Source organism: Bufo gargarizans, chromosome 1 (assembly GCF_014858855.1).
Source record: "Bufo gargarizans isolate SCDJY-AF-19 chromosome 1, ASM1485885v1, whole genome shotgun sequence".
NCBI lineage: Eukaryota > Metazoa > Chordata > Amphibia > Anura > Bufonidae > Bufo > Bufo gargarizans.
In genome coordinates, this window is record NC_058080.1 from 701,263,277 (window position 1) to 701,324,181 (window position 60,905).

At 46.0% G+C, this 60,905-nt stretch overlaps 2 protein-coding genes across 3 annotated transcripts; both read left to right on the forward strand.

Moving 5' to 3' along the window:
• The first annotated feature begins 8,529 nt into the window (after nt 1-8,529).
• Nucleotides 8,530-31,391, forward strand: LOC122936695 (dnaJ homolog subfamily B member 5-like). Of its 2 annotated transcripts, none has more exons than XM_044292607.1 (4): nt 8,530-8,585; nt 19,741-19,989; nt 23,462-24,054; nt 30,664-31,391. In XM_044292607.1, exons 2-4 carry the CDS (start codon nt 19,779-19,781, stop codon nt 30,895-30,897), a joined length of 1,038 nt encoding a protein of 345 aa, XP_044148542.1. In that variant the 5' UTR covers nt 8,530-8,585; nt 19,741-19,778; the 3' UTR covers nt 30,898-31,391. The 2 variants fall into 2 exon arrangements, with proteins under 2 accessions (XP_044148542.1, XP_044148541.1); XM_044292606.1 differs by lacking the exon at nt 8,530-8,585 and adding an exon at nt 15,927-16,080.
• Nucleotides 31,392-42,659: 11,268 nt separating this feature from the next.
• On the forward strand, nt 42,660-47,129 carry LOC122936721 (protein huluwa-like). Its single transcript, XM_044292608.1, has 3 exons — nt 42,660-43,026; nt 44,893-45,088; nt 45,297-47,129. The coding sequence occupies exons 1-3, from the start codon at nt 42,862-42,864 to the stop codon at nt 45,467-45,469; spliced, it is 534 nt and encodes a 177-aa protein (XP_044148543.1). The 5' UTR covers nt 42,660-42,861; the 3' UTR covers nt 45,470-47,129.
• The last annotated feature ends 13,776 nt before the right edge of the window (nt 47,130-60,905 follow it).

Consider the following 60,905-nt stretch of genomic DNA (forward strand, 5'->3'; position numbering starts at 1 on the left):
GGCTAACTGAAAAGCTGTTCCCGAGGCAGGCAGCCTCTGGGACCTGATGGCTCCTTATCCCAGTATAACCCAGGGGCCCCATGCATCTTCTAAGGGGAGCATTGTCACCTGAGCTGCTTTCTGACAATCAGAACAAGTTGTCTCTTCAGCGCTGAGAAGACCTGGAATAGCATCAGACAGAGGTTTGGAGAGGATGAGGACAGGGACAAATTAGGCAGGTTGAAATGAGGACAAAAGACTTATTAAATCCACCCACACAGTAACACAGGTATGCTCCAAAGAGGACAATATACCGTATATAGGGCAAGAATAGACTTTCAGATATGATGACATACCACTCAAACTTCAGCCCATGGTATATCATCTTCAAACATCACCATATAACCAGTATACCTCCATATGACAACATACTTCACCATATAACCACCAGTATACCTCCATATGACAACATACCTCACCATATAACCACCAGTATACCTCCCTATGACAACATACTTCACCATATAACCAGTATACCTCCATATGACAACATACTTCACCATATAACCACCAGTATACCTCCATATGACCACCACATAAGTAGTATATCCCCATATAACCACATTCATGACCAAATAACCAGTATACTGCCCTATAACGTCACACAATATAACCTGTATACTGCAATATAGCCTCAAATATCACCATATAAACCGGAATACTGCCATATTCACAAATTATCACAAAACCAGTATACACCATACATCCTCACACGTCACCATTTAACCATTATACCGCCATATAGCCTCACATATCACCAGATAACCAGTATACTGTCATATAACTTACACACCACCAAATAACCAGTATACTGCCAAATAACCTCAAACATCACCATATTACCAGTATACTGCCGTATAACCTCACATATCACCAGATAACCAGTATACCACCGTATAACCTCACACATCACCACATTACCAGTATACTACCCTATAACCTCACATATCACCAGATAACCAGTATACAGCCGTATAACCTCACACATCACCAGATTACCAGTATACTGCCGTATAACCTCACATATCACCAGATAACCAGTATACCGCTGTATAACCTCACACATCACCATATTACCAGTATACTGCCGTATAACCTCACACATCACGAGATACCCAGTATACCGCCATATAACCTCACACATCACCATATCCTCAGTATAATATCAGGACCCCATGGCACTGACCCTATTACCCATCATCTGTACTTTCTTTGCTAGCAGTAGTTACACAGTGATCAGTAAGATGATACCGCCCCCCACCCCTCCGCACACTGCGCTCTATTCATCGCCCTAGGAGTTCAGCCTTGTCCCACTCTCCACACTCATTGTCACTTAACGAGATCATGTCGTTAACAATCGCTGTTAATCCCACGTGTGACATCCCACTATTGTGGGGGAAACGTCACCAAGCCTGACATCAGCGAATTACACAATTCTCCTGTCTACTGTCTCCAGCAGATACAGAAGTGACGCCCCCTACTCTTCAGCTCTAGTGCTGGGGCTGACGGCACAGATACAGCACCCAGCGAGGAGCAAAGTACACATACCATTCAATGTACTGACCAGCAGACACCGAATGTACCACTGACCACCAGACACCGAATGTACCACTGACCAGCAGACACCGAATGTACCACTGACCAGCAGACACCGAATGTACCACTGACCAGCAGACACCGAATGTACCACTGACCAGCAGACACCGAATGTACCACTGACCAGCAGACACCGAATGTACCACTGACCACCGAATGTACCACTGACCACCAGACACCGAATGAGCCACTGACCAGCAGACACCGAATGTACCACTGACCCCCACACACCGAATGTACCACTGACCAGCAGACACCGAATGTACCACTGACCAGCAGACACCGAATGTACCACTGACCACCGAATGTACCACTGACCACCAGACACCGAATGAGCCACTGACCAGCAGACACCGAATGTACCACTGACCCCCACACACCGAATGTACCACTGACCAGCAGACACCGAATGTACCACTGACCAGCAGACACCGAATGTACCACTGACCACCGAATGTACCACTGACCACCAGACACCGAATGAGCCACTGACCAGCAGACACCGAATGTACCACCAACCGCGACACCAAATGTACTACTGACCATCAGACACCGAATGTACCGCCGACCCCCACACACCAAATGCTACACTGACCACCAGACACCGAATGTACCACCGACCACCAAACACCAAATGTACCACTGACCCCCAGACACCAAATGTACTCCTGACCACCAGACACTGAATGCTCCACTGACCACCGGACACCAAATCTACCACTGACCACCGAACACCAAATGTACCACTGACCCCCAGACACCAAATGTACTATTGACCAGCAGAGACCGATTATACTACTGACCACCGGACACCAAATGTACGACGGACCACCAGACACCGAATGTACCACCGACCACCTGACATAGGATGTACCACCGACCACTAGATACTGAATGTACCACCGACCCCCAGACACTGGATGTACCACTGACCACCAGATACACAATGTACTACTGTTGGTCAGTGGTTTATAAGAAACTACTACCATTTTTTTAAATTCAAGGTGAGAAGCGGATTCACTGGACACCAGGTATAAAACATTAAACCCCCTTCACTACTCTAGACCACCAAGGATATTACTAGTATTAACCCTTTCACCAGCTTACCCCACCAGAAAAAATGTATTACAGGGAACACAATACTGTCGTAAAACAGACATGTCAGAAGAGGTGACAGCTCCTCTAAAGGGTTAGCGGACAGCTACTGACAGCAGCTCTTGCAGACGGCCATTCATCTGTGCGGTGCGGTCGCCGTGTATTAGTTCTATAGCCTGCTGAATTTTATTTCACAGCAAAACCAGGGGGTCTTTGTGGGCTCTTATATTATACGGACTGTCTGTCATGAGACCACCCTCTATAACTAGCCAAAATATGCTGGGACCAACAACAGCTGCCACACTTTGACATCAAGAAGTAGCATAGGGTTGCCAATCGGCCGTTATCTCACCAGCAAGGCTGGTATTTTAGTGACCCCAATTAAAAAAATTAGGGTAATTAAAAAAAAACCCACTCACCTCCTCCATTTGCTTGCACTGCTGACAGGAAGCTCAGGACAAGACCTGCAAGAGGGCACAGGTGGGCGGCATTATTCTTACTGGGGGCACAAATGGGGGCATTATTCTTACTGGGGGGGCACTAATGGGGCCATTACTCTTACTGGGGGCACAAATGGGGGCATTATTCTTACTGGGGGGGGCACTAATGGGGCCATTACTCTAACTGGGGGCACTAATGGGGGCATTATTCGTACTGGGGGCACTAATGGGGCCATTATTCTTACAGGGAGCACTAATGGGGCCATTATTGTTACTGTGGGGCAATAAATGGGGCCATTACCCTTACTGGGGGGCATTAACTCTGGGGTGCACTAATGGGGGCATTACTATTACTGGGGGCTCTACTGGGGGCATTATTAATTTTGGGCGGCACTAATGGGGGCATTAATAATATTGGGAGCCACAGTATGATAGCGACTTAAAAGGAGTCTTTCACCTAAAATCCCCATCATAGAACACTAACATCAGGATCTTCATTACATTCCCCATATTAGAATGCTACCTTCCATGTTGCTGTCCATCGCCGATTTTCTCAGAAAAACATTTTTATTCAATATGTTAATTCGCTTTTGAAGGTGCCCAGGGGCGGCGTTCATGCGGCCGGTGCCCAGGCCCCTCGGTGCTTTTCATACGAAACCCCTCCCCTTTCCCCCCTCCAGCCCGCCATAGGTTTTTCTGATTACGTCCCCCTCTTAGTGAGAAATGCAACGCCAGCGCCGTTTAACAGATTTGCCGCGCCTGCGCACTTTATTCCCCATTATGGGCAGAGTATTTAATGTATTTCGCCATAGCAATCTGCACCTGTATACAGGGTTGTGCGGGCTAAACCCCCCATATTTTTTTCTTTGTAGTATATATCGGAGGCGTGGCGATCTCCATGCAGCCGTGCACACCTGACCAGTTAGTATGCCCTGGAGGCTGGTTTTAAAGTCAGTATAATACTGAGTCTGCTTATATAGCACCTACCAGTAGCCATTTGGCTCCAGGAGAAGTATATAGTGGGCTCAGCATGCATGTTGGTACTTGCATCCCTGGATCCGATGAAAGCTGTAATGGCACCGGACGGGGTTAAAAGCAGAGTGTGTTTGGCGTGCATGCTGTACCTGCGCTCCCTGGACTTTATGTGGCTGTCATGGCCCATAATAGGTAGGAACTAGTGTTAGGGACCACTCATGAAGGCGACCTTGACGTGGTGAGTGGCTTATTACGCTTTGGCCAAAATGTACACCAATGCCTCATTCAACATCCAGCATAGAGGCAGGGCAGAGTGCTGGTTGCATTTGTGTTTTTGCGTTTGTATCTGTATTTCACCATAGCAATCTGCACCTGCATAGGGTTGTGCGGGCTGAACCCCCCACATTTTTTTCTTTATAGTATCTGTAATGTAAGTGATCAGAACTGATCACAGTCAGATCTATAATAGTATTAGTGTCACCTTAGCTCGCCCTCCACCCAAAATGCAGTGTTTGCCTGATCAGGCCTGATCGGTCGCCCACACGTGCGTTCACCCACGCCCGCCCCACCGCAGTGACAACATTTTATTTTTATTTTTTATCACTGCACAATCACTACACAAGCGCTGCGGTGACCCAAAAAATCAGTTTTGATATTTTGGATGTTGCGCGGAGCTCCTATGTCCTGGCAGACGCCTTTCCCCTCTTTTTTTTTTTTTTTGCACATTTTTTTGAAATCGTATTTTAGTGATCTGGATAAGTTAAAACTTAGCTTTTATTATAGCTCCTATAAGATAAATGAGATTTTGTTCCTCAGGATGAGAATAAAGGGGTAGGTAATCGTAGATTACTCGCAGTATCCCACGATGACGGGATTTGTACTGAGAGCAATACTAAGATGTCCACAGGGACAGAAAATGTGAAATGACTGATGTATTCCACACGTGATATTGAGATCTAAACAATTAGGGTGGTACACATCAGTATTCAAGCCACAAGTTGTCAGATTTGGTACACACAGGCACCAATATCTGATACATCAGGGTGGACATATAACAAAGGTTAAACAAAAAAGGACTATATGCCCAACGACAAACACAACAAAAATAATGACATGGATGTGTGTATATATCGGTGTTGTATTTTACACACTCATACATCCACAGCATATAGGTGCACGGCGGCACCGCTTGAATAGAAGAAGACACACCACCAGGTGTCCTACCGTACAGGTGAAATGTACTCCAGGCATCTGGGTTCTTTATGGTCTTAATCAGGCAGGGTGGTCCTTCTCGGCAGTTGGAGGGTATGTAGAGGGAATAAAAACGATGATTTTCCTTTTTCTTTTTCCTTTCCCTAATTGGCCCTCACAGCCCTACAATAAACCTCCAAAGCTAACCACGGGGTGTCCCACTAATTGGGCCCCCGTCTGGAACCTAGCCCTGGAATTGTGGTCCCTAAAAAGGCCCTACAGGGATCCCTACATGCACGTTTCTGGGGTAGGGGGCTAAACCCCTCCCCTCATCAGGGGATATAATTTCTACGGGCCGGAAAATAGAAAAAGAGGGTCACCAGGGATGGTGGCTCTCCTATAGAATAAGGCGCACAGATGGGTGCACATTTTTTTGGCAGAGATTTTTTCATCCACATTGATCAATGCGAATGAAGAAATCTGTGCCGTTCATTTTTTCTTTCAGCCCAGAGGCTGAACGGAAAAAAAAAATCTCATTACCCGTATGCTCAATATAAGGAGAATAGCAGAAACTCCTAATGCTGGCCATACATGTAATGATTGCAGAGACCCTCAAATGCCAGGGGGGTACAAACACCCCACAATGACCCCATTTTGGAAAGAAGACACCTCAAGGTATTTGCTGAGGGGCATATTGAGTCCATGAAAGATTGAACTTTTTGTCACAAGTTAGCGGAAAGGGAGACTTTGTGAAAAAAAAAAAAAAAACAATTTCTGCTAACTTGTGCCAAAAAAAAAAACTTCTATGAACTCACCATGCCCCTCACGGAATACCTTGGGGTGTCTTCTTTCCAAAATGGGGTCACATGTGGGGTATTTATACTGCCCTGGCATTTTAGGGGCCCTAAAGTGTGAGAAGAAGTCTGGAAGCCGAATGTCTAAAAATACCCTCCTAAAGGGTACTCATTGGAATTTGGGCCCCTTTGCGCACCTGGGCTGCAAAAAAGTGTCACACATGTGGTATCGCCGTACTCAGGAGAAGTAGGGCAATGTGTTTTGGGGTGTATTTTTACATATACCCATGCTGGGTGAGAGAAATATCTCTGTAAATTGACAACTTTGTATAAAAAAAATTAAAAAAGTTGTCATTTACAGAGATATTTCTCTCACCCAGCATGGGTATATGTAAAAATACACCCCAAAACACATTGCCCTACTTCTTCTGAGTACGGCGATACCACATGTGTGACACTTTTTTGCAGCCTAGGTGGGCAAAGGGGCGCAAAGGAGCCCAAATTCAAATAAGCACCTTTAGGATTTCACAAGGCATTTTTACGCATTTTGATTCCAAACTACTTCTCACACTTTAGGGCCCCTAAAATGCCAGGGCAGTATAAATACCCCACAAGTGATGCCATTTTAGAAAGAAGACACCCCAAGGTATTCCGTGAGGGGTATGGTGAGTTCATGTAAAATTTTATTTTTTGTCACAAGTTAGTGGAATATGAGACTTTGTAAGAAAAAAAAATGGGGTAATTTGTGGGGTGTTTCTACTGTCTGGGCATTGTAGAACCTCAGGAAACATGACAGGTGCTCAGAAAGTCAAAGTGCGTAAATTAATTTGTTTGCACCATAGTTTGTAAACGCTATAACTTTTACCCAAAGCAATAAATATACACTTATTGCATTTTTTTTTTTTTTTTATCAAAGACATGTAGAACAATACATTTTGAGAAAAAATTATGTAGAAATGTAGTTTTATTTGAAAAATTTTACAACAGAAAGTGAAAAATGACATTTTTTTGCAAAAATTTCGATTAATAACAAAAAAAAGTAAAAATGTCAGCAGCAGTGAAATACCACCAAATGAAAGCTCTATTAGTGAGAAGAAAAGGAGGTAAAATTCATTTGGGTGGTAAGTTGCATGACCGAGCGATAAACGGTGAAAGTAGTGTAGTGCAGAAGTGTAAAAAGTGGTCTGGTCATTAAAGGGTTTCTACCACCAGATTTGGCCCTATTTAGCTGACTGACACTAGCGATGTGCTGGTGTCAGCAGTCTATAACAGTGTTCTTACTTATCATCTGTCTGCTGCCGTTCACCTTAACGTCCTTTTATAGATATGCTAATGAGCCTCTAGGTGCTATGTGGGCGTCATTAGCACCTACAGGGCTCCGTCCACTAACCGTCCATTTCAGCCGCCATCGCGTCCCTCCAGCCCGCCCCGCTCCTGTTGATTGACGTGAAACTTCTCAGTATCTCGTACCAATTCCCGTGCCTGCGCCGTGCGCTTCTGTATTCTCCCGGCGCCGTCTTCCTCACTGCGCCTGCGCCAACTACGTTACAGTAAGGAAGCCGGCACCAGGAGCGCGGCATTCACTCACTGCGCCTGCGCCGAATACAGAGGCGCACGGCGCAGGCACGGGAATTGGTACGAGATACTGAGAAGTTTCACGTCAATCAACAGGAGCGGGGCGGGCTGGAGGGACGCGATTGGCGGCCGAAATGGTTAGTTAACGGAGCTCTCTAGGTGCTAATGACGCCCACATAGCACCTAGGGGCTCATTAGCATATCTATAAAAGTACGTTTTTAAGGTGAACGGCAGCAGACAGATGATAAGTAAGAACACTGGTATGGACTGCTGCCACTAGCGCATCGATAGTGTCAGTCAGCTAAATAGGACCAAATCTGGTACCAGACCACTTTTTACACTTCTGCACTACACTACTTTCACCGTTTATTGCTCGGTCACTTTATTGCTATAATCCTGGGACCTGTACTTCCACAGCAAGAAAGCCTTAGTTTCTCTAGCTATATGTGTCATTCGACGTCACCCATCAGCTATAGCTCGCCTGCCTTACCCCATGACATCACGTTCCACGATGACGTCACCAAAATACCTTCAAGTCCACGTGTAAACGACCTCAAAACCCAGCCAATCAGAAACACGAGCTCCCGACTGAAACGCCAGCAAATCACGGCTCAGAATTCGTGTAGCCAATCAGCAGCGCCTGTGTAACGGTTTCTGAATAAAAACTGACGTGACCACGCCCCCCAGCAGGAGAAAGTGGCTACGATGCGGCTGAGCTGTGATTGGCTTTCTGTGACCGCCTGCAGCCAATGGGAAGCGGCCTATGCATTCGAGTGCGGGGGCGGGTTTCCCGTGACGTCACGGCGGCTGCTAGTTGCCGACTGTACCTTGACTCTGGGATTCAGTTGGGCGATAGGAAAGCAGCCGGGCGGCAGACGGGTAAGAGAGCGCTGTACTGCGCATGCTTATGACTGTCTGTGCTGTCTAATTTAACCATTCGTCCCCCGCATGTTAATGACTATGGTTCCCTGCGGTGTGTCAGGCCACCTGGGGGGGGGGTTGTCACCCGCTGCTTGTGGACATTGGCAGGACTTTATGACCTCTGTAGGACACCATATGCTGGAAGAGCTGGAACCTGTCACCGTCTAGGTCTCAGGTCCTCATAGCTGGGGTCAGTCTACAGGAGAGGAGATCTTACAAGCCCCTCTCATGTCACTACAATTGTGTGACCGACTCTCATCCCTGTGTCCCCCTACTATCACCCCCATTATCTGCACCATCACCCCTGTCGCTGTCATTTCCATGCTGTTCAATGTGATCTTCTTCAGCCTGGAGGTCAGTGTGGCTGTCACTATGTAGATGGGAATGATTGGGTCACTAACATTAAATATTTTACCCCTCGAACTGTCCGAAAGTGGTGTCATGTGACCCAGCACCCTTTGATGTGTATGGAGGGATGACCACCATCATCCATTATCTCCAATGTCACCTACAGGATTGCTCAGGCGGTTGTGTTGGGATCCTTCCCACGACCCCCCCTTTTAGGACAGGCGCCTTCTATAGGTAGCTGCCCGTATCTGCTTCCCTGGGGAGTCGGGACCATCTCCACAGTCAGGTTCCTCCAGTCACTGCAAAAGTCATCACCCCCTCCCATTCTGTCCCGGTTCCGCTGCCACCGGCTCCCTGGTAGCCTCATTTTCCGCCATGTCCTCACCAAGGAGTTCATGCCTGGTAACGTGACTGCTCGAGAGGCTTCATTGATAGAGAGGGCGGCGGGTGGCGCTGCCATGGTGCTGCCAGTCCATTCATGGACCACAGGACGAATGGCATTTGTGCTTTGCCCGGAGAGCTGGGGGAAAATCCTAACCTCCGCCCCCCTGACCTCATCCCTATAATTACAGAATAGGGTGGGGGTCATCGATGGGTGGTGAGCGATGATGTCATGTTTTATTCTGAGTGGGGGGAGGCAGAATTAACCCTCTACGTGCTGACACACACTTGAAGAGGGAGCTATGAAATGCATATATAGCAGAGCCGAGTCTGTACACTGTGATGGACCGTGACCTAGTGCACGTTTTTTGTGTGGCACGCGGCACGATTTTGTTGCACGGGTGTAGAAAGCACGCTCCTCCGGCTTTAAAAAAAAAAAAAAAAAAAAAAAAAAGAGCTGAGTCCGTGCACTGAAGTTGAGCTCTGCTACATCAGTCGCTATGGATCTTGCCGTCTTCTTCTGTTCTCCCGCTCGGTAACCATGGCATTAAAGGTTCCTCTTAGTTGTCTCCGCTGGTGCCATCCAGATTGTCGGTGCCATGTGGAACGGGCGAGGATCCAGTGTAGTCTGGCACAAATTGTAGGTCGGATGAATCACCCGGTGCGGAGCGTCTGCAGAGCTTTCCGTGTCCGTCTGTGACATGCAGAGCGGCTGTGCCTCCATTCTGTGCGTCTTCCCATCCCCCACCCGTTCCCAGCTGTGGAGTCTTAAGCCGGATGTTTTCTGTACAGAATTGACACTAATCGACCCTCCTGCATGAAAACGTCCTAATTCCGCCATTCGTTCAGTCCTTGGCTATGCTCAGGTGGAGCGGTTTTTAAGCGTTTTCTCTATAGGGAAAAACAAAAAAAAGGCTGATAAACCGCAAGTAAAATGTGTGACGAATAAAAAAAAAAAAGTCTAAACCGCTTTAAACATGACGTTTAAAGCCATACAGAATTATAAAAACATGGCCGCCTTCTCTTAGAAACAGCGCCACACTTGTCTGTGGGTTGTGTCTGGTATTGCAGCTCAGCGCCATTGAAGGGAATAGCACTGCAATACCACACACAACCTGTGGAAAGAGGTGGCGCTGTTTCTTGAAGAAAGTAGCTCTGTTTTTGTAATGCTGGACAAACCCTTTAAATCCAGTTCTGGGAAAGCTGGATACCTAAGGATATGTGATCAGTATTACAGATCCCAGCCGGCCAGCCTCATGATGATGACGTATTAAAGGGGTTGTCCAGGTTCAGAGCTGAACCCAGACATATTCATACTGTCACCCAGGCAGCCCTCTGATGTTAGCATTGAAGCATTTCATGCTCCGATGCGCTCACTTGCCCTGCGCCATCCAGCTCTTTTATTTACAATAAGACACTGCCGGGCGGAGGCTTCCGCCCAGCAATGTGTTCTGTGACGTCACCGTCTCTGATGGGCAGGCTTTAGCGCTGCCCTAGCTGTTTTACCCCATGGAGAGCCCCGGTACGTCACCGGATCTCCAAAAAATGCCTTTGCGATTTAGCGCAGGGCAAAAGAGAGCATCGGACCATGAACTGCTCCGATGCTCATGTCGGGGGGGGGGGGGGGGGGGGGGCTGCCTGGGTGAAAATGAAATGGAGGTATGTCCGGGTACTTGTCCCTACAGTTCTGTGTATGGGGGATACAGGACAGGGGGGTCCGACTACAGATTTGACATTTAGGGTTGTAGGAAAGCTGGGTGAGCAGCACTACTGCTGCCGTTGATTGTACAGTCCTAACTCTTGACACTATCTGGCGGCGCCAGATCTATCTATTATCTGTGATGAATCAGCCCTCGCTGCGTCTGTATTCACACTGCCGTGCTCGGTGGCAGACGAGCGCCTGTCGCTATGACTCACACGCCATCCACTGCTGCACAGAGCAGGAATCTCGTTCTTCCGTTTTTTCCTTTTTAGGGCCACGCTCCCAGCTGGCAGTCAGCTGCTGATATCGGGGGCGGAACGGAAACCGCTAATTGTCTGTAAACTGCTGGCTGGTTTAAAATGCTGAAATCCCAACCACAGTGTCATGGAGAAATCTGCAGATATGGAGGGGATCTGGTGGAGGCTAAAGGGTGGTCTCCGGATTATAGACTGCTCTGCCTGCCCTATAAACACTGATGGGGGAGGGTGGGGGTCCATGCAGTGCTCCCGTCAGGCTTATGATAGAGGTTGCTCTATGGCAGGGGTCAGCAAACTTAGTCACTCCAGCTGTTGTAAAACTACAACTCCCAGCATGTGCATACTTCCTCTACTCTTCTATGAGCTCTCATAGAAATGAATGGAGCATGCTGGGAATTTCACAACAGCTGGTGTGCTGAAGGTTGCTGACCCCTTCTCTATGGACTGGATACATACAGCATCTTCTCGCAGGTTTTGGTTGAAATGAAGCTCTCTTTTTTTCTTATTGTAAACTACAACAGGGATAGCGTAGTGCAGTCAAACATCTTACCGGCTGCTTTATTGTAGCATCATGTGACCCGGAGCCTGACTTCCCGAGTCATGTCATTTCGGGATTAGAAAACATGGCTGCCATCTTCCAAAAACAGCGCCCCATCTGTCCACAGGTCGTGTGTGGTATTGCAGCCGGGTTCCATTCACTACAATGAAGCTGAGCTGCAGCAGACAAAATCCAGCGTAAAGCCAACAGTTTTATGGACAGGCATCCTGACCCAAACTCTCAGCATCGTAGGTCCTTCTGATGCTGTGAGTTCAGTTCAGTAGACCCATGGTCAGGTTGGGACACTTCGATAAAACCAGCCAGAGGCACAAAAGCCATCCTGACGTAGTCCTGCTCACATCTAAAGGGTTTGCTGAAGTAGTCCCCTCTCTAGGTAGGAGGTCCTATGTGTCTAATGTCCGGAGAGGTTTCCATTATGTAGGTGTACAGACTCTTCACAGGGGATTGCTTAGATTTAGATATAATTATGGCAAACCCTTAGTTGTGAGAAGAATCCGGTCTGTATGGCGTTTCATTCACAGACAGCAAGCACAGAGCTTGCTTTTATGAAGGTATCTAAAGGGAAAGTATGTTAGGAAGTTAAGTTTTCGAGGCTTTAATCTTGAACTCGGAGTGGCTCCTCCAACCCTACCAAGATCAGTCTTACATGGGGCGAACCAGAAGATGGCAAATGTCAAAGGCAAGGGGCTTTGTCCTAGTCTCCCTGCGGCTGAAGTCACGTTTCTAGCAGCACAGCAGATTCACAACGCTAATAATACCAGTCCTCGGAGAGAAGAGTGCTGGTTGTCATCACTGAAAACACAGGGGAGCCCCTCCTGTAGATGGCGACCTGGAGATATGTTCTCGGGAATGTTATTAATAGTCTCCATCCAGAAGAATCCTTAGGATCCGCTCAGTGCTGAAGTCATTCCTTCCAGCTGGGTGACACATGGCAGAGAAATTCCTGGAATTGCCCAAGATGTTGAGCTGGGTTTGTCGAGGAGGTGGATGTTTCACTTGAGAGACTTTCTTGCCAAAAATAACTGCCTAGACGGTGAATGGAGGAGGCACCCAGCTTGGGAATGAATGGATTCGGGCACGGAGGTGATTAATGGTAAGAGGTTATCTGCTGCTAATGGCTCAGAGCTGGAGACACGTGACCGGGCAGCTTTATCTCGGCGAAAATCGTGGCTTTTTACCATTATGCATACCTTTAGTGCTGTCCTATAGTGCCTACAGTTATTCTGTACCCTCAGAGACTGGCACCAAATGATTACAGAGTGATCTCTAAGTGGGCAACTTCTCTAGTCATACTCCAATAGATATCATCCAGAGAAGTGGTGTTATTGCACAACCACCCTGGTTCCCATTCATTTCCAGTTGGAGTTCAGCTCTGAGGGCCAGGCAAGACAATAAATGGAGCTACATATCCCTACTCATGGAAGGCCACTTGACTGTGCAACTATTGGGCAATACAAGACAACTTCTCAAGTCGCATTTCAGTAGAAGTGATTGGTATTTCTGTAATGGTCACACGACTACCTCGGTTCCTGACCAGTCATCACTTCTGCGTTAATATTACCCTCGGCCGCTTTGGGATGACGCCATTGACTTTGTTTCTCTGTTACACATGGAGGCTACCATACGTTTGTAATGTATTTCGGGACACTGGTATTTTTTATTCCCTTGAGGTGCTTAGCGTATTTTGCCGAAATCTGGTTGTACACAGCCTGGTGTGGTCCAGCCTGACGAAGCATACTTCCATGGTGTCCATAGGCCCCCGTGGATCCAGCATATACCAAACAAGCGTCTTTCATTTCAGACATATGCCGGGCAAGTATGCATTAAAGACACCACGTGGATGGCCATGTTCCACCAACATCACTGAGGCATGTGATGTTTTGTACCTCACATCTACCTTGTCTGCTTCTGCTGTGTGTGGGCGACACATGTTCTGAGTAATGTTCTTAGAAGTAGGTTAGGGCACCCGATGTTCCTTAGGATCTATAGATACAGCAAGCAGGTAATCACAGAACTTCCAGCACGATATCAGGCGACGTTCCTCCCCCAAGAGCATTTACACAATACAGTTCAACCACCCACACACACTCATCAGAGCACACTGTGTTTCCAGCGCATAGACGTGAACTATAGAGGAGATTTTATCCTTCAACATCCTCCTCGAAACACTGTCAGATTACAATTCTGGCCTTCTATCTCCACTGTGATGGGAAACCCAAGGTTGTGCTGTGAAGGCCTCGGTTGGCTCAGCTTTTACATGGTCCAAGAAGAATAAATGCCCATCAGCTCTCCATAATGCAGGCAGGCAGAACTAATTAATACAATTTAGAAGGTAAATTAAATTCTTCCAGCAGATGTAGCAGCTATTAAACTCTGCGTTATAACCACATCATTAAAGCTTACCGAGCATGGACAAGCCCCAAGTGATCCATCCTCTGTTAATTGCTTATTATTGTGGCCGGAACATTCTCCTAAATCCTACAGAAACTTGCTAAGAAACCGAGCCAAGTCCATGAGATAATAGCTTCTTTATACTGATTTTGCAGCCAACATGAAGACCACCAACAGACTCATAATACGAAGGCGATATGACCTTCTGCATGGACTTGATGTTCCACCTAGCTGACCCTACTGACATGTCTAGTCGGCCCCCTTATCTATCACATTAAATTACGTTTGACTTTAAATGAAAGTATACCAGTTCATACCCTTAGGCTGGACCAAGAAAAGAGGACTTGAGCCACACACTGGACCAGAAGCCATTGCCCAATGTAAACTGTGCAACTACATTTGTCTAAAACATTTCAAGGTTTACCATACATCATACAACACTTCCTCTGCCCTCCATATGAAGAAAGTCACACAGGGTATGTTCATACATGTCAGATTTAATCCGACATGCACTAGAGGATCCACCAGCAGGATTCTGAGGATATCGCTCCAATTTCTGCCGTGGATCCGCACGGGAATTAGCCTCACTGTTTTTCAAGCTTTAGTGGAATACAGTCAATACAGTCAGCTGTTTATTCCTACAGTGCATCCAAAAATCTAAATGGAGGCTTTTCATAGCATGTGGTGGGATGGGAAAACCCCACTACATGAATGGGGTCAGTGTCCAATCTGACCCTAGTGAATTAACCCTAACAGTTTAGTGTAGAGAAGGTTGTGGTCTTAGAGCACAATGCATTGGTTTTTCCTTAACGTGCAATGTCCTGTCCCTGCTGAGCCTGTGATTTCCATTGACGAAGCCAAGGGGGTCATGACTACCTCAGCATAAAGAACATTCCTCCCTGTTCATCCCCTTGTATAAATCAGCTTGTTCTCCAAGAGTTCATTGGCAGTAGGGAAATGGGCTACATCAGACATTGTAAGTTGTCATTGATGTATGTGTAACAATGATTTATCTCCTCAACTGCATCTTTTCAACCCCTCTGAGATGTTTCATGCTGGAGCCAACATCTTTTCTGCTCGTTTGCCAGTTTGTCCGTGATCTTTTGTCTTATCATTTGTACGACTTCCTGATTCCTCTCATTTTCAAGACCTTTTGGGACAAAATTTATATTGTTTGTATTCATTTGGTTGACCTCATGTGTCTTCTCATCAAGTTATTACCATCACACAGGTCAGATTTTTTTCTTGTCATTTTCATTCAAGTTTATCCAGTTGAACACGAAATATTAGTTCACGATGATCTCAGAGATGAAAAGTCAGGGTGTAGTATAATATCTCTTGAAAATATCCTGGTCATCAACTATTAAGACTTGATGTTGTAGTCCATGTCACTTAAGCGCCCTCAATCTCGTGAAGCATAGCTATAAGAAGACTATCATCTCCATTCATCACGTATTCCTATCTTGCCCATTGATTACTCTTGTCCTTTCTTTTCAATATATATATTTTTTCCTTTCATTTCACACTGAACCTTTTTGGGTTCTTCCTACCTCCAAACCTTTTTTTTTTTTCCTTCTACTAGATGTCTGCCTAAACACCTAGAAGGAAGCCTGCACTTTTGCCGCATCTGTGGGACTGCCTAGCCCACAACACTGCAAGTCCGCAGGCCACAAATCATGTTTAAGTGCGAACCCAGGCAAAAAGTCGGAAACGATTTTTTTATCAAGTCTATTAGCGACGGCGCTCAGGAGAAGCGCAGAACCACGTTTTTTAAAGTGGGGATAACATTGGGAATTCTATCTGCTCATTTCGGGGGTAGGTATTTCTTTAAGGTTCTGTGACTTCTGCATGCTTCAGTGTTTGTAGACGTCGGTGTGCATCTCAATGACTGGTGACTGGAGCAAAAATGGTCCATAACGAGTAAGGTCTCAGAAAGAACACCCCTTGGATGTCCGACTTCTCACAGCTCACACATAGCTGATTTTTCCCAGAGAAGTTTCCATTGCATGTTCATTAAGTAGCAGCATTACATGATGGCCAAAAAGTGATTAGCTGGAGTCCATTAGAACCAGCTGTCTGCTCTAGATCATGGAGGGGGTTCTTAGCACTCATGAAGGTTGTTTTAGGATTACTATGGCGATTCTTGTTCGATTACAAATTGTCCACTCCTTTATTATTGATGGACTATACTCAAGATAGGCCATCAATATCTGATTGGTGGGGTCTAACACCCGACTTACCTGCTTGTCAGGCTTCTTTCACACTAGCGCTTTTCGCGGATCCGTCATGGATCTGCAAAAAACACTTCCGTTACAATAATACAACCGCATGCATCCGTCGTGACGGATACAGTTGTATTATGTCCTCTATAGCCAAGACGGATCCGTCATGAACACCATTGAAAGTCAATGGGGGAAGGATCAGTTTTACATTTGTCAGAGAAAACGGATTCGTCCTGACACACAATGTAAGTTAATGGGGACGAATCAGTTTTCTCGCTCCGCAGCCCAGGACGGACAGAAAAACGCTGCAGGCAGTGTTTTGGTGTCCGCCTCCAGAGCGGAATGGTGACTGATCGGAAACAAACTGATGCATTCTGAGCGGATCCTTTTCCTTTCAGAATGCATTAGGGCAAAACTGATCCGTTTTTGGACCGCTTGTAAGAGCCCTGAACGGATCTCACAAACGGAAAACCAAAACGCTAGTGTGAAAGTAGCCTCAGCTGTTTCAGAGTAGCTATGGCACCGCTCCGTCCATTGTGCAGTGGACAGAGCATGTATCTACAGTGCTGCTCCCAGTTACTTTATTGGTAACCAGCTCCGGAGCTAGCTGTCCCCTGTCAATCAGTTATTGATGGCCTACCCAGACTATAGTCCATCAATAGGAGTGGACTGCCTCTTTAAAGGGGTTTTGCCAAGACTTTAATACTGATGACCTATCCTCTGGATAGGTCATCAGTATCTGGTCGGTCGGGGTCCGACACTTCCACCGATCGTCTGTTTGAGAAGGCACTGGAGATCACAGTAGCGCCTTGGCCTGTACACAGTGCTGTACACTGTATAGAAGCTCAACCCCACCAACTTCATTGGGGCTGAACTGCGCCCAGGCCTTGTGACCGATGACCATGACTGATGATGACACATGGCCTAGGTCAGTGATGGCGGACTGTTTAGAGACAGAGTGCCCAAACTGCAACCCAAACCCACTTATTTATCGAAAAGTGCCAACACGGCAGGTTAAACCTGAATACAACAGTCCAGTATAGTATATCGTCTGTGTAATTTATCATTTAGCTATAATAGCCTGCCTACATTTAGTGCGCTGCCTGTGCTGTTCATAGTGCGCCCTGAGCTGATGAATGGCAGTAAAAGTCTAAGGCATATTGCTAGACCATAGACTTTTTCCAGGGCGTGGGTGCCCACAAAGAGGGCTCCGAGTGCCCGCTCTGGCACCCGTGCCATAGGTTTGCCGCCACTGGCCTAGGCTAAGCTGCAAGAAGACTGTAACGGGGGTTCCTGGGATACTGATGACCTATCCAGAAGTTAGGTCATCAGTAGAAAAGTCTCGGAAAACCCCTGTAAGCCAACTGTGTCTTATATTTACTAACCTATTAATCTCTGTTCTGCATCTCCACCAAAAAACTATCACTTGCTTAGTGATAGAGTAGACCCTTTTGCTTAGACTAATTATAAGGCGACACTAGATGTTGGCTGACAGCATTTCCTTCCGACAGCACCCCCCACCATTTACATGCACTGGGGTTGGATGAATGTGCAAGCGTTGTCATTGGGGATAATGGAACAAAGGATGTTGCAATCCAGCTTGCCTGATCCTTCATTCCTCGACAGTTGCCATCAGGAGAAGGTTAGGACACCCTCATACAGATTAGATGGTTGACCAGTCCCACCAAAACTGGCTGGTTCATGAGACATTTGCCTAATATGTATGGCCACCTTGAGATAAGAGTTCTAAATCTGTATTGCCCTCAGTGTTAAAGAGATTACCAATAGTCCTTCTATGTTGTCTTGGTCATAAACCCATTTATATAACTGATCTAACGAAAGCCTTTAGGACTAACTATCTTACTATTTGCGGCAGCTTCTTGTATGGTTGTCCGCATTGACATGACTAGATTTTATACTTGTCTTATTACTAAGGGTGGCCATGTCACCAGCAATTGGTGAGACATCATCTTCAGGTATATATTGGGTCCATGCCTTCCCTGGTCTATGAAAAAAGAAGGATGACCTCTCCAAAAAAAAGATTCTCCAGTAAATAGAAGATGTCTTACAATATTGAAGTCATTGGATTGTTTGAAGCATTCTTATATGTCTTGTTCCAGCCAGGCTGAAAAATCAGGCATTATTGTAAGGCAAATCAAATTCAGAATGCAGCACTTTGCCCGTATACCTCCTATGTATATGCCCACTGACCCATATACTGACACCAGTGTTCCCTCTAAGCTGCGTGGACACCCAGATTCTATAGTTTCCCCGCAGGGCCATTGTAAGCCCACTTACCTCCGCAGGTCCAGCCTTGGACTTCCATGTTGCCCACAGTGCTCATAATGTCCTGACACTAGCCTAGCATCAGGACTGTCTGTGCGGGACTCAAGGCTGGCGCCAACTCCTCCCCAATACTGCGCTGCTGCTGTGTCCTCATCCAGGTGGCAGCAGCGCGGCAAGAAGGAGGAGGAGGCGGCGACACCAGCCTTGAGCCCTGCACAAAATGACGACCCGACATCTACTACATTATCTGCGCTGGGAGAGTTATCACTGTGTTATATGTGGTGTTAAATAAGAATGTAGGTGACATCTACTACATTATCTGTACTTGGTTATCTCTTATTTGTGGTGTTACATAGGACTGCAGGTAACATCTATTAAATTTTCTGTATTCACAGTTATTACTGTTATCTGGGGTGTTACATAGGACTGCAGATAACATCTACTACATTATTTGTACTCTGTTATCACTGTGTTACCTGCAGTCCTATGTAACACCGCAGAGAACCTCTGAAGCTGTTCTCCAGACAGTGGCTGCATCTATCAGATTTTATGGCGTATCCGCAAAAAAATCTGAGATGGAAATACCACTTTAAATGATGGCCACACGGTATTGCAGGTTTATCCAGTGGCTGCTACATGGGAATGTTACCCCTATTAACAGATTGCCGCTCAGCAACTGCATAGACTTAGAGGGAACATTGACTGACACTTCCGAAAAATATCACGCTATCAATGTCTAAATGAACTTTAGCCACCCTTGTGGATAGGTCTTACATGGTACAGTGCCGCGCACATGCCAGTTTCAGTCCCCAGATATTATTCTAATCTACAACTCAGGTACTCTCTTCTAGGAATAATACTAGAGGACCTGTCTTTGATACTGTGAGACAGTCACCAGTCTGAGCTAAAATGTGGTATACGAGATATCTGCACCTAAACTCCTATAACAGTGTCATGTTCCTTCTAGGGGCGAGGATTCTTGACCAGAAGCCTCAAACGGTGGACATGGGAAAAGACTACTACAAGATCTTGGGCATCCCTTCAGGGGCTAACGAGGATGAGATCAAGAAAGCTTATCGCAAAATGGCCCTCAAGTACCACCCAGACAAGAACAAGGATGCCAACGCCGAGGACAAGTTCAAGGAAATTGCAGAGGCTTATGACGTTCTGAGTGACCCTAAAAAGAGGGCAGTGTACGACCAGTACGGAGAGGAAGGTGAGGCCCTAAAACCTGGGTTGGTTGGTCAATGGCATCATGACCCTTTAGAGGTCAATGGCATTACCTGGGGTGTAGCTGAGCCTTTGTCAGCCTCGTACATTGTGAGATTTGAGGTATGCTTCTGGAAGGTGGCCATTATACAACTTGATTGGCCATGTTTAATGTCTATTCTCATATTTACGTAGAAGTTATATGATGCTGTACATTCAGCGTGTCATATCTGCCGTGGTAATTAAAACAGATGAGTCGTGTGCCATTCAGTATTGAAAATACCATCTGTCCATCCACTGATCATGATCACATTCTTAAAGGCGTATTCAAGGAACAACAGGTTATGCCCTGTATTGGTGAGGGTCTGTCTGCTGGGACCCTCACCAATCATCAAAAGGGGGGTCCTCCCTTATGGAATGTCAGTTGAGGGAGCATGCTCACTTCTCCTTTATTGAAGATATCCAAGCGCTATGCTCGGCTTTCTCAGATAGTCCCTTAGGGTTTGAGTGGAGCAGTAACGCAGATGCCCAACCACCACTTCATTCAAATAGAGGACATCGGACTCCCGTCCAGTGGATAGGTAATTGTTGTCACACAAATACCCCTTTAAATGCTTCAGTGAGAAGTTTGAGACAATCCTCACATAACTACATCAGTCCTTGTGCTGATCTCTTATAAGATTCAACCATAACTCTTCCCACCTTGGCCGCATCCATCCATGTAATGAATGTGGAGCCTCAAATAATGTAGGGATTGAAGTTTGTATTAGAAGGAGTAGCCCCCCTCCCCAGGATAACCCCTGTCCATATACCCTGTTAGATCACATGGATGTCAGGGAGGGGTTGAGGCTCGGGACCCCCTTCTATTGACTAGAGTGGACCGATACGCTGTGGATTTGCCAATGCAAATTTGTGCGAAGTGTTTTACAGTACCGGCAGTGTGGATGAGATCTTAAAGAAAACCTGTCACCATGATTTTAAACTATTATCTGCAGTATTACATGAGTAGTACTACAGACAAGGCTACTTTCACACTTTCAGGGATCAGCAAAAAACGCTTCCGTTATTAATAATACAACCATCTGCATCAGTTATGAACGGATCCGTCATGAACTCCATTCAAAGTCAATGGAGGACGGATCCGTTTTCAAATGTGTCAGAGTTAAACGGATCCGTCCCCATTGACTTGCATTGTGGGTCATGACGGATCAGTTTTGCTCTGCATCCCGTGACTGAAAGAAAACTGCAGCATGCTGCGGTTTGCTCTCCGGTATGGGAACGCAACCAAACGGAATGGAATGCATTTTGGAGCACTCCGTTCTGTTTTGTCCCCATTGACAATGAACGGGGGTCAAAACAGAAGCGTTTTTCTCTGGTATTGAGATCATATGACTGATCTCAATACCGGAAAACGCTAGTGTGAAAGAAGCCTTTGGAGAGTCCAGATCGCTTTCTGTCCAGCACTGTTAATGTTCAAAGCCGCTCTGAAATACATTGTGGGTAGGGATGAGCGAACCCGAACATTACATGGGCAGAGGAGAAAGCCAGTTATGGAACGGAATTCGTAGACGGAATTCAAAATGGAAACCTTTTAAGAGGCATTTCGTTTTGCATTCCGTCATAACATAAGTCTATGGGCAGCATAATGTATCTGTCCTCGTTTCCGTTATGCAGGACCTGAAAAGTCCCACATAACGTAAACTGAACGGATCTGTTATGCTGCCCATAGACTTCTATTATGACGGATCAAAACGGAGTGCCTCTTAAAAGGTTTCCATTTTGAATTCAGTCTACGAATTCTGTTATATTCCGTTACAACCATAATGGAATTCCTACACCACCTGGACACAGAACTTGTAAAGCTTAGGTTCGCTCATCCTCAATTGTAGGGACTGCTCTGCATGCGGCACATGAGTCCCCTCCATTCTGTGTGCATGCACGGCAGTCCCAACTATGTATTTCAGCGCAGCCGAGTGTTAACAGCGCTGGAACTGGGGGCAGTAGGAAAGTAAAACATGAGTCATCTGGACTCCTTATCCGCCCTAAATCATGGTGACAGATTCCCTATGAAGGGGTCATCCCATGACTAATGTAAGACAAAGCTAGAACCAGCCCTGTACCTCACATGGATCCAGAGATCTCCACATTCATTGCTCTGCTGGATTTATATTAAGCTGGAAGCTCAAGGGGAGTGTCCTTTCTGCTGCACCTCTCTCCCTATCACAGCACAGGAGGCAGTTGAAGAGTGAAACTGAGCATGTGCGGCCATCTCAGTGAGCAGGTCAAAGAAATAAGAAAAAAACTGAATGCAGGTGGCGCTGTACAGATACATTTTATTGAATAACTCAGTGGCTATGCTAAATGTTTAATTACATGCAATTACAAAAGTATTCAGATCCAGGTGCTGGTTTGAAAACTGTAGAATATTTTTCATGGGACAACCCCTTTAAAGTTGTGTAAATCAATGAAAGGCGTAGGGTGAAATCTGCATGTGGCTGCACCCTAACAGAAGAACCCTTCAGTTTCAGTAACTATGTAGACGTCTCCAGTGGGAGGCAGATGCAGAGATTGCTCATCTACTCTTATTAATAACCAGGACCTGTCAGGACTTATTTGTGCAGAGCGGCCGCGGTGTTTATACTTGAAAATAATCCGGGCCAGGTTTCTGTCTGATCACGTGTCCGGTGCACACAAGGAGGTTTTTGTGGTTCTTGGTGTTGTGATATGAAGTAATTAACAGTCACAGTGCCCAGAGCCATCACTGAGCCTAGGTGTTACATTCAAGACAAGAGGACTCCAGGGCTAAGACATCTAGTGTAACCCTACAAGGAGATGCACAACTTTGTATTAACCAGTATGAAGCCACATGTTAAAGGGAACCCGTCATCAACTTTATGCTGACCTCATTGAGGATAGCATAAAGTAGTGACAGAAATACAGAAATGCTGATGTCAGCGGTGTGTCCCTCATGAGCTAAAAGTAAGTGGTTGCTGAGAAACAGAATGATAATCATTGCAGCTCAGGCCTTGAAAAGAGTCAAATCTACCCGAGAAGAGTCATGATTATTCTTAATCTCCTGTCTCCCGTCCATCTGCTGATGATTGGCAGCTCTCTCCTAGAGAGAAAGGGAGAAAACTAGGTAGAAGACTGAGTCATCAGCAGGTGGGCAGGAGAGCAGGAATTCATGAATAACCAGGACTCTTCTCAGGTGGCCGTGACTCTTTTCCAGACACAGTCTGCAATGATTGAGATGTTGGTTCTCGGCAACCACTTACTTTTAACTTTTAAATGACAGACCTCTGAAATCAACTCACCTGTCTCCACTTTATGCTGCCGTTAGTAAAGGTGATAACAGGTTCCCTTTAACATTACAGAACATCAGGGCATATACATTTCCAAGAGGATAGGATCATTTATGGTACTCCATTCACATCCAGAGCGTACATTTTCCTAAACGATATGCTTTCTCCTTCATGTAGGTCTCAAGACAGGAGGTGGATCATCAGGTAACACTGGAAACTCGTTCCACTACACCTTCCACGGGGACCCTCATGCCACCTTTGCTTCTTTCTTTGGAGGCTCAAACCCCTTTGACATCTTCTTTGGCTCAGGCCGCACCCGTATGGCCAATGGCTTTGACCATGAAGACATGGACATCGAAGAGGATGACGACTATCCTTTTAGTGGCTTTGGGTTCAATGGCGTGAACGGATTCCACCGGCGGCACGCAGATCAGCTGCACAACCGACGGAAAGTGCAGGACCCCCCGGTCATTCATGAGCTCAAGGTGTCACTAGAGGAAATCTATCATGGCTGTACCAAGCGTATGAAGATCACAAGGAGAAGGTTAAATCCAGACGGCCGGACAGTAAGAACCGAGGACAAGATCCTAAACGTGGTGATCAAGAAAGGTTGGAAGGAGGGGACAAAGATCACCTTCCCGAAAGAGGGGGATGCCACGTCAGAGAACATCCCTGCAGACATTGTGTTCCTACTGAAAGACAGACCTCATGCACATTTCAAGAGAGATGGGTCCAACATAGTCTATACTGCCAAGATCACCCTGAAAGAGGTGGGTGCACTTTAAGGGCATTTTTCACCACATACAAATCAATATGTCTGATTGGTTGGGGTATGTAATAAGGAGATCTGAGCCCCCTTTGGCTTTTCTCTAATTGCCAGGAGTGATGCTGTATAAGGAAAATTCTACAGGACCACTGCAATTGATCTAGTTTGTGGCCCCCTCTTTTTAGACATCAGTGGTGGTGGGGGAGTCCTACCTGTCAGTAGTTAATGGCACATATCTGACGATTGCACATTAGTATACTACATCATATTATGGCAGTGGCACACCATGTTGCTAACCTAGCTGACCAGATGGTAGTAGCCTCTTGTGCAGCAGATAGACCTTCCTGCGACCACTTCATGTACTCAAAAAGGTGGTCATAGAGTCAGGAGACTGCTACCCAATCTAACACTCCCTGAACAATTCTCTAAGGGGTGAGCAACAAGAAGAGACCTATACAATATAAAAGGGGTTTTCCCACAATGAACATTTATCACCTATCCCATCCCGACCCAACCCTCCCTCTGCTCACCTTCCTGCCGACACTGCCACGCCCTTTTCTGGTTACTTGGCTGCAGCAGTGATGTGGTTGTATGCCCATGTGACCACTGCAGTCTCACACCAGTGGGGTAATTGATGCTTTTATTATCATTTTATCACCTCTACCTCCTTCCCCTCCCTTTCAGCAGGGCAGAGGACTCTGTACACATGATACACAGGACATGCGTGTTAGGCCTCTTGCACACGACTGTATGTATTTTGCGGTCCGCAAAAAACATCCGCAAAAAAATACAAATGACATATGCGTGCATTCCGTATTTTGCGGAATGGAACAGCCGGCCCCTAATAGAACAGTACTATCCTTGTCCGTAATGCGGACAAGAATAGGATATGTTCTATTTTTTTGCGGAATGGAAATACAGAAACGGAATGCACACGGAGTACCTTCCGCAAAAAAACCTGAACGGACACGGAAAGAAAATACGTTTGTGTGCAAGAGGCCTTACAGGTTTATCTGTAGATGCTGTGAGCTCAGCGCCGCTGTCATCGGGTGTGCAGCGGGAGGAGATGCATGAGATTTCATGATCACCATTAGGTCATTATTTAATCATCCAGCGTTGAATAATCTCTGCTGGAGGAGGATTTAATGTTTCAGGATTTGCCTCTTAAAGGGGAAATCTACACCATTCCCGTATTGCGGACCCGCAATACACTGGCACCGTTCCGTGGTAATTCCGCATCGCGGATGCAGACCCATTCATTTCAATGGGTCCACAAATCCGGAAATGCGGAATGGTGCAGAAACGGAACACTACGAAGTGCTTTCTGGGGGTTCCGTTCCGTGCTTCCGCACCGCAAAAAGGTAGAGCAAGTTCTATCTTTTTGCGGAACGGAAGGATCGCGGACCCATTCAGGTGAATGGGTCTGCGATCCCCATGGTCCTGCCCCACGGACAGAGCCCCTGCATTGCGAACCGCAATTTGACCACAGCACGTGTGAACGAGCCCTTAAAGGGATATGAGTGGTGGGAACAGACCACCTCTCAGACCAGTACTGCCATTTTTTTTGTGGCCAAGGAGATTTATCAAACCCGCTGCCAGAGAACAATGGAGCAGCTGTCCATATCAAGATTCCAGCTCTGAGGCCCCTTAAGTGCCCTTTACACGGGCCGAAAATCCACTCGTTAGCGATTATCGGGCGGTATAAAAGTACTGGCAATTACCCGATAATCAAGCGAAATGCACTGACTCCACTTTTCCCTTGCACTGGCTCGCTTACATCCCCCCCCAGTGTAGTTGTCCCTGCTGGTTTCTTGCCAGCAGTTGTAATGGGGACCATTTTTTGTATTCAGGGTGGATTTAGTAACCCCCTGCCTGGTCTGTGCCCCTCATGTATAGGCCCATGCCTGCTGCCACCCATATCGCCTTACTGACTTATTTTGTTGCTTCCACCTGGTCACTGCAGAGTTTCCAGTCCAGCTATTTAAAGCACCATGTATTAATACCCAGTGTTTGCAGGGCACCACGTGCGTGCGGTGCAGGGGGAAGGTTTTCTAGTTGCTCAATCCTGTCCTTGTCATGGAAAAAAGATTTTGGAATGAGAAGAGAAGTTGGAAATCATCAGATATATTGGGGATTAGCACTGACGTCAGACCCTGGACCATGACATGATGGCAGCCTGACCACATAATGAGACTGGGGTAGCGGTGGTCTTCATGTCCAGTGTCGGTCTTCTAAGGCTCCATTCACACGTCCATGGTGTGTTGCGGATCCGCAACACACCCGGCCGGCACCCCTATAGAAATGCCTATTCTTGTCCACAGCTGCGGACAAGAATAGGACATGTTCTACCTTTTGCGGACCTGAAGATTGGGGCCGCGCTCCGCAAATGCGGATGCGGACAGCACACTGTGTGCTGTCCGCATCCATTCCGTCCCCATAGAGAATGAATGGGTCCACACCCGTTCCGCAAAATTGCGAAATGGATGCGGACCCATTTGCGGACGTGTGAATGGAGCCTAAGAGTCCTCTTGCTGTTCCACGATGTGAAAAAGCAAGGGTGTAAAATCAATATATGTGTACTCTCCGTGGTCCTTGATTCACTGACTTGTGAATGAGATCTCATTGTCCATTGGAGCAGTATTATAGTAGTTATATTCTTGTACAGAAGTGCAGTATTATAGTAGTTATATTCTTGTACATAGGAGGCAGTATTATAGTAGTTATATTCTTGTACATAGGAGGCAGTATTATAGTAGTTATATTCTTGTACATAGGAGGCAGTATTATAGTAGTTATATTCTTGTACATAGGAGGCAGTATTATACTAGTTATATTCTTGTACATAGGAGGCACTATTATAGTAGTTATATTCTTGTACATAGGAGGCACTATTATAGTAGTTATATTCTTGTACATAGGAGCAGTATTATAGTAGATATATTCTTGTACATAGGAGGCACTATTATAGTAGTTATATTCTTGTACATAGGAGCAGTATTATAGTAGATATATTCTTGTACATAGGAGGCAGTATTATAGCAGTTATATTCTCGTACATAGGAGCAGTATTATAGTAGTTATATTCTTGTACATAGGAGGCAGTATTATAGCAGTTATATTCTTGTACATAGGAGCAGTATTATAGTAGTTATATTCTTGTACATAGGAGCAGTATTATAGTAGTTATAAACTATGTTACTATATTCTTGCACATAGTATTAAAATTGGTTTAACTCCTGCTTTTCCATGTACAGTATATACAGTTGCAATAAAAAGTATGTGAACCCTTTGGAATTATATGGATTTCTGCACAAATTGGTCATAAAATGTGATCTGATCTTCATCTAAGTTTCAACAATAGACAATCACAGTCTGCTTAAACTAATAACACAAAAAAAATTAAATGTTACCATGTTTTTATTGAACACACCATGTGAACATTCACAGTGCAGGTGGAAAAAGTATGTGAACCCCCTAGACTAATGACATCTCCAAGAGCTAATCGGAGTGAGGTGTCAGCCAACTGGAGTCCAATCAATGAGATGAGATTGGAGGTGTTGGTTACAGCTGCCCTGCCCTATAAAAAACACACACCAGTTCTGGGTTTGCTTTTCACAAGAAGCATTGCCTGATGTGACTGATGCCTCGCACAAAAGAGCTCTCAGAAGACCTACGATTAAGAATTGTTGACTTGCATAAAGCTGGAAAGGGTTATAAAAGTATCTCCAAAAGCCATGCTGTTCATCAGTCCACGGTAAGACAAATTGTCTATAAATGGAGAACGTACAGCACTGCTGCTACTCTCCCTAGGAGTGGCCGTCCTGTAAAGAAGACTGCAAGAGCACAGCGCAGACTGCTCAATGAGGTGAAGAAGAATCCTAGAGTGTCAGCTATAGACTTACACAAGTCTCTGGCATATGCTAACATCCCTGTTAGCGAATCTACAATACGTAAAACACTAAACAAGAATGGATTTCATGGGAGGATACCACAGAGGAAGCCACTGCTGTCCGAAAAAAACATTGCTGCGCGTTTACAGTTTGCACAAGAGCACCTGGATGTTCCACAGCAGTACTGGCAAAATATTCTGTGGACAGATGAAACCAAAGTTGAGTTGTTTGGAAGAAACACACAACACTATGTGTGGAGAAAAAGAGGCACAGCACACCAACATCAAAACCTCATCCTAACTGTGAAGTATGGTGGTGGGGGCATCATGGTTTGGGGCTGCTTTGCTGCGTCAGGGCCTGGACAGATTGCTATCATTGAAGGAAAAATAAATTCCCAAGTTTATCAAGACATTTTGCAGGAGAACTTAAGGCCATCTGTCCACCAGCTGAGGCTCAACAGAAGATGGGTGTTGCAACAGGACAACGACCCAAAGAATGGAAGTAAATCAACAACAGAATGGCTTAAACAGAAGAAAATACGCCTTCTGGAGTGGCCCAGTCAGAGTCCTGACCTCAACCTGATTGAGATGCTGTGGCATGACCTCAAGAAAGCGATTCACACCAGACATCCCAAGAATATTGCTGAACTGAAACTGTTCTGTAAAGAGGAATGGTCAAGAATTACTCCTGACCGTTGTGCACGTCTGATCTACAACTACAAGAAACGTTTTGTTGAAGTTATTGCTGCCAAAGGAGGTTCAACCAGTTATTAAATCCAAGGGTTCACATACTTTTTCCACCTGCACTGTGAATGTTTACATGGTGTGTTCAATAAAAACATGGTAACATTTAATTCTTTGTGTGTTATTAGGTTAAGCAGACTGTGATTGTCTATTGTTGTGACTTAGATGAAGATCAGATCACATTTTATGACCAATTTGTGCAGAAATCCGTATGATTCCAAAGGGTTCACATACTTTTTCTTGCAACTGTAGATATATACACAGTGTAGCCCAGTGCTAGAATAACTGGAGTTCCTCTTTTTGTCACTATATCGGAATCTGACTATTCAGTCATCTGACTCATGCACACGGCCGTCGTTTTGGCGGCTCAGATGCGGACCCATTCACTTCAATGGGGCCGCAAAAGATGCGGACATCAAAACACACCGGTTGTGTGCATGAGGCCTTCCTCTGTATTTCGGTGTTCCAGAGCCGGAGGGTTTAGCCAGCAATCTAAGGGTCTGCATGTAGCTGTAATAAGCCATGTCCTGTAAACGTGCCAAGGTGAATAGCTGTGCTCCATTAAAGGTGTGAACCTCACAGCACCGCTCGCTATGTTCCCAGGGGATTGTGATGTGGACATTGTCACTGCTTCTTCCATATTTAGCACCTCTCCACGTCCAAGAATAGTCGGGGTCAGGCTTTGCTCCAGGCACATGAAGCTCTAACGAGGGCACAGCTTTTTCTCCTAGCCATCTAGGTGCAGTCTCCTATGGGTGCAATTATACTTGGTCTACTCTGCTGAACTCCCCTATCCACCTAAAATAGAATGCCAGAATCAGTGAAGACTGACACTTCCACAGAATAATGCAGGTTTACATGCTATTCTAGGTTTATGGAAAGTGGCAAGCCCAATGGACACTGTGGTCCCACCGATACGGAGAGTGAGGGGGCCGCAGTGCTACAGCTTTCACCGCCGGGCACTGCTGTGCATGGGAACAGCTACACAGCTATTCAAGTGAATGGGGGCCAGCTGGTTGGAATGGCCTGATGTGGCCCCCTTTGTTCTCAGGACCAGCAAAGGTGCCAGAGGATCCCCCATCCCCGATCATAACGTGATGACATACCCTAGCTAGATACCATCACTTTATGAGCTGACGCACCATGTAAAGTCCAGTTTAGTGTGTAATATACCATTGTCATGAAATCCTGTTGCAACCTATAAAACAGCCAACAAGGTGTCATTGACAGATCTCATTCTTCCAATTAGTACTTTGAGTACCCAGGGGTGTAATATTGTGAATGACCTCCTTGGTGCCCATGTAGCTTAGTTCGTTAACACAGTGGTGCCCAATATATGTTAGGATGTATTCTCAGTGTATTCTAATGATAAACGTTAATAAGATCTGGTGACAGCTTCCACGTAGTACGGCAATTCTGGATTGGTAATCAACTGAAAAAAATTAAATCTAGGGTATATTACAAAGATGCTAGACGTTAGTCACTGACTACATAGTCAATGCTAAGGGTGGAGCATCGTTAAGGGTTTGCAGAGCTGAGATCATACGTGACTGTGTTGTAATTAGAAAAAATTATATGTAATGATGCATTTGTTTTATGATCTCGCTCCATATTAATAAAACCTACAGGTCACGAGGAAAGGTTGTGTCGCCATCCTCACGGCATAGAGGTAAACCACATGACGCACAGCCGCACGTTCCTAAAAAAAGGCCAGTTTGAAACTGTGTAAAATTCCTGGGATTGAGTTCTCATCTCATTCCTCTGTGCTGCTGTGGGGACCATGCAATAGCTTAGGCCTCTTTTTTTCTCTCACGTTTATTGCTGTTATCACATGCTGACACTATCTGCTCACTACTCTCCTGAAATACTCTGTGCTGCTGAGACTCCTCAGTCAGTGACGAGATCAGCACGTTGGTATATGAGTTTGTTCTCCGGCTGTACCCACCAATTGACCCCCCCACGTTGTATGTCTTTCCTCAGGCTCTGTGTGGCTGCACAGTCAACATTCCCACCATCGATGGACGAGTCATCCCGCTACCCTGCAGCGACATCATCAAGCCAGGAACCGTCAAACGGCTACGAGGTGAAGGCTTGCCGTTGCCCAAAGTCCCCACTCAGCGCGGCGACCTCATAGTAGAGTTTCAAGTACGATTTCCAGACAGAATACCCCAACCAACCCGAGAACTCCTCAAACAGCACCTTCCATGTTCCTAGTACTACACCTGCACAGGGGCCCGGGGCACCATGCAATACATTACAGAATCGCGCCAAGAGTTTTGCAGTGGACACTTGCAGTGTCTGAATCCTGAGATAAAGGTCTACAACCCACGTGCTATGCAGAAAACTACTTTCTAGGGCTCAAAATAAAACAAAATATAGACTTTTTTTCAAAATTAGATTTTTTTTTTTTTTTTTAATGCCTGCCATCTCCGTGTGAGGGCACAGCGGGCAGGCCCTGGTAACCATATTTACTGTTAGAGGGGGCACTTCAGTAGTTATTTGTATGGGATGTTGGACTTCCAGCTGTAACTTGACTACCTTTACAATCAGTATTTTTTAGCGTCCGCTTCACACAATGAACTACAGGACTTTTAGAGTAAAAAGGTTTTATAAATGTAAAAAGATAAAAGATTTGTAAATATAATTTAAAGTGACTTTGCCCTTTCTACACACTGGGCAGAAATAAAAGTATGAGATTGGGAATTTTACACGTACTGATTCATGTGTCATATGTACAGGTGATCTGCGATTATTGCATCAGTTCACCCCATGGCTGATTTATACCGTCCACTGTACGAACCTTGGGGCAGATTTATCAAAATTTTCTAAAAACAGCCTTACTGCCACCAGGAACCAATCGGAGCTCTGCTTTCATTTTTTTAAATTGTTCTGTATAAATAAAAGCTGCATCCTTAGGCTACATCCACACGACTGGTGTGTGTTTTGCGGTCCGCAAATTGCGGATCGTCAAAACACGGATGGTGTCCGTGTGCGTTCCGCCGTTACGCAAACGGCGTGGACAGCCATTAATATAACTGCCTATTTTTGTCCGCAAAACGGACAAGAATAGGACAGGTTATATTTTTTGGGCGGACCATGGAATGGAGCAACGGAGTGCTGTCTGTATCTTTTGCGGACCCATTAAAGTGAATGGGTCCGCATCCAAGCCGCCAATACTGCGGCTCGGATGTGGACCAAAACAACGGTTGTGTGCATGAGGCCTAAGTGTGTTATATCTGTAAAGAATAATTCAAGGCAACTGGACGTACTGTAGATTTCTTGAAAACGTTTCACTCGTTCTTCCAACGAGCTTTCTCAATTCTGAGTGACTGTACAAAAATTCTGGGAATAAATATGTAACTGAATCCACATCTGGTAATTATACCCAGCATTGGGTCAAAGGTGTTGATCCCATTATCCTAATTGGAGTCAGTAGGTGATAAAGACTTCCCAGAAAAAGGTGTCAAGACAGCATTGTATGTGGCAGACAATAGATGTCTAACCCCCCACCTCTATTCAAGCTTGGCTTCTCCATTTTTACGTAGATGGCCTCTTTCACGCCTCGTTTGTACCAATCGGCCTCCTTATCCAAAACACGTACTTGACTGTCTTCAAAGGTGTGACCTGTTCCTTTTAGATGTAAGTACACGGCTGAATCTTGAAGTTTTGGCTCTTCTATGCTGAGCCATATGCTAATGTAGTTGTTGTTTTGTTTCGCCGATATACAGTTCTGAGCATTCCTCATTGCACTGGACTGCGTACACAATGTTGTCCATCTTGTGTTTAGGCGTTTGGGGTGAACCAGTTGTTGCCTCAGTGTGTTGCTGGGTTTAAAGCAAACAGGAATGTGATGTTTATTAAAAGTCCTTTTGAGTTTCTCAGACACCCCAGCTACATATGGGATAACCATATTCTTGCGTCTGTCATGCTTCTCGCCCTCACTGGTAGTCTTGGTGGTCTTTCTTCTCCTTCCTTCTGTTTTGACAAAGGCCCAAACTGGATACCCACAAGTTTTAAGTGCCCCTCTGAGGTGTTTGAGTTCCTTCGCCTTGGCCTCTGTGCTGGTGGGGATTTTCTCTGCCCGGTGGTGTAGAGTCTGGATGACTCCCAGTTTGTGGTCTAGAGGAAGGTGGGAATCAAATAGCAAAAACCTCTGGTCAAGATTCAGCCATGTACTTACATCTAAAAGGAACAGGTCACACCTTTGAAGACAGTCAAGTACGTGTTTTGGATAAGGAGGCCGATTGGTACAAACGAGGCGTGAAAGAGGCCATCTACGTAAAAATGGAGAAGCCAAGCTTGAATAGAGGTGGGGGGTTAGACATCTATTGTCTGCCACATACAATGCTGTCTTGACACCTTTTTCTGGGAAGTCTTTATCACCTACTGACTCCAATTAGGATAATGGGATCAACACCTTTGACCCAATGCTGGGTATAATTACCAGATGTGGATTCAGTTACATATTTATTCCCAGAATTTTTGTACAGTCACTCAGAATTGAGAAAGCTCGTTGGAAGAACGAGTGAAACGTTTTCAAGAAATCTACAGTACGTCCAGTTGCCTTGAATTATTCTTTACAGATATACCATGACCTGGATAAATGAGAACCTTCACAGACCTAAGTGTGTTGTTTCTCCAGAGGGAGATAAGGCGACCTCAGGCATCCCTGATGCCCCTTCTCTCTAAGGGAGTAATGGACAATGAACAATTCAACCTGTCAGGCTGTGTCAACAGACATGAGATTACCAGTCTTCTGTAATGAATCTTGGGGGGGGGAGGGGGGTGTTGTGAATTTTACTGGTGTAGGCTATACATGAGAATATAAGTAGTATAATACTGCCCCTATGTACAGGAATATAACCACTATAATACTGCCTCCTATATACAAGAATATAATTACTGTAATACTGCTCCTATGTACAAGAATATAACTACTATAAGGGCTTTTTTACACAAGCGGAGGCCGTGCTCGTAATCCGCTGCGTGAAAGAGTGCCAAGCCGCGCTCTGGACAGCAGAGACACGGAGCATTAACATAATTGATAATGCTCTTTGCCTCTCTGTGACCTTTTTACTACAAAATCACAGTGAGATAAAGTTGTCACCGTGATTTTGTAGTAAAAAGGTCACAGAGAGGCAAAGAGCATTATCAATTATGTTAATGCTCCGTGTCTCTGCTGTCCAGAGCGCGGTTTGGCACTCTTTCACGCAGCGGATTACCCGCACGGCCTCCGCTTGTGTGAAAGAGCCCTAATACTGCTCCTATGTACAAGAATATAACTACTATAATACTGCCTCCTATGTACAAGAATATAACTACTATAATACTGCCTCCTATGTACAAGAATATAACTACTATAATACTACCTCTGATATACAAGAATATAACTACTATAATAGTGCCTCCTATGTACAAGAATACACTAACTACTATAATACTGTCCCTATGTAAAAGAATATAACTACTATGATACTGCCTCCTATGTACAAGAATATAACTACTATAATACTGCTCCTATGTACAAGAATATAACTACTATAATACTGCCTCCTATGTACAAGAATATAACTACTATAATACTGCCTCCTAGGTACAAGAATATAACTACTATAATACTGCCCCAATGTACAAGAATATAACTACTATAATACTGCCCCAATGTACAAGAATATAACTACTATAATACTGCCTCCTATGTACAAGAATATAACTACTATAATACTGTCCCTATGTACAAGAATATAACTACTATAATACTGCCTCCTATGTACAAGAATATAACTACTATAATACTGTCCCTATGTAAAAGAATATAACTACTATGATACTGCCTCCTATGTACAAGAATATAACTACTATAATACTGCCCCAATGTACAAGAATATAACTACTATAATACTGCCCCAATGTACAAGAATATAACTACTATAATACTGCTCCTATGTACAAGAATATAACTACTATAATACTGCCTCCTATGTACAAGAATATAACTACTATGATACTGCCTCCTATGTACAAGAATATAACTACTATAATACTGCCTCCTAGGTACAAGAATATAACTACTATAATACTGCCCCAATGTACAAGAATATAACTACTATAATACTGCTCCTATGTACAAGAATATAACTACTATAATACTGCCTCCTATGTACAAGAATATAACTACTATAATACTGTCCCTATGTAAAAGAATATAACTACTATGATACTGCCTCCTATGTACAAGAATATAACTACTATAATACTGCCCCCTATGTACAAGAATATAACTACTATAATACTATTCCTATGTACAAGAATATAATTACTATAATACTGCTCCTATGTACAAGAATATAATTACTATAATACTGCTCATATGTACAAGAATATGAATCTGAACAGGGAGAATTCTTGTGTGACTGGCATTGCTTTTTAAGCAGTCCTGGGTATGGGGCACCTATCATGGTCCTGAATCCTGCGGAAGAGCCAGTTTCTTTATCGTAGCTGACCCATCCATAGATAGTGAGGTATGAGTCACACGCAATGAATAGCACCAACTGTTTGTACTGACTTTTTCCATTTTGCACTTGAGAACATGACAGCTCCTCATTTAAAATGATATAAAGCAGAGAGGCCTCTGCCAGCACAGCCCAGCATGACCCTCAGTGCCAGCGAAGGAGAGAGTCCACCGTGCAGCCAGGACAGACACCATTAAAGGAGCAGCTCTGTATAATACCAGGATGTGTGCCCACCTCACACCAGAGCTCTGGCCTCTTATTAGAACGGTCGTCGTTAGAGGTCGCGGTTGTACGTGGTCCAAACGATTTTGCAATTTATCAATTAACACTCAATTCGAAATGTAGGTATGGCTGTCCCAAGGTTAAGTTTGACACCGGGAACCCTCCCCGATCAGCTGTTTGAGAAGGCAGAAGCGCTCACAGCACTGCAGCCTTCTTGCCATTTCCCGCAGGCCGATGACATCAGAACTACTATCACTGCTCTGGGGGCGTCTCAGCCCTGTTCACTTGAATGGGGCTGAGCCAGTGATAATAGTCGTGACGTCGTTGGGTCTGCGGGAAACAGCGAGAAGGCTGCTGCCTTCTTAAACAGCTGATTGGTAGGGGTCCCGGGTGTCAGACGGATAGATCATCAGTAAGAAAAATGTGTAGAACCCCTTTAAGGGTCCATTCACACGTCCGTGAATGTGTCCGCACCCTTTCCGCAATTTTGCGGAACGGGTGCGGACCTATTCATTCTCTATGGGGCAGGAATGGATGCGGACAGCACACTGCTGTCCGAATCTGCATTTCCGGAGCGCAGCCCCGATCTTCTGGTCCGCGGCTCTGGGAAAAAATAGAACATGTCCTATTCTTGTCCGCAATTGTGGATAAGAATAAGCAGTTCTATGGGGGTGCCGGCCGGATGTATTGCGGATCCGTAATACACTACGGACGTGTGAATGGACCATAAAGGGAAAATGCCCCCAATGTCTGATAGGTGCAGGCCTGCAAAGTGCCGGAGGGCGCACTGTGCATGCGGGGCAACAATCTGTTCCTATAGGAGTGCCGCAAATAGAGTGCTGGCTGGGCTATTTCTATAAGCCCAGTGGAAGTGAATGGAGCGGAAGCTGCGCTTACGCAGTGTGCCCTCTGGCACTATGCAGGCTCTGTTCTAAGTATATGTGCGAGTCCCAGAGGTGGGACCTGCACCTATCAGACATTGGGGGCACATACTAGTGATATGCCTCCAATGTCCAAGATAGGAATAACCCTTTAAAGATACGTCATAAACATCTGATCACATTTATCGGTCACATGGCCTTTGTGCAGCTCAGTCCCATTGATGTGAATGGCATTGTGCTGCAGTACCAAGCACAGCCACTATGCAATGTACGGTGCTCTGCTTGCTATACCACGAAGAGACCGCCTAAGTTAGGCCTCTTTCACACGCGCATGACGGATTGGCTCCGGATGCATTCAGTGAAACTCGCACCATTTTGCAAGCAAGTTCTGTCAGTTTTGTCTGTGATTGCGTTCAGTTTTTTCCTGCGCGGGTGCAAAGCGGTTTGATGTGTTTTTCACGCGCTTGATAAAAAAACTGAAGGTTTATAAACAACATCTCCTAGCAACCATCAGTGAAACACGCTTCGTATCCGCACTTACTTCCGGATGCAATGTGTTTTTCACTGAAGCCCCATTCACTTCTATGGGGCCAGGGCTGCGTGAAAAACGCAGAATATAGAACATGCTGCGTTTTTCATGCAACACAGAACTGATGCGTGAAAAAAACCGCTCATGTACACAGACCCATTGAAATGAATGGGTCAGGATTCAGTGCGGGTGCAATGCGTTCACCTCACTCATTCCACCCACACTCGTGTGAAAGGGGCCTAAGGCTCGGTTCACATGACGTCTTTCCCATCTGTTTAACGTATACATTAAACAGATGCCTCTGACTGATACCATACAGTACTTTTTTTACCGTAGTCTGCAGGATACAAGAACGTGGTGCGCTGCATTTTTGTATCTTTTTTTTTCTTCTAACGTATATGTCAAACTGAGGCATAAAATGTGATGTGAACCCAGCCTAACTCATCCTAGCGCTGCAGCCTCTTCAAAACGGTATAGTGCAACGTTCAACAAAGATGGCGTGTGTAAACTCAGCAGCTTCTGTTACGTTATGTGTTGTCTGGTGGGTACATCTTTTTTTGAGGAGGGGGGATGGTAAGCAAAAAAAAATAAAAGCCTTATGCACCTCACCGATTCCCTGCCACATACCAGGTCTGCACGGGTCTCTGCTTCCTGGACAAACAGGAAATGTGTTTGAGGCGGGTGACTACTGCAGCCAGTGACTGGCTGAGCGGGCATTTCCTGTATATCAAGGTGGTACCAGGAAATGGGACCCGTCACCTGGTAGATGTAAGAACAGCAGGGACGGGGGATTGATGAGGTGACTACCGCGTCTTACATTATTAACACATTTTTACCCTTTTTTAACAAGTTTTATTCTGGCAGACAATCCCTTCATTTACAGTTGTCTTCTAGAAAAGCTGGTCAGTATTGAACATGGCCTCTCCTGTAATGGCTGTCACCCAGCTTTCCAAGAATACTGAACTGCAAATCTGTCTAATGTCTAATGAAAAAGTCTCCGGTAGCCGTGATCCCGCACACCACTGCAGCCGTTCACTGGCCTCAGCAGTGACGTGTCTCCATGCGGCCTGTGACTGCTGAGTCTCTGTGGTGTGCCTCATCCAGACCAACCAATCACAGCACAGCTTTCATTTGTCCAGGGCAGAATGAGAAATGAGAGCTGAGCTCTGATTGGTTGCTAGAGACAACAAGGCCTTGTCAGTTTCATAAATGAGACCCAATGGAGGATATTTAACAAAACTGCTGCAAAGGAAAATTAGGTCAGTTGCCCATAGCAACCAAGCTCTAAAAAAATGAAAGGAGAAGTCTGATTTGTTTCTATGGGCAACTATGCCAGTTTTCTTTTGCACCACTTTGAATAAATCTCCCCCAGTGAGTACAAATCATTCAGTGACCTCAGAGGGGGATTAATTGGCCGCCCGAGTGAGGTGGAGGTCAAAGACCTTATATAGCCTGCCACTCAAAAGTAATGGATGAACAGCATTCCTTAGGCCCCTTTCACACGGGGCGAGAATTTTGCGCGGGTGCAATGTGCGAGGTGAACGCATTGCACCCGCACTGAATCCTGACCCATTCATTTCAATGGGGCTGCGCACATGAGGGTTGTTTGTCGCAGCATGCTTTATATTCCACATTTTTCACGCAACACAGGCCCCATAGAAATGAATAGGGCTGCGTGAAAATTGCGTTGCATCCGCAAGCAAGTGCGGATGCGGTGCGATTTTTATGCATGGTTGCTAAGGAGACTAGGGATGTATGACCCGGGACCCCATTTACTTTATTATTTTCCATTATAACATGGTTATAATGGAATATAATAGCATTCTTTAATACAAAATGCTAAGTAAAATGTCCATTGAGGGTTAAAAAATTATAAAAACATAACTCACCTCATACTCTTGATCGCGCAGCCGGGATCCTCTTCTTTGTTCTTCTTGAAGGACCTGCAAAAGGACCTTCGCTGACGTCATCGCGCTCACCACATGGTGAGCGTAGTGACGTCAGCGCAGGTCCTGCTGAACGAAGATAAAAGGACCTTCTATCTTCATTGAGCAGGACCTGCACTGACGTCACCGTCGTGGCGAGCGCGATGACATCAGCGAAGGTCCTTTTGTAGGTCCTTCAAGAAGAACAAAGAAGAGGATCCCGGTTGCACGATCAAGTGAGTTATACAATATCATATGAGTGCAGGACAATAGTCCGGCGGGCGGCCCGATGCGCACAGCATCATAGTAACCTATGACGCTGTGTACTCCTGTGTGCACGATGTATGCCGCTCACGGACCGCATGTCTTGGAGGGCATACGGTCGTGTGCATGAGCCCTAGCTTTCATGAACTGAGGCCTAGGTAGCGAGTCAATCATCCTCCTCGGATGGAAACTTTTAAATTGTAAGAGGTTATTCCTATCCGTCGATTTAGTGAATAAATCTGTGGTCAAAGTATTCTCCTCAGTTCTGCGCACAAGGACATCCTGGCACGGACATAATGTGGGAAAGTCATCAGTGATGTTATAACTCATGTAGGGGGGAGAAAAGGGTTAAACACACCTGCTGACGTCTCCGGGTAAATCATCCTCCGAGGTGTCAAGGACGGCAGTTATAACTGGGACACCGCTCCCTGCACACATTTAACTCTGCTATTTCAGGAGCAACTTCCAGGAAAGAACCAAACGAGCAACACAAACGTCACACAACGTAACTCCAACCCATGTCCCGGACCCCCAGGTGTATGACGCCCTCGACCCCTCGATATCCTGACCTGCCAGCCACACAACTAATAAAAATGACCCCCCCACCCTCTTGACATCGTTTTTTTTTTTTTAAGGGGTTTTCTGTGAATTTCTGTAACTTGTTGTATCTCTCCTCCAGCACAACATGACCCAGCTTTAGGGAGCACGCCTTATTAATCATACTTGCCAATTTTTTGGGCACGGGGTGTGCAGTGTCAATTTTGCGTGTGTTCTGCATTTTGCGCAACTGAAAGTCTGGCCCTCAATAGACCAGTCCTATCCTTGTCCGTGATGGAGTGCTGTCTGCACCTTTTGCAGCCCCATTGAAGTGAATCTGCATTTTTTGTGGCTCGGTTGCAGACCCCACCAACGTTCGTGTGCATGAGGCCTAAGTAATCTAGTGTAGGCTTAAGGCTATGGCTACACGGCGACATATAGGGTACAACTACACTGCAACGTGCAATGTGTCGCGCAACATATTTTATGCTAGTCTATGGTGTCGCACTGCGAGATGCTGCGACTGGATGCTTGGATGTATTTTTTTGCAGCATGTCGCAAACTAGCATTATAAAATATGTTTCGCGACATTACGGCGACAAATGTCGTTGTGTAACCTTAGCCTAAAGGGGCATTCCAGCTACATCAAGTTATCCCCTATCCTATATTATGTTGGTGGGGGTCTGTATGCCTAAGGCTTCTTGCACACGAATGTGTGCGCCCCGTGGCCGTAATACACGGGCACTGTTCCGTGTGCATTCCGCATCACGGATGCAAACCCATTCACTTCAATGGGTCCGCAAATCCGGAGATGCGTAATGGTGCGGAACGGAAGTACTACGGAGTGCTTCCGTGGGGTTTCGTCCTGTACTTCCATTCCGCAAAAAGATAGAACATGTCCTATCTTTTTGCAGAACGGCCAAATCGCGGACCCACAGTAGGTGTTCCTGCATTGTGGCCTGAAATTTGCGGACCGCAGCACAGCCACGGGGTGCACACGTTCATGTGCAAGAGGCCTAGCGATCATGTGAATAGGGGAGTGTACCTCCTACTGTAACCGCTACTACATTATCTGTACTCAGAGTTATCACTGTGTTATATGTGGTGTTACATAGGACTGCAGGTAACTTCTACTACATTATCTGTACTCAGAGCTATCACTATGTTATCTGTGGTATTACATAGGACTGCAGCTGACATTGACTACATTATCTGTACTCAGAGGGTTATCGCTGTGATATTACATAGGACTGCAGATAACATCCATTACATTATCTGTATTCAGAGCTATCACTATGTTATCTGTGATATTACATAGGACTGCAGATAACATCCATTACATTATCTGTACTCAGTAATCACTGTGTTAAGCCTCATGCACATGACCGTATATATTTAGCGGTTTGCAAAATGAAGACCCATTGGGGGTCATTTACTAACAGTTCTATGCCTCTTTTGGTGTAAAACTTTTGCACTACCTCTATTTTACGCCACATAGGAGTGTCGAGGAAGTGGTGGGACTGGCAGGAGCTTGGTCAGGGCTGGTGTAGGTCTTCCACCAGGCACACGGCACTGACTACCAAAGATGCACCTAATTTGTGACGTTATAAACTAAGCGCATCTTCCGGCACCAACCCTGGCATAAAGGAAACTAAAAAGGCCATGAAAAGTGCCAGTCCTAATAAATGACTTCTATTGACTTCAATGAGTCCATGGTCCACATTTTGCAGACAAGTAAAGGACATGTTCTACCTATTTACGGAGCAGATATACGGATGCGGAAAGCACATAGATCATCCGTGTGCTTTCTGCAAAAACATAGAATACGTCCACAAAATGCAGACCACAAACTCATTGAAATCAATAGGTCCACACAAAAACACAGATGGCACACGGACCGCATCCGTATTTTGCGGATCTGTCTTTTGCAGACTGTAAATTAGATGTGCATGTGCATGAGGCCTTATCTGCAGTGTTACATAGGACTGCAGGTAACATCTACTACATTATCTGTAGTCATATCATGCAATTTAAATTGAAAAAGGTAATGTATCCAAATACTTTCCAAATTACCAGACTCTATGGATTATTGGAGAGAAATAGAAAATAAGAACTCACTTGTGAAGGTGGAGAAGTTCTAGGAAGACGACGGTATCATCCGCTGCCATCTTGGGGTTTTTGAGCCAGTTTCTTGAAGTCCCATACAGGAGCCCAGACAATCAGAATCTCTGGACTGTTGGAAGCCAAATTAGAGAATATTCACAGATTTTTTTTTTCATTTTTAATAAAGACCCCAACTTGGTCTCATCAATAATCGCCTCCAACTTTAGGGTTGGTTTCCTTCTAATCCCCATACTTTATTATGATTCGCACGCCTCCATTAAACCCTTGTGAGCCCTCCTCTCTCCTCTCAAGGCTGTCCAGGTATTACCCCTCAGATTGATTGACACGTCTCTTTAACCCATTATTCACCGGCCTGGACATCACTGAGGTCATTGTACAGATTTCCTATATCCTTATATGATCCTTTGGGCTGTGGTCATTTTTCGGGGGAAGTTAAGTAAAGCGGTTGAGTTTGAGGACTACGGTTTTTGTCACAGAGTGGATCAATGGTCTGCAAGCAGAATTGTCCTGGTTGTGGTGGAACCACAACTCCCAGCATGTTGTAGGCATGCTGGTAGTTGTAGTGCCGCAGCAGCTTGCAGATGGCTGTTGAAGGTCCTCCTGATCCAGACTCCTCATTCCAGCTATTGAGCCTGACCCTGTGCCTCCAGTCTCCCCTCCCCCTTTATCCTATTCCAAATACTCCAGTATCTGTTAATGCCATGGTGTCTGTGACCCCCTCTCTCACTCCATTTGGTGGGGGGAACCCTCCAGCCCAGGCTGCACCGTCTTTAGAGGAGAAGTTAGTTTTGCAGCCATCTCTCGCGCTTTTGGTTTTTATCCTCCTCCCATGTGTGGTTTTACTATTCCTGATCAATTGCTTCTTGCTGTTCCACCGCCTTCCTGTCCTGTCCCTGAAGAAAAAGGGTAAGAGGCGAGGAGGGGTATCAAGGGGTGACAACCCCTCCCATCGGAACAACCAGGCAGGACATAATAACAGACTAGGCCCAGGCCCTGGCTGTCCGGATAAGTTCACGTGTAACAGCTACTGTGGGGCCATCAGTCAAGGTTTGGAGGCCACGTTGGCCCTTGGTGAAAGTGCTCGTGGATCCCGCGATAGATTGCAGTCCAACAGAGAATGGTGCCATAAGCAGAACGAGGCCCTAGGGAGGCCCTGCTATCTGCGTCCACCTCAGGCCACTGGCATGCCTTGTTGTGTCTCTAGATCTCCCGCTATGTCTCAGGATCGAGTGATCAGCTGGAACGAAGTGGAAGATGGTGGAGGCGGCATAATATCGTACAGCGAGCAAGAGACCGAGCAGAATGCGGCTCCACCCAACACGCCTGCCGCCCCACAAATTATCCCTGGGGTGAGTGAGAGATTATGCTACTGATCACAATTAGTGTGGAGAGAACCCCTTTTAACGTTTGGCGTACAAAGTTAAGGTTCAGGTTATCTAAGAATTCTGTTATGGATTCCGCTACCACGGAGCATAGGTTATCGTCCGTGGTAGCGGAATCCATAACAGAATTCGTAGATATCCTGAACCCGAACCTTGTATGCCGAATCATCCCTAGTCACAATGCATTAATGCAAAACTTTTTATTTTTGGAACTACTTTAAGGTAGTCAGTGCAATGCCGTAATAAACTGCCATTACCCGCTTTAGCTTAGGCCTCGTTCACATCTCCACTAAGAGATCCGGCAGTTTGTTCTGGCAGAGAACAGCCGGATCCTCTACTTCACCACCAGATCCCCATTGACTGCAATGAGGTCTGGAGGTGATCTGGCATAAATGCATGCACCGTTTTTGTTTTTTTGGTTTGTTTTTTGTCCGGCCGACAGCCGTCATTTGTGCTGGATCTCCAAAATGGAGATGTGAGCATAGCCTTAGTCATCTGCTGTGAATTCAAATCTGCCATGCTTTACCCTGCAGGGGTTATCACCTGAATGCAGTCCATTATGGCTACCTGCACACAGGAGCAGAAATTCCACATGAATCTCTGTGCGGATTTCTGTGCTTTTCCGCACCAAATCTGCATGTGTTCTGTCCGGATTTGGTGCGGTTTTGCTGCAGATCTCATCCTTGCATTGAAAAGGGTGAAATCCACACCAAACGATTGACCTGCTACAGATGTCACTTTCTGCATGGAAGAAAAAAAGCTAAGGTTACATTATGATGTGTGAAATCTCATTGGCTTTGCTGGTGCTGTATTACGTTGCAGTTCTTCTGCATGAGACACCATGCTGAAAAACCACATGTAAAACCGCACAGTTTTTGGTGCAGTTTTTTGAGCCAAAGCCAGAAATGGAGTTCAAGGAATGGGACTTCTACTTCTGCTGCCTTTTGCTCAAAAACTGCAGTGTGTGAAAGTGCCCTTAATGTATTTTTAGAAACTTTGATTCAGCCCTTTTTCACACAGGCGTGTACGCCCCGTTGCCGTATTGCGGATCCGCAAAACATGGTTGCCGTTCCGTGGGCATTCCGCATCACAAATGCGGACCCATTCACTTGAGTGCTTCCGTGGGGTTTCATCCCATACTTCCGTTCCGCAAAAAGATAGAACATGTCCTATCTTTTTGTGGAACGGCCGGATCGCGGACCCATTCAAGTGAATGGGTCTGCGATCTGCTGCGGCTCCCCCACGGACTGTGCTTGTGCATTGCGGCCCGCATTTTGCAGGCCTCAGCACGTCCACAGGGCGCACACGCCCGTGTGAAAGAGGCAGATTCGGGCGGCTTGACTGCTGTTAGTAATGGAACAATAGAGCTTAAAAAGGACCCGTCCCTTCTCCTGACATGTCCGTTCTAGTAACGATGTGCATTCCCCATGTAATCACAATTCTGTGGCATCTACTCTTATGACTCCATGCTGTTGAGTCATTGCTCTATTATTCCTGCTAGAAGCTTACAAAGTAAGGTCCACTGGGTGTTACCAGTTAGCGGGTGTCCCTGCACAGGTCATGTCCTGTGGTCGGCCATGTTGGGAGTTGTAGTGTTCTATGTATAGAGTATAATAGAATTGTATCCTTGTCATGTTGGGGGTTGTAGTGTTCTATGTATAGTAGAATTGTATTCTTGTCATGTTAGTGGTTGTAGTGCTCTGCGTGCAGAGTATAATAGAATTGTATTATTGTCATGTTGGTGGTTGTAGTGCTCGATGTCTAGAGTCCCAGAATTCTCGTATGGACATACTAGGGGTTAGTGTTATGTGTGTTATCTTCTCTCCTCTTCAGATGATGACTTCAAAGGTAAAGTGCGGCCATAAGACCAGTACACAGAGGAAAACTCTTGGAGCGCCATTTACCCCTCTGGGGTCTGTACCCTTTCACAATGCCAGCAGCATTCCCCCGAATGACACGCCAACTCGATTTTCAGGCAACAGCAGCTTCCTGGGTCCAGGTCTGGACAGTGACTTTGGGATCAGCGCAGGTGAGTGGACAGCAGAGACACCTCCAAGTACAGTGCAAAAGTAATGTACGGGGGGTAGCCCAGCCTCGAGTGACTGCACCCCTCTGTCAACCAACCTGGAGACGGCGCCCCTCAGGGCATAGACACAGGGGGTGGCATTCCCTGATAATGGGAACTGCCCAGAGCCATTGCCTTCAGCCCTCATGTCCTCCTTATGTCTCTCCTGCAGGTATCTCTCTGCACATCCTATCCTCGGACAGTGACTCCAGCTCCCAGTCCTGGGCCTCTGGGATGGAATGGGATTACTATGACCCCTGTTATATGCGCAAGAACCGGCTCCGCAGGGAGAACAGACACAACCACCACCTCCCAGTCATCTGCAGCAAGCAATACTGGGTATAAGTGACTGTGCCCAAACCTGAGGACCACGCAGATCTGCATTCATCACCTGCACCCCCTCCACCCTAATACTGTGCCTTTTTTATTCTTGGCCCATGATTTTGTTACTTATGTTACCCTCACTCATTAGACTCCATTCCACATCACACCAAAGAGTCGCCAGTGCCCCCACACAGCAAACCCCCCACTTGTGAGTACACAGCATACTGACCTGCACCCCACAAATTTGCCTACGCGTTACTACTAACCGTTGCCCCTATAGTCACCTATTCCCACCAGCACCATTTCTTGTTATGTCTCTTTTTGCACCCCCATATTCACTAGGGCCCACCCTGTTTATCACCTACACCCCAACACCTCCACTACTTATTAGCACTCTTGTATTATTTAGAGGGAACACTAACCTGCACCCCCATTTTACTCCCCAGTTCTCGTCTGAATCGAGTAGTCTGCACTTCCATATTCTTCCAGCACCTCCTCCTAATATTACCTATACACAAAATTCCTACCTGTACCCCCGTATTCTATGTCTAGTCTATAGGACCCAGCCCCTTTGTAATGCATGTTCACCATACGCTTGTACCCCAATATTCTGCCACCACCTATATCTCACCCTTAGCCCATCTAGCCACAAATCTTCTCTCCTAGTTCACAGCGCCACCTTCAGGTTAACCACAGCATATATAAAAAAAATTTCTTCCTGCACCAGTTCCCAGTATCCAGCACCCTGCAGCTTCCTCCCCCCCTCCTCTCAGTCTTCGGAGTCCTTCTCTTATGTTCAGTCATTTTATATGTAGATTTTTACCATTTATTAGGAAAAATCTTTATTTTGTGATCAGAATATTTTATTAATTTTTTTAATTTTTTTTATTTGTGGCACAGAGATGAGTGGCAGCGGTAACCCTATGAAAGTTGTCAGGGAGACTTTGGAGGCTAAAGCAGAAAAAAATAATAATATGTTAAAGCTTAAAAAAATGTCCCCAGAAGTGGACTACCCTGGCATCGCTGCCCTCTGCGCCTGTTTATATGTTGTTATTGTATGTGTTGTATTATCTGTCCGTTCACATGTAAACCTCAGCACAGGATCCGGCAGAGGAAACTTGGTGCCATCAGGGACCTCTAAAGCAACAGGACAGGGTAGTCACGGTCTCTATAGTCGGAAATATTTACCTATTAGAATGCTGCATAATGTGAGATTGTCACTGGAAACTATCAGCAAGCTTGCTGTCAACCCCGAAACCGAGCTTCTATAATGCAAGGGGCAGTTAGTGTTCTCTACGTTATTTTATTGTACAGTGATTGGTTTAAAGATTGCAAGTGCTGTGCAGACGCTGAACAAGTAAGAAATACTGGGAGATTTCAGCTCTGAAGCCTGTGGATTGTGAATGCAGCTTCGGAGTATAATAGAGACTTCTATATGTAAACATGCTCAGTGGTGAATATCTGCCCTAATGGAAGAATACTGTGTTGCTCATTGGGGGTTCCTACAAAATGCAAGTTCATCCCCCGAGTGTGTGTGACCCGGTCCAACGATGGAATTGTGTGTCGGTCCCTCTGAGGCCAGGCTCACATCCCAGTTGCAGAACTTTCTTCATGCACCTGGTGACTACTCTTATCATTATCTTCCCAGCATCCCCCGCTATCCTGTCACTTTCAATGTATGTCTTGTATTATATACGTGTCATTGTGAGGTAGTGGTCGCTGGCATGAGTCAGCTCACTAAGTAAATTTTAACTAATTTTATTTATTAAATTTTTATTAAAGGATCCAGAGATGTTTTAATTTTTTGTTCTCTTAATTTACTAAAATTTGTTTCCAGCCGTGACCTTGTGTAACTGTGGGTATCAATATAATACGACCTAGTCTATAGTGACTGTAGTGTCTATTCTGTTCCTGGCCAGAGGAGTGAACAAATAACCTCAGGCTACTTTCACACTTGCGGCAGGACGGATCCGTCCTGCGGCTATTTCGCCGTGCCGCCGGACCGCAGCTCCGTCCCCATTGACTATAATAGGGACGGGGCGGAGCTCCAGCGCAGCACAGCGGTGCACGGCGAAAGGCCGTCGGACTAAAATTACTGCATGTCAGGCTTTTTAGTCTGGCGCCTTTCGCCGTGCACCGCCGTGCTGCGCCGGAGCTCCGCCCCGTCCCCATTATAGTCAATGGAGCGACGGCACGGCGAAATAGCCGCAGGACGGATCCGACATGGTGAACAGCCTGTCGGATCCGTCCTGCCGCAAGTGTGAAAGTAGCCTTACACTGTATTATAAAAAACAACAATGCTAATATGACAATGGCATCCTCTGGTGGTCAGGAGCAGTACTGCACTCTTGGCTTAAATTTTTTTATTGCATCCTCCCAAACTTCTTTCTTGGTAGTGTGGATTAAGAAATCTTTGAAGGTTATTTACAGTTTTGCATCCATTTAATTTACAGTTTCTATTATTTGAAAGTGTAAAATGAAGCAACCTTACAAATAGTCTTACTTATCCTACTGTTAACAGTACACAGCTTCTGTGAAGACCTATGTGTCTCCATGGTTACAGACTAGAAATAAATCCTCTTCTAGAGACAGTAGAAGACGAGACAGACGGCAGAGATTGAAGGTCCTTTTACACGGGCCGATAGAGCAGCAGATTGGATGAGAAGGAAGCGCCTGCTCATCAGTGAAGGAGAAAGCTGTGTCCACATGCAGCGATCTCCTCCACAGTATGGGGAGCAGTGATCGCTAATGCCATTGCTCGTCCCCATACTGACTTGTTGTTTACGCAGCACGATCTGCCGCCGGCAAATGATCATTTTTGTGTGCGCACAAACGATCGCTCGTCGGGTAATCGGCAGTACATTTACACCGCAAGATAATCACTAACGAACGTTCCTATGAATACTCATTAGAGATTATCTTTGGGATTCTTGGGGCCCCCCCATCCCCCCGCCCCCCCAAGACATCACATTATCCTGGCAGATCTGTTTACTTTCTTTCCTTCTTGTTTTGTTGAATACATAACTTTATTGATACACAATCCTGGCTGCACTGCACAGAGATGAGTCACAGGCTGGCCACGCCCCCACTCTGCTCTGTCTGCAGCAGCTCCACCCACTGCAACTCCTGTATCCATGTTACTACACCCAGACAGGAATCTGCTTCTCACCCAGTGTCTAAATCCCATCCCTGACTGTCCACAGGCTCTGCCCTCACATGTGTATCTAATCCTATCCTGTGTGATACAGCCTGCTGAGCTGTGTATCTAATCCCATCACTAACCGTCCACAGGCTCTTCCCTCACCATCTCCAGAGTGTGAAAAACAGATTGAATCAGCGTATCCAATCACATCTGTATCTAATCCTATCCTGTATGTGTGCCTGATACACATCCTGTTGTGTGCGATACAGCCTGCTGAAGTGTATATCTAATATCATCTTCTATGATATAGGGTGCTAAAGTGTGTTTCTAATCCCATTTTGTATGATACCGCCTGCAGATCTGTGTATCTAATCCCATTTTCTATGACACAGCCTGCTGAGTGGTGTATCTAAGCCTATCTTGTATGATCCTGCCTGTTGAGCTGTGTATCTAAACCCTTATGCACACAACAGTATCCATTTTGCGATCCACAATTTTGGCAGTCCTATTGAGTTCTATGGATTTGGGGTCCTCATTTTGAGGACCAGAGTAGGCCATGTTCTGTCTTTACTGGAGCTGACATACGGATGTAAAAAAAACACTGATGACGTCCACGTGCTTTCCACATCCGTATGTCAGTTCTGCGAAACATAGAACATGTCCTATTCTGGTCCTTATAATGCAGATCTAAAACCCATAGAACTCAATGGGACTGCAAAAGAATATGAATTGCACACGGACAGTATCCTTATTTAGTGGATCCACGACTTGCAGACCGCAAAACAGATACGGTTCTGTGCACAAACCCTATCACTTACCCTAAGTTCACACCTGAGCGTTTTACAGCGCGTTCAAACGCGCTGTAAAACGCTCAACACATGAAAACCAATGCTTCCCTATGGGAATGGTTCTCACCTGGGCGTTTTACAGCGCGTACGATCGCGCTGTAAAGCGCCCGACGCAAAATCAAGTACTTGAGCTTCTTTGGGGCGTTTTGAGGCGCGTTTGTGGCCATAGGACACTGCAGTCAATCACACAAACGCGCGTCAAACGCGCATTTACTATTACAAAAAACGCGCATAAAAACGTGCGACAAAAACGCGCGTTTGAGAAACGCTCAGGTGTGAAAGCAGGGTTATACTCAGCGCCCATAACAGTGACGTCCACAGTGCCCCCCATAACAGTGACGTCCACAGTGCCCCCCATAACAGTGACGTCCACAGTGCCCCCCATAACAGTGACGTCCACAGTGCCCCCCATAACAGTGACGTCCACAGTGCCCCCCATAACAGTGATGTCCACAGTGCCCCGCATAACAGTGACGTCCAGTGCACCTAGTGCCATCCATTGTGCCATTCATTACCCCCTTGTGCCATCCAGTTCCCCTATTGTGACAACCATTGCCCCCTTGTGCCATCCAGTGCCCCCTGTGCAGTGGAGACTCTAGGAACAATATATAAGGGGGGCACATAAGATACCACAGTCAAAAATGGGGGGGCAGTAATAATTTTCACCATTTAATCATTCTACTGAAAAAAAAAAAGTATATATAAATAAGATTACAAAATACGAGACTACTGCGGTATGCAGGGATACCTTTTTATTGTACTAACCTAATAAAAAAAAAATGGTATGAGATGACGGTTAGATTGGCACTTTTGGGGTGCATATGACTTTTTGATTGCTTGGTATTGCACCTTTTGTGATGCAAGGATGAAAGGTGGCTTTTTTTTTTATTTATTTTTTTATGGTGTTCACCTGAGGGGTTAAGTCATGTGGTATTTTTATAGAGCAGGTTCTTACAGATGCAGCGATACCTAATATGTTAACTTTTTTTTTTTTTATTTCACTTTAGCACAATGATAGCAGTTTTGAAGCCAAAAATAAATAAATCATATTTTTGTGTTTACATTGTCTGAGAGTGATAGATTTTAAATTTTTTGACCGATTGACTTAGGTAGGATCTCTTTTTTTTTTGCGGGATGAGATGACTGGTGCCATTTTGGCGTACATACGACTTTTTCCATTACTTTTCTTACTTTTTTTGGGAAGTGAGGTGCGCAAAATTTCAATTTCATCATAGTTTTTTTTTTTTTATGGCGTTCACCGTGCGGGGAAAGTAACATGACCATTTCAGAGATAAGGTCGTTGCGGACGCGGTGATATCTAACATGTGTAGTGTATTTAATTTTTTTAATCAGTGATAAATGTTCTTGAAGATCCAGTGGGTCTGATGCCTATATAATACACAACAGTACACTATATAGTGTATTGTGACTTTACACTACCTTGATCAGGCTGCTGCCTCCGGCTTAGCTATACCATGGCAAGCCGGAAGCCTATGAAGGCGCCTGGTTGCCATGGTAACCATCGGACGCTGCAACAACAGAGCAGCGGCTGATAAGGGAGGGAGCCATTCTTGCCTCTGTGATCCCGTCAAGTATCGGGTGGCTGCAACAGCACAGCAGCGCCCGATGGGAGAGGGAGGGAGCTTCCTCCCTGTTAACCCCTTCTATACAGTGGTCCCTATGGACCGTGGCATGGAAGGGGTTAAACAGCTGATGTCGGCTGTTTCAAGCAGACCGCTCGGCCATCCTGAAAATGGGGGAAGTTTGTGAGTGTGTGTGTGTGTGTGTGGGGGGGGGATCGCACGCCCGGCCATCCATAAAATGAGGAGGGGGCACATTGAGGGCTGCAGTGGGGGGGGGGGGGGGGATATTATGTATATATTATAGAAGGTCCGTGACTGCGGGAATCAGAACCTGTAAGCCGGCATAAGAATCGTCTGATTGGCGGGGGGGCAAGGGATAATCTTGCCCCCCTGTAGCTACGACTATGCCCCTGTGACATGCACAGCATAGCCTCTGTGGCTTATCGCTATGCTGTCACCCCTGCACAGTGCTTACATCGCGCTGTGCAGAAGTCTGTACAGGCTTCACATAGAAGCCTGTACAATACAGAGAGCGGCCGGCGGTCCTGCACATGCGCATTCAGCCTAGTGCATTGTGAAGACCGCCGTCCGGAAGCCAAGAAAAGCCATCTGGAGGGACCACGTGACCGGGAGCAGATCTCAAGAACGGCTGCACTGTGGAAGGAGAACCCCTTTAACATATGACTGCAAGGTCAGACTATCAGGATTTGTTTGCAGTCTGTAACCATGGAGACATACAGATCTCCATAGCTGCATACATATAACGGAAGTTTTACTTTATAATTATCCGAGCTGTAAATTATTTATTTATTTTTTATCTTTGTTTTAGATGCATACAAGAAATGAAAAATTGGTTGCAAACATACATAATTACATATTATAAAATGTGTAAAAAAAAAAAGGCACGCCATAGTAGTTGCACCATAATTTGCAACTTTTAAAGATTTTTGCCACTCTTGGCAGGGTTTAGTGCAGCCTGCCCAATTTACTATAATTTCCACCAAAACTGGCATAAGTTATAGTTCAAGTCTATGCCATCTCCTAGCTGGTGCCTCTTAATTAGGCACATGTTACTCCGGTGCAGGGAGATCAAGACTACCTACAAGCTTTATAAAAAATAAAATATTATATATTTTTTTTGATTTCCCCCATAGTCTATAACTGTGACTGTGGACGTGGCTTAGCACGGGGTGTTAAGTCGCTATCATATTGTGGCTCCCAGTAAAATTAATGCCACCATAAGTGCCGCCCAGAATTATTAATGACCCCATTAGTGACCCCAGTTAGAATAATGCCCCCATTAGTGCCCCCCCTTCTCTGTTTCTGCAAAAAAATAGTACTCGCCTTCTCCATTTGCTCGCACTGCTGACTGGCTACTCAGGACAAGACCTGCGCTCCAGCGTGATGACGTCTCGCAGGTCCTGTCCTCCAATCAGTAGCACTAGCAAATGGAGGAGATGAGTGATTATTTTTATTTTATGTTTTTTAACATGGGGGGTCGAGTAAAGGCTGCACTAATGAGCGCTCCGCAATGGAAGTGCTCATTAGTAGCAGTCCTTATAGGAAAATACAAGCAATTAACATTGACTGTAGAAAAAAATTACTGGCACCGGCAGGGCCACTAAAATACTGGCCGGCCGGGTGCAACTCTAGTCATGTGTGGACATAGCCTAAAGTTCAATGCAGATGTATGGAGCAATTGGCCTGTGGTACTACATTGACCTCTTGTGGCCAAAAGAAGGAATTACAGTCAGCGGAATTACCACAAATGTGAGCACTAATTATCTGTGAAGGGGACTGCCTGTCATTTAGTTTATGCTTTCAGAACTACTACATCTAATTAAGTGCAAGGTTAGATTTACAGGGGACACAAAAACTCCTCCCAATCTCTCACTGCAGGTTTCATATATTATGGATGCCACCAGAGAGCAGCAGAGCAAACTTTCTTTTAAATAGGGGGATTTGTCACATGGCCTTTTGTCTAAGGCTACTTTCACACTCGCGTTTGGTGCGGATCCGTCATGGATCTGCACAAACGCATCTGTTCAGAACGGATCCGTTTGTATTATCTTTAACATAGCCAAGACGGCTTGGCCCTTAATGCATTTTGAATGGATAAGGATCCGCTCAGAACGTATCAGTTTGCCTCCGTTCTGTCTCCATTGCGCTTTGGAGGCGGACACCAAAACGCTGCTTGCAGCTGCAGATCAGTTTTCACTGACACAATATGGCGCAATAGAAAAAACGGATCCGTCCCCCATTGATTTACATTGTGTGCCAGGACGGATCCGTTTTTTCTATTGCGCCATATTGTGTCAGTGAAAACAGATCCCTCCCTATTGACTTACATTGTGTGCCAGGACGGATCCGTTTGGCTCAGTTTCGTCAGACGGACACCAAAACGCTGCAAGCAGCCTCCAAAGCGGAATGGAGACGGAGCGGAGGCAAGCGATGCATTCTGAGCGGATCCTTTTCCATTCTGAGCGGATCCTTGTCCAAACTGATCCGTTTTGGACCGCTTGTGAGAGCCCTGAACGGATCTCCCAAACGGAAAGCCAAAACGCCAGTGTGAAAGTAGCCTAAATGGCCAAAGGGGGCAAATCTATGGGCGTAGTGTGACTATAGCCATAGCAGCCATAGTACTTGCTATGGGGCCCAGAGGTTATGGGAGCCAATCAGATGCAAGAACATTGTACCTTTTTGTGGTGAATAACAATATGCAGTTTTTTTGCTATAATGTGGGTTTTCTAATATATGCGGCTATTATTCGTACCTTTTAATTATTGCTACTTATGCTGCTGTTTTAAATTTCTTACACTCGGTGGTGGGGCTGCATCTTTTTTTTCCTGTGGGGCCCTATGGATTATAGTTGCGCCCCTGGGCATAGCTATAGTGGGAGTGGGTGTAGTAGTCTCACCACACTCTGGTGCATGCAGGGGCAGACTGCGGGGTGAAGGGGGGGTTTGGGCCATGCTCAGGGGCAGCCTGAGCCCTCCTCACTGCGCCAGCCGGGAATTAATGATATGTCGCTTCCAGACTTAATTAACATGGGGGTGTCAAGTATTTATGTACCTGGCCAGCGACCACAGGTGCCCTCCTGTTTCCTGAATTCAACTATGTTGCCATCATGAGGCAACTGGAGCACAGAACATGGCAACTGGTCCTGGTCTGCGTCTGAAGCAAGAGATCAAGAAAGGACTGTACCGGTTGATCCAGGAGCCTTGCGACAGGATACAGGACCTTCGGCTGCTGGGTTCACAGCGCCCGGGCAGCTAGGTGAGACATCCATGGGATCGTTGCTATCTATACTTCAAGGGTCAGGCAGTTTGGGTGGGAGCAATAGTACCTTTATTGGGGGTTTGGGACGCTTGCCATGTGGCCTAGCTGGGGTCAGTCCGGATGGAGGGGGTTAGGTGCGGCCCCCTTACAGGCATGGGGATTGGGGACGGGGGCTCGTAATGTGCCCACACCCGCTAGCGGAGGGGTGGCAGGTCAGTGTCAGTACAGACGCGGCGAGAATAGGCCCAGGTTAGATGATGCGGCAAAAGGGGAAGTGTATGTGTGTTTTGAGGGTCCCCTGGGAACACACTTGAAGCCTGATGTGCGAGAAAAGATTTGGCGGGGAGAATACGTAGGCATTTTTTCTCTCCTTCCATTAGAACGCTTTAATTTAGATGTAGTAAAGAAGGATGGGGTTAGGAAGGAGGAAGACAACAAGCGTCGTTTTCGGCTTATCCCGCGGACGTTTGGTAATTGGCTGCAGGCCTTTGCCATTCTAGCAAGTGTGATTGGGGAAAAGTATCCCGATTGTTGTTCGGCACTTTTCTTGTTACCTCAACGCAATTGGGGAAGCTTATCGGGTGGATAAGATATGACTAACAATTCCGTCAAAGAAAAGCGGTCCGCCCTACCATGAGATGGGACCATAAAGATTTAGCCTTATGGATGAGAGTTACAGCACCTGGAAGGACTGGTCAGTCGTTTCGGAGTGAATCGGGGGGGCAGCCCAGTCCACGGGGAACGCGCCAGCCGGTAAGGGGTTCTGCTTCCTTTTTAATGAAGGAGGTTGCAAGTTTGGACAAAAATGTAAATTTAAGAATGAGTGTTCCGCATGTGGGGGCAGCCATGAGGTCAACAGGTGTTTTAGAGGTGGTAGACAGAGAGGGGGGGATGGGTTTGCAAAAGGGGCAGACTCCAGTGCGAGTGGAAAGGATGGGGGATTATCTAAGTAGATATCCTAACCAAGAAGTGGCAGAGTTTTTACGTTTGGGTTTTATGTTAGGATTTCATATCCCCTCTCATCCGTTGCCGGTGGTAGAGACACGGCATTAGAATTCCCGGAAATCGTGTCGGAGAAGTTAGAAAAATAGGTTTCTTTGGGAAGGATAGATGGTCCGTTTTTTACGCCGCCCATAAGTAATTTGCATATCTCCCCTCTGGGTTTGGTTCCCAAAAAGGAGCTGAATAAATTTCGACTTCTACATCATTTATCCTTCCCAAAGGGTGCGCCGGTCAACGAGGGCATAGACCCTGAGCTTTGTTCGGTGGTTTATGCCTCCTTTGACACGGCTGTCGAGTGGGTGAGAAAGTTAGTACCGGGTACCCTATTAGCAAAATCTGACATCGAGTCGGCATTCCGCCTGTTACCGGTTCACCCGGATAGTTTGTATTTACTTGGTTGTTTTTGGGATGACGGCTATTTTGTGGATAGGTGTTTGCCGATGGGCTGTTCAGTGTCTTGTGCCTATTTTGAGCGTTTTAGTTCATTTTTGGAGTGGGTGGTTGTTCAAGAATCAGGTTGTTCATCTATTATTCACTACATATATGATTTTTTGTGTTTAGGGTCGGGAGGGTCTAGACGAGTTTGTTCCTTGTTGTTATCCACGTTGCAGTCAGTTTTTGAGTTTTTTGGGGTTCCATTGGCAGTAGACAAAACAGTGGGGCCAACAACGGAGTTAAGTTTTCTGGGGATAGTCATTGATACCCTGCGAATGGAGTGTAGATTGCCAGAGGACAAGGTGTTGTATTTGAGGGCGGGGGTGGCGGCCGCTAATCTTTTTTGCCCGCGGGACTTACAGTCCTTGCTGGGCAAATTGAATTTTGCCTGTCGCATTCTCCCTATGGGCCGCATATTTAGTAGGAGGTTGGCTTCCGCGACCGGGGGTATTGTGGCTCCGCATCATTTTATCAGGCTGGGTCAGGAATTGAAAGGGGATCTGATGGTGTGGGATTCATTTCTGCAGCGATTTAACGGCAGGTCGTTAGTTATGAGTGGGGTTGTTGATTTGTTTACAGATGCTGCGGGTGGGGTTGGTTTTGGGGTGTACTGTCATGGACAGTGGTGTGCGGGTAGGTGGCCAGAATCCTGGGTGTTAAATGGCTGGGTTAAAAATGTGGCGTTATTGGAACTCTTTCTAATTGTGTTGGCGGTCACGCTTTGGGGGGAAAAGTTTAGGGACCGGAAAGTTAGGTTTCATTGTGACAACCTAGGTGCAAGCGGTCAATGACTGCCTCCCCCCCCCCCCCCCGGTGATTTGGTTATTACAGCAGTTGGTCCTTATGTGTCTGTCTCTTAATGCTTGGGTGGTGGCGGTGCACATGGCAGGGTCTTCTAATAGCATCACTGACGCACTTTCTCGTTTGCAGTGGGAGCGGTTTCGCCAGTTGGCCCCAGAGGCGAGTCAAGACGGGTTGTTGTGTCCAGAGTCGCTGTGGGAGATCTTGGAGGTACAGTAGGGGATCTATTGCAGGCATCATTGAGTGAAGGCACATGGAGAGCATATGATAAGGCCTGGCGTACTTGGCAACGGTGGTGTGAAGAACTGGGGGTCGATGTGATGGGTGGGGAAATCCCGCTATTGTTGTTCATTGGCCATGTAAAGGAACAGGGCTGGTCGGTCGCGCAGATGAACAGCTGCATGGCTGGGCTGGCCTTTGGGTTCAAGTTGCGGAATTCCCCAGACATCACTAAGTCCTTTTTGGTGCGGCAAGTGTTAAAGGGGTATAGGAGATTTCAGCAGGTAAGGGACCCTCGACTTCTGGTGTCCTTTTCTCTGTTGCTCAAATTGGGGGAACAAGCGGCCTTGGTCTGCCATTTGGTTTGGGAATTGAGGTTGTTCAGGTTAGCATTTTCTCTGGCTTTTTTCGAGGCGTTTCGTTTGGGGGAGTTAGTGTGTAGAAGTGTGAGCGTGCGGGGGGATTGATTGGGGAGGATGTAGTTTTGTATGCCGACAGGTTGGTGGTTTATCTTCGTTTTTCTAAGAGGGATCGGGAGGGGAAGGGTCATTATATAACGTTGTTTGAGGTACCGGGGTGTTTGTTGTGCCCAGTCAAGTGCTTGCGGGAGTTTCAGGAGGGGTCCGAGGTTGGTGGGGGCCCGCTTCTCAGGCATGCAGATAGGTCCTTTCTGTCAAGGTTTCAATTCCTGGTGGTCTTTAAGAAGTGTTTGCGTAACCTGGGAATGGATTCTGGTAACTTCACAGGTCATTCCTTCAGGATTGGGGCCGCCACGGAGGCTGCTCGACTGGGCGTGCGAGATGAGGTGATAAAGCGCATTGGGAGGTGGGAGTCAGAGCGCTTTCGGTTATATGTGCGGTTGGGGGCGGTTTGAGTGTGCAGGATTGTTTCTAATCATTGTTTTGGTTTTGTTGACGCCCCGCTGTTAGTGTGGATTTTGGGCCACTCATTTGTTTTTTGGGGGGCCCAGTGGGCCGATGTTCGGCGGAACGGGTGACAGTTGGGGTTTGATCGCGATGTGGCAGTGGTGAGGTGGATCGGGCGTCGAGGTATATTGTGGGGTAGTGTCCTGCAGGAGGTACATCGTCATGCCAGGTTGGATAGGGCCCCGGATGTGCTAGTGTTGCATGTGGGGGGTAATGACCTAGGTGTTCGTCCCTGCAGGGAATTAACTCGGGACATCAGGTTCGATTTTTATTTTTTTGGGTTTGTGGTCCCTTTTCCTGTCCATGGTGACTGTATGGTCAGACATTGTGCCGAGGAAGTCCTGGAGCGAGGCTAGATCTGTGGATAAGTTGAATAAGGCCAGGATCAAGTTAAATAGGGTGATTGGGCGATTTTGTGCCAAGCATGGGGAAGTGTCGGTGCGGCACCCGGAGTTGGAATCGGGGACCGGGGTTTTCTGGAGAGAGGATGGGGTCCACCTTAACCACTTCAACCCCCCTAGCTGAAACCCCCTTAATGACCAGGCCACTTTTTACACTTCTGCACTACACTACTTTCACCGTTTATTGCTCGGTCATGCAACTTACCACCCAAATGAATTTTACCTCCTTTTCTTCTCACTTTTCCCATTTTTTTATACAAAGTTGGCATTTGACCAATATATTTCTCACCCAGCATGGGTATATTTAAAATGACACCCCAAAACACATTCCCCAACTTCTCCTGAGTACGGCAATACCACATGTGTGACACTTTTTTGCAGCCAAGGTGGGTAAAGGGGCCCACATTCCAAAGAGCACCTTTCGGATTTCACAGGCCATTTTTTACACATTTTGATTGCAAACTACTTCTCACACATATGGGCCCCTAAAATGCCAGGGCAGTATAACTACCCCACAAGTGACCCCATTTTGTAAAGAAGACACCCCAAGGTATTCCGTGAGGGGCATGGCGAGTTCCTAGAATTTTTTATTTTTTGTCACAAGTTAGCGGAAAATTATGATTTATTTTTTTTCCCTACAAAGTCTCATATTCCACTAACTTGCGACAAATAATGTAAAAAATTCTAGGAACTCGCCATGCCCCTCACGGAATACCTTGGGGTGTCTTCTTTCCAAAATGGGGTCACTTGTGGGGTAGTTATTCTGCCCTGGCATTTTAGGAGCCCATATGCGTGAGAAGTAGTTTGCAATCAAAATCTGTAAAAAATGACCGGTGAAATCCGAAAGGTGCTCTTTGGAATGTGGGCCCCTTTGCCCACCTTGGCTGCAAAAAAGTGTCACACATGTGGTATCGCCGTACTCAGGAGAAGTTGGGGAATGTGTTTTGGGGTGTCATTTTACATATACCCATGCTGGGTGAGATAAATATCTTGGTCAAATGCCAACTTTGTATAAAAAAATGGGAAAAGTTGTCTTTTGCCAAGATATTTATCTCACCCAGCATGGGTATATGTAAAATGACACCCCAAAACACATTCCCCAACTTCTCCTGAGTACAGCGATACCACATGTGTGACACTTTTTTGCAGCCTAGATGCGCAAAGGTGCCCAAATTCCTTTTAGGAGGGCATTTTTAGACATTTGGATCCCAGACTTCTTCTCACGCTTTAGGGCCCCTAAAATGCCAGGGCAGTATAAATTCCCCACATGTGACCCCACTTTGGAAAGAAGACACCCCAAAGTATTCAATGAGGGGCCTGGCAAGTTCATAGAATTTTTTTTTTGGGCATAAGTTTTTTTTTTTTTTTTCTCACAAAGTCTCACTTTCCGCTAACTTGGGACAAAAATTTCAATCTTTCATGGACTCAATATGCCCCTCAGCGAATACCTTGGGGTGTCTTCTTTCCAAAATGGGGTCATTTGTGGGGTGTTTGTACTGCCCTGGCATTTGAGGGTCTCCGCAATCATTACATGTACGGCCAGCATTAGGAGTTTCTGCTATTCTCCTTATATTGAGCATACAGGTAATGAGATTTTTTTTTTTCCGTTCAGCCTCTGGGCTGAAAGAAAATAATGAACGGCACAGATTTCTTCATTCGCATCGATCAATGTGGATGAAAAAATCTCTGCCCCCCCAAAAAAAGGAGGGGAAAGGCGTCTGCCAGGACATAGGAGCTCCGCCCAACATCCATACCCACTCAGCTCGTATGCCCTGGCAAACCAGATTTCTCCATTCACATCAATCGATGTGGATGAATAAATCATTGCCGGGATTTTTTATTTTTATATACAAAGTGTTTGCCAAAGCATAGGAACACCGCCTCCTCCTCAGCTCATATGCCTCGGCAAACGTATCTTTTACTGCAGAGGAGAAATCTCGTCTTGCAGCGCCGCATACACCGACTTGTGTGTAATCTGACAGCAGCGCAATGCTTCTGTCAGAATGCACATCAGTGCTGCAGCTAGTCGATCGGTTGGTCCACCTGGAAGGTAAAAAAAAAAAAAAAAAAAACAGGCCGAAACGCAATAATTTTATTAACTTTTGAACAGAACATATAAACTTTAACTTTTTGAACTGAACATTAATGTGCAAAGTGCAAATCGCCCAAAGATGTGGCGAAGTACATTATGCACTTTATCCCAGGTGAAAGGAGAGGTTTGCAGCAGCTGTGTGTGAATGGGCCCTAATAGCCCTGTGTGCCTGTCCTGGTGAGATGTGATCCCTATGCTAGGTGTACCTGTGTGTGGTACTTCCGGAAACACTCCCCTAAGCATAGGGCAGGGTGGTCAGGACAGTCAGGACAGAAATAGCGGGTGTCACGCCTTATTCCACTCCTGCTACAGACACGACATCTTTTTCGGGGTGACGGTTGGGTTGAGGTACCGGCAACGACATTGGGGAAATGTCGCTCGTGTAGACGGCTAACTACACTGGTGGATGGGGCCACGGAACCTCCTGGGTACAGGAGGTTCTCGATGATCTCTTCCTGAAATTTGAGGAAGGATCGTGTTCTCCCAGCCTTACTGTAGAGAACAAAACTATTATACAGAGCCAATTGAATTAGGTATACAGACACCTTCTTATACCAGCGTCTGGTTCTGCGGGACACTAAATACGGAGACAACATCTGGTCATTGAAGTCCACCCCTCCCATGTGAAGGTTATAGTCGTGGACTGAGAGGGGCTTTTCAATGACACGGGTTGCTCGCTCAATTTGGATTGTCGTGTCTGTGTGAATGGAGGAGAGCATGTAAACGTCA

Coding starts and splice junctions, on each gene's coding strand:
- LOC122936695 (XM_044292606.1), top strand. CDS start 15,942: ATGTTTAAGTGCGAACCCAGGCAAAAAGTCGGAAACGATTTTTTTATC. Junction 19,990..23,461: donor CGACCAGTACGGAGAGGAAG/GTGAGGCCCTAA, acceptor TCCTTCATGTAG/GTCTCAAGACAGGAGGTGGA. Junction 24,055..30,663: donor CCAAGATCACCCTGAAAGAG/GTGGGTGCACTT, acceptor GTCTTTCCTCAG/GCTCTGTGTGGCTGCACAGT.
- LOC122936721 (XM_044292608.1), top strand. CDS start 42,862: ATGCCTTGTTGTGTCTCTAGATCTCCCGCTATGTCTCAGGATCGAGTG. Junction 43,027..44,892: donor CCCCACAAATTATCCCTGGG/GTGAGTGAGAGA, acceptor TCTCCTCTTCAG/ATGATGACTTCAAAGGTAAA. Junction 45,089..45,296: donor TGACTTTGGGATCAGCGCAG/GTGAGTGGACAG, acceptor TCTCTCCTGCAG/GTATCTCTCTGCACATCCTA.